Raw genomic sequence first — 72,089 nt, 5'->3', positions numbered from 1 at the left:
TGAAATACATGAGATGCAAGAACGGTCTGAAAAAATATGAGGAGCATGAAACTCTCTGAAAAATAGAAGAAGCATGAAGCTATGTTCAAAAACATGAAGAGCACGAAAAAGTGTGAAAAATATGAAAAGCTTCAAAAGGTGTCAAAAATGAGATGAGCTTGAAACGGTCTAAAAAACAGGAAGAGCTTGAAGCGGTGTTGAAAAACATGAAGAGCCTGAAATGGTGTGAAAAATATGAAGAGCTTCAAAACGTGTAAAAAATATGAGGAGCATGAAGCGTTGTTGAAAAACCTGAAGAGCCTGAAAACGTGTGAAAAATATTAAGAGCTTCAAAAGGTGTGAAAAATATGAAGAGCTTCAAAAGGTGTGAAAATATGAAGATCTTCAAAAGGTGTCAAAATGAGATGACCATGAAACGATCTGAAAAATAGGAGCATGAAGTGGTGTTGAAAAAAATGAAGAGCCTGAAAAGGTGTGAAATATTTGAAGAGCTTCAAAAGGAGTCAAAAATATGAGGAGAATGAAACGGTCTTAAAAATAGGAGGAGCATGAAGCGGTGTTGAAAAGCATGAAGAGCCTGAAAAGTTGTGAAAAATATGAAGAGCTTCTAAAGGTGTCAAAAATATGAGGAGCATGAAACCGTCTGAAAAATAGGAGGAGCATGAAGTGGTGTTGAAAAATATGAAGAGCCTGAAAAGTGTGAAAAATATGAAGAGCTTTGAAATGTGTGAAAAACATGAGGAGCATGATATGGACCGAAAAATAGGAGATGCATGAAGTTGTTTTGAAAAACATGAAGATCCTGAAAATGTGTGAAAAATATGAAGAGCTTCAAAATGTGTGAAAACCATGAGGACCATGAAACGGTCTGAAAAATAGGAGGAGCATGAAGCGGTGTTGAAAAACATGAAGAGCCTGAAAAGGTGTGAAAAATATGAAGAGCCTCAAAACGTGTCAAAAATATGAGGAGTATGAAACGGTCTGAAAAATAGCAGGAGCATGAAGAGGTGTTGAAAAACATGAAGAGCCTGAAAAGGTGTGAAAAATATGAAGAGCTTCAAAAGTCGTGAAAAATATGAAGGGCTTCAAAAGGTGTGAAAAATATGAAGAGCTTCAAAATGTGTCAAAAATGACATGAGCATGAAACGGTCTGAAAAATTGGAGGAGCATGAAGCGATGATGAAAAACATGAAGAGCCTGAAAAGGTGAGGGAAATATGAAGAGCTTCAAAAGTTGTCAAAAATATGAGGAGCATTAAACGGTCTGAAAAATAGGAGGAGCATGAAGCGGTGTTCAAAAACGTGAAGAGCCTGAAAAGGTGTGAAAAATATGAAGAGCTTCAAAACGTGTCAAAAATATAAGGAGCATTAAACGGTCTGAAAAATAGGAGGAGCATGAAACGGTCTGAAATATAGGAGGAGGATAAAGTGGTGTTCAAAAACATGAAGAGCCAGAAAAGGTGTGAAAAATATGAAGAGCTTCAAAAGGTGTGAAAAATATGAAGAGCTTCAAAAGGTGTCAAAAATATGAGGAGCATAAAACGGTCTGAAAAACAGGAGGAGCATGAAAAGGTGTTCAAAAACATGAAGAGCCTGAAAAGGTGTGAAAAATATTAAGAGCTTCTAAAGGTGTCAAAAATATGAGGAGCATTAAACGGTCTGAAAAAGAGGAGGAGCATAAAACGGTGTTCAAAACGTGAAGAGACTGAACAGGTGTGAAAAATATGAAGAGCTTCAAAAGGTGTGAAATACATGAGGAGCATAAAACGGTCAGAAAAATAGGAGGAGCATAAAGCGGAGTTGAAAAACATGAATAGCCTGAAAAGGTGTGAAAAATATGAAGAGCTTCAAAACGTGTAAAAAATATGAGGAACATGAAGCGTTGTTGTAAAACCTGAAGAGACTGAAAACGTGTGAAAAACATGAAGAGCCTGAAAAGGTGTGAAATATATGAAGAGCTTCAAAAGGTATCAAAAATATGAGGAGTATGAAACGGTCTGAAAAATAGGAGGAGCATGAAGCGGTGTTATAAAACGTGAAGAGCCTGAAAACATGTGAAAAATATTAAGAGCTTCAAAAGGTGTGAAAAATATGAAAGGCTTCAAAAGGTGTCAAAAATATGAGGAGCATGAAACGGTCTGAAAAATAGCAGGAGCATGAAGTGGTGTTGAAAAACATGAAGAGCCTGAAAAGGTGTGAAAAATATGAAGAGCTTCAAATGGTTTCAAAAATGAGATGAGCATGAAACGGTCTGAAAAACAGGAGGAGCTTGAAGTGGTGTTGAAAAACATGAAGAACCTGAAAAGGTGTGAAATATATGAACAGCTTCAAAAGTTGTGAAAAACCTGAGGAGCATGAAACGGTCTGAAAAATAGGAGATGCATGAAGTTGTGTTGAAAAACATGGAGAGCCTGAAAAGGTGTGAAAAATATGAAGAGCTTCAAAAGGTGTGAATTACATGAGGAGCTTGAAACGGAGTATAAAATAGGAGGAGCATGAAGTGGTGTTCAAAAACATGAAGAGGCTGAAAAGCTGCGAAAAATATGAAGAGCTAAAAATGGTGTCAAAAATATGAGGAGCATGAAACGGTCTGAAAAATAGGAGGAGCATGAAGCGGTGTTCAAAAACATGAAGAGCCTGAAAAGGTGGGAAAAATATGAAGAGCTTCAAAAGGAGTCAAAATTATGAGGAGCATTAATCGGTCTGAAAAATAGGAGGAGCATGAAGTGGTGGTTAAAAACATGAAGAGCCTGAAAAGCTGTGAAAAATATGAAGAGCTTCAAAAGGTGTGAAATACATGAGGAGCATGAACCGGTCTGAAAAATTGGAGGAGCATGAAGCGGTGTTCAAAAACATGAAGAGCCTGAAAAGGTGTAAAAAATATGAAGAGCTTCAAAATGTGTCAAAAATATGAGGAGCATGAAACGGGCTGAAAAATAGGAGGAGCATGAAACGGTGTTCAAAAACATGAAGAGCCTGAAAAAGTGTGAAAAATTTGAAGAGCTTCAAAAGGTGTCGAAAATATGAGGAGCATGAAACGGTCTGAAAAATAGGAGGAGCATGAAGCGGTGTTCAAAAACATGAAGAGCCTGAAAAGGTGGGAAAAATATGAAGAGCTTCAAAAGGAGTCAAAATTATGAGGAGCATTAATCGGTCTGAAAAATAGGAGGAGCATGAAGTGGTGTTTAAAAACATGAAGAGCCTGAAAAGCTGTGAAAAATATGAAGAGCTTCAAAAGGTGTGAAATACATGAGGAGCATTAAACGGTCTGAAAAATTGGAGGAGCATGAAGCGGTGTTCAAAAACATGAAGAGCCTGAAAAGGTGTAAAAAATATGAAGAGCTTCAAAATGTGTCAAAAATATGAGGAGCATGAAACGGGCTGAAAAATAGGAGGAGCATGAAACGGTGTTCAAAAACATGAAGAGCCTGAAAAGGTGTGAAAAATTTGAAGAGCTTCAAAAGGTGTCGAAAATATGAGAAGCATGAAACGGTCTGAAAAATAGGAGGAGCATGAAACCGTGTTCACACAAATGAAGAGCCTGAAAAGGTGTGAAAATTATGAAAAGCTTCAAAAGTTGTGAAATACATGATGAGCATAAAACGGTCAGAAAAATAGGAGAAGCTTGAAGCGGTGTTGAAAAACATGAAGAGACTGAAAAGGTGTGAAAAATATGATTAGCTTCAAAAGGTGTCAAAAATATGAGGAGCATGAAACGGTCTGAAAAATAGGAGGAGCATGAAACGGTGTTCAAAACCATGAAGAGACTGAAAAGGTGTGAAAAATATGAAGAGCTTCAAAAGTTGTAAAATACATAGGAGCATAAAACGGTCAGAAAAATAGGAGGAGCATGAAGCAGTGTTGAAAAACTTGAGGAGCCTGAAACGTGTGAAAAATATGAAGAGCTTCAAGAGGTGTAAAAAATATGAGGAGAATGAAACGGTCTGAAAATTAGGAGGAGCATGAAGCGGTGTTCAAAAATATGAAGAGCCTGAAAAAGTGTGAAAAATATGAAGAGCACGAAAAGTGTCAAAAATATGAGGACCATGAAACGGTCTGAAAAATAGGAGGACCATGAAGCGGTGTTGAAAAACATTAAGAGCCTGAAAAGGTGTGAAAATTATGAAGAGCTTCAAAAGATGTGAAAAATATGAAGAGCTTCAAAAGGTTTCAAAAATGAGATGAGCATGAAAAGGTCTGAAAAAGAGGAGGAGCTTGAAGCGGTGTTGAAAAATATGAAGAACCTGAAAAGGTGTGAGAAATATGAAGAGCTTCAAAAAATGTCAAAAATATGAGGAGCATAAAACGGTCTGCAAAAAAGGAGGAGCATGAAGTGGTGTTTAAAGACATGAAGAGACTGAAAAGGTGTGCAAAATTTGAAAAGCTTCAAAAGGTGTCAAAAATATGAGGAGCATGAAATGGTCTGAAAAATAGGAGGAGCATGAAGCGGTGTTCAAAAACATGAAGAGCCTTAAAAGGTGTGAATAATATGAAGAGCTTCAAAAGATGTCAAAAATAAGATGAGCATGAAACGGTCTGAAAAATAGGAAGAGCATGAAGCGGTGTTGAATATCATGAAGAGCCTGAAAAAGGTGAGAAATATTTGAAGAGCTTCAAAAGGAGTCAAAAATATGAGGAGAATGAAACGGTCTTAAAAATAGGAGGAGCATGAAATGGTGTTGAAAAACATGAAGAGCCTGAAAAGGTGTGAGAAATATGAAGAGCTTCTAAAGGTGCAAAAATATGAGGAGCTTGAAACCGTCTGAAAAATAGGAGGAACATGAAGTGGTGTTGAAAAATATGAAGAGCCTGAAAAGTGTGAAAAATATGAAGAGCTTCGAAATGTGTGAAAAACATGAGGAGCATGATACGGTCCGAAAAATAGGAGATGCATGAAGTTGTTTTGAAAAACATGAAGATCCTGAAAAGGTGTGAAAAATATGAAGAGCTGCAAAAAGGTGTGAAAAACATGAGGAGCATGAAACGGTCTTAAAAATAGGAAGATCATTAAACGGTGTTCAAAAACATGAAGAGCCTGAAAAGGTGTGAAAAATATGAAGAGCCTCAAAACGTGTCAAAAATATGAGGAGTATGAAACGGTCTGGAAAATAGCAGGAGCATGAAGCAGTGTTGAAAAACATGAAGAGCCTGAAAAGGTGTGAAAAATATGAAGAGATTCAAAAGTCGTGAAAAATATGAAGGGCTTCAAAAGGTGTGAAAAATATGAAGAGTTTCAAAATGTGTCAAAAATGACATGAGCATGAAACGGTCTGAAAAATTGGAGGAGCAGGAAGCGATGATGAAAAACATGAAGAACCTGAAAAGGTGAGGGAAATATGAAGAGCTTCAAAAGGTGTCAAAAATCGATGAGCATGAAATGTTCTGAAAAATAGGAGGAGCATGAAGTGTTGTTGAAAAACATGAAGAGCCTGAAAAGGAGTGAAATATATGAAGAGCTTCAAAAGGTATCAAAAATATGAGGAGAATGAAACGGTGTGAAAAATAGGAGGAGCATGAAGCGGTGTTATCAAACGTGAAGAGCCTGAAAACGTGTGAAAAATATTAAGAGTTTCAAAAGGTGTGAAAAATATGAAGAGCTTCAAAAGGTGTCAAAAATCGATGAGCATGAAATGGTCTGAAAAATAGGAGGAGCATGAAGCGGTGTTGAAAATCATGAAGAGCCTGAAAAGCTGTGAAATATATGAAGAGCTTCAAAAGGTATCAAAAATATGAGGACAATGAAACGGTCTGAAAAATAGGAGGAGCATGAAGTGGTGTTGAAAAACATGAAGAGCCTGAAAAGCTGTAAAAAATATGAAGAGCTTCAAAAGGTGTGAAATACATGAGGAGCATTAAACGGTTTGAAAAATTGGAGGAGCATGAAGCGGTGTTCAAAAACATGAAGAGCCTGAAAAGGTGTGAAAAATATGAAGAGCTTCAATATGTGTCAAAAATATGAGGAGCATGAAACGGGCTGAAAAATAGGAGGAGCATGACGCGGTGTTGAAAAACATGAAGAGCCTGAAAAGGTGTGAAAATTATAAAGAGCTTCAAAAGATGTGAAAAATATGAAGAGCTTCAAAAGGTTTCAAAAATGAGATGAGCATGAAACGGTCTGAAAAAGAGGAGGAGCTTGAAGCGGTGTTGAAAAATATGAAGAACCTGAAAAGGAGTGAGAAATATGAAGAGCTTCAAAAAATGTCAAAAATATGAGGAGCATGAAACGGTCTGCAAAAAAGGAGGAGCATGAAGTGGTGTTTAAAGACATGAAGAGCCTGAAAAAGTGTGCAAAATTTGAAAAGCTTTAAAAAGTGTCAAAAATATGAGAAGCATGAAACGGTCTGAAAAATAGGAGGAGCATGAAGCGGTGTTCAAAAACATGAAGAGCCTGAAAAGGTGTGAATAATATGAAGAGCTTCAAAAAGTGTCAAAAATGAGATGAGCAAGAAACGGTCTGAAAAATAGGAAGAGCATGAAGCGGTGTTGAAAATCATGAAGAGCCTGAAAAGGTGTGAAAAATATGAAGAGCTTCAAAAGGTGTGAAAATATGAAGAGCTTCAAAAGGTGTCAAAATGAGATGACCATGAAACGGTCTGAAAAATAGGAGCATGAAGTGGTGTTGAAAAAAATGAAGAGCTTGAAAAGTTGTGAAATATTTGAAGAGCTTCAAAAGGAGTCAAAAATATGAGGAGAATGAAACGGTCTTAAAAATAGTAGGAGCATGAAGCGGTGTTGAAAAACATGAAGAGCCTGAAAAGGTGTGAAAAATATGAAGAGCTTCTAAAGGTGTCAAATATATGAGGAGCATGAAACCGTCTGAAAAATAGGAGGAGCATGAAGTGGTGTTGAAAAATATGAAGGGCCTGAAAAGTGTGAAAAATATGAAGAGCTTTGAAATGTGTGAAAAACATGAGGAGCATGATATGGACCGAAAAATAGGAGATGCATGAAGTTGTTTTGAAAAACATGAAGATCCTGAAAAGGTGTGAAAAATACGAAGAGATTCAAAAGTCGTGAAAAATATGAAGGGCTTCAAAAGGTGTGAAAAATATGAAGAGCTTCAAAATGTGTCAAAAATGACATGAGCATGAAACGGTCTGAAAAATTGGAGGAGCATGAAGCGATGATGAAAAACATGAAGAGCCTGAAAAGGTGAGGGAAATATGAAGAGCTTCAAAAGTTGTCAAAAATATGAGGAGCATTAAACGGTCTGAAAAATAGGAGGAGCATGAAGCGGTGTTCAAAAACGTGAAGAGCCTGAAAAGGTGTGAAAAATATGAAGAGCTTCAAAACGTGTCAAATATATAAGGAGCATTAAACGGTCTGAAAAATAGGGGAGCATGAAGCGGTGTTCAAAAACATGAAGAGCCTGAAAAGGTGTGAAAAATATGAAAAGCTTCAAAATCTGTCAAAAATATGAGGAGCATGAAATGGTCTGAAATATAGGAGGAGCATGAAGTAGTGTTCAAAAACATGAAGAGCCAGAAAAGGTGTGAAAAATATGAAGAGCTTCAAAAGGTGTTAAAAATATGAAGAGCTTCAAAAGGTGTCAAAAATATGAGGAGCATGAAACGGTCTGAAAAATAGGAGGAGCATGAAAAGGTGTTCAAGAACATGAAGAGCCTGAAAAGGTGTGAAAAATATAAAGAGCTTCAAATGGTGTGAAATACATGAGGAGCATGAAACTCTCTGAAAAATAGGAGGAGCATGAAGTGGTGTTCAAAAACATGAAGAGCTTGAAAAGGTGTGAAAAATATTAAGAGCTTCTAAAGGTGTCAAAAACATGAGGAGCATGAAACGGTCTGAAACATAGGAGGATCTTGAAGCGGTGTTGAAAATCATGGAGAGCCTGAAAATGTGTGAAAAATATGAAGAGCTTCAAAAGGTGTCAAAATTATGAGGAGCATTAATCGGTCTGAAAAATAGGAGGAGCATGAAGAGGTGTTCAAAAACATCAAGACCTTGAAAAGGTGCGAAAAATATGAAGAGCCAAAAAATGTGTGAAAAATATGAAGAGTTTCAAAAGGTGTGAAAAATATGAAGAGCTTCAAAAGATGTCAAAAATAAGAGGAGCTTTAAACGGTCTGAAAAATAGAAGGAGCATGAAGCGGTGTTCAAAAACATGAAGAGCCTGAAAAGGTGTGAAAAATATGAAGAGCTTCAAAACGTGTCAAAAATATAAGGAGCATTAAACGGTCTGAAAAATAGGACGAGCATGAAGCGGTGTTCAAAAACATGAAGAGCCTGAAAAGGTGTGAAAAATAGGAAAAGCTTCAAAAGCTGTCAAAAATATGAGGAGCATGAAACGGTCTGAAAAATAGGAGGAGCATGAAGTAGTGCTCAAAAACATGAAGAGCCTGAAAAGGTGTGAAAAATATGAAGAGCTTCAAAAGGTGTGAAAAATATGAAGAGCTTCAAAAGGTGTCAAAAATATGAGGAGCATGAAACGGTCTGAAAAATAGGAGGAGCATGAAAAGGTGTTCAAAAACATGAAGAGCCTGAAAAGGTGTGTAAAATATAAAGAGCTTCAAAAGGTGTGAAATACATGAGGAGCATGAAACTCTCTGAAAAATAGGAGGAGCATGAAGCGGTGTTGAAAAACATGAAGAGCCTGAAAAGCTGTGAAATATATGAAGAGCTTCAAAAGGTATCAAAAAAGTGAGGACAATGAAACGGTCTGAAATATAGGAGGAGCATGAAGTGGTGTTGAAAAACATGAAGAGCCTGAAAACGTGTGAAAAATAAGAAGAGCTTCAAAAATGTGAAAAATATGAAGAGCTTCAAAAGGTGTGAAAAATATGAAGAGATTCAAAAGTTGTGAAAAATATGAAGAGATTCTAAAGGTGTCAAAAATATGAGGAGCTTCAAAATGTGTCAAAAATGAGATGAGCATGAAACGGTGAAAATAGGAGGAGCATGAAGCCGTGTTGAAAATCATTAAGAGCCTGAAAAGGTGTGAAATATATGAAAAGCTTCAGAAGGTGTGAAAAATATGAAGAGCTTCTAAAGGTGTAATAAATATGAGGAGCATGAAACGGTCTGAAAAATAGGAGGAGCATGAAGCGGTGTTGAAAAACATAAAGAGCCTGAAAAGGTGTGCAAAATATGAAGAGCTTCAAAAGGTGTGAAATACATGAGAAGCATAAAACGGTCTGAAAAATAGGAGGAGTATGAAGAGGTGTTCAAAAACATGAAGAGCCTGAAAAGCTGTGCAAAATCTGAAGAGCTTCAAAACGTGTCAAAAATATGAGGAGCATGAAACGGTCTGAAAAATAGGAGGAGCATGAAGCGGTGTTGAAAACCATGAAGAGCCTGAAAAGGTGTGAAAAATATGAAGAGCTTCAAAAGGTGTCAAAATTATGAGGAGCATTAAACGATCTGAAATATAGGAGAAGCATGAAGCGGGGTTCAAAAACATGAAGAGCCTGAAAACGTGTGAAATATGAAGAGCTTCAAAAATATGAAAAATATGAAGAGCTTCAAACGGTGTGTAAAATATGAAGAGCTTCAAAAGGTGTCAAAAATGATATGAGCATGAAACTGTCTGAAAAATAGGAGGAGCATGAAGCGGTGTGGAAAATCATGAAGAGCCTGAAAAGGTGTGAAAAATATGAACAGCTTCAAAAGGTGTCAAAAACATGACGAGAAAGAAACCGCCTGAAATATAGGAGGAGCATGAAGTGGTTTTGAAAAACATGAAGAGCCTGAAAAGGTGTGAAAATATGAAGAGCTTCAAAAGGTGTGAAATACATGAGGAGCATGAAACAGTCTGAAATATAGGAGGAGAATGAACAGGTGTTCAAAAACATGAAGAGCCTGAAAAGGTGTGAAAATTATGAAGAGTTTCAAAAGGTGTAAAATACATGAGGAGCATGAAACGTTCTGAAAAATAGGAGGACCATGAAGCGGTGATCCAAAACATGAAGAGCCTGAAAAGGTGTGAAAAATATGAAGAGCTTCAAAAGGTGTCAAAAAAGAGATGTGCATGAAACAGACTGAAAAATAGGAGGAGCATGAAGTGGTGTTGAAAAACATGAAGAGACTGAAAAGGTGTGAAAAATATGAAGAGCTTCAATAGGTGTGAAAAATATGAAAAGGTTCAAAAGGTGTCAAAAATTAGATTAGCATGAAAGGGTCTGAAAAAAAGGAGGAGGATGCAGTGGTGTTGAAAAAAATGAAGAGCCTGAAAACTTGTGAAATATACGAAGATCTTCAAAAGGTGTGCAAAATATGAAGAGCTTCAAAAGGTGTCAAATATATGAGGAGCATGAAACGGTCTGAAAAATAGGAGAAGCATGAAGCGGTGTTGAAAATCTTGAAGAGCCTTAAAAGGTGTGAAAAATATGAAGAACTCCAAAAGGTGTGAAAAATATGAGGAGCATGATACGGTCTGAAATATAGGAGGAGCAAAAAGCAGCATTCAAAAACAGGAAGAGCCTGAAAAGGTGTGAAAAATATGAGGAGCATGAAACGGTCTGAAAAATAGGAGGAGCATGAAGCAGTGTTCAAAAACATGAGGAGCCTTAAAAGATGTGAAAACTATGAAGAGCTTCAAAAGGTGTAAAAAATATGAAGAGCTTCAAAAGGTGTCAAAAATTAGATGAGCATGAAAAGGTCTGAAAAATAGGAGGAGCATGAAGCGGTGTTGAAAATCATGAAGAGCCTGAAAAGGTGTGAAAAATATGAAGAGCTTCAAAAGGTGTGAAAAATATGAAGAGCTTCAAAAGTTGTCAAAAATGAGATGAGCATGAAAGGGTCTGAAAAATAGGAGGAGCATGAAGCGGTGTTGAAAATCATGAAGAGCCTGAAAAGGTGTGAAAAATATGAAGAGCTTCAAAAGGTGTCAAAAGAGATGAACATGAAACGGTCTGAAAAATAGGAGGAGCATGAAGTGGTGTTGAAAAAAATGAAAAGCCTGAAAAGGTGTGAAATATATGAAGAGCATCAAAAGTTGTCAAAAATATGAGGAGAATGAAATGTTCTGCAAAATAGGAGGAGCATGAAATGGTGTTCAAAAACATGAAGAGCCTGAAAAGGTGTGAAAAATATGAAGATCCTCAAAACGTGTCAAAAATATAAAGAATAAGAAACGGTCTGAAAAATAGCAGGAGCATGAAGCTGTGTTTAAAAACATGAAGAGCCTGAAAAGGTGTGAAAAATGTGAAGAGCTTCAAAAGGTGTGAAAAATATGAAGAGCTTCAAAAGGTGTCAAAAATTAGATGAGCATGAAAAGGTCTGAAAAATAGGAACATAAAGAGCCTGAAAAGGTGTGAAATATATGAAGAGGTTCAAAATTGTGATAAACATGAAGAGTTTCAAAACGTGTCAAACATATGAGAAGCATGAAACGGTCTGAAAAATAGGAGGAGCATGAAACGGTGTTCAAAAACATGAAGAGCCTGAAAAGGTGTGAAAAATGTGAAGAGCTTCAAAAGGTGTGAAAAATATTAAGAGCTTCAAAAGGTGCGAAATATATGAGGAGCATTAAACGGTCTGAAAAATAGGAAGAGCATGAAGCGGTGTTCAAAAACATGAAGAGCCTGAAAAGGTGTGAAAAACATGAAGAGCTTCATAAGGTGTGAAATACATCAGGAGCATGAAACAGCCAGAAAAATAGGAGGAGCATGATGCGGTTTTCAAAAACATGCAGAGACTGAAAACTTGTAAAAAATATGAAGAGCTTCAAAAGGTGTGAAAAATATGAAGAGCTTCAAAACGTGTCAAAAATGAGATGAGCATGAACGGTCTGAAAAACAGGAGGAGCGTGAAGTGGTTTTGAAAAACATGAAGAGCCTGAAAAGGTGTGCAAAATATGAAGAGCTTCAAAAGTTGTGAAATACATGAGGAGCATGAAACGGTCTGAACAATAGGAGGATTATGAAACGGTGTTCAAAAACATGAAGAGCCTGAAAAGGTGTGAAGAATATGAAAAGCCTCAAAACGTGTCAAAAATATGAGGAGCATGAAACGGTCTGAAAAATAGGAGGAGCATAAAGCGGTGTTGAAAAACAAGAAGAGTCTGAAAAAGTGTGAAAATATGAAGAGATTTAAAAATATATAAAATATGAAGAGCTCAAAAGGTGTGAAAAATATGAAGAGCTTCAAAATGTGTCAAAAATGAGATGAGCATGAAAGGGTTTGAAAAATAGGAGGAGCATGAAGTGATGTTGAAAAACATGAAAAGCCTGAAAAGGTGTGAAATATATGAAGAGCTTCAAAAGGTGTCAAAAATATGAGGAGAATGAAACGGTCTGCAAAATAGAAGGAGCATGAGATGGTGTTCAAAAACATGAAGAGCCTGAAAAGGTGTGATAAATATGAAGAGCTTCAAAAGGTGTGAAATGCATGAGGAGGATTAAACAGTCTGAAAAATAGGAGGAGCATGAAGCGGTGTTCAAAAACATGAAGAGCTTGAAAAGGTGTGAAAAATATGAAAAGCTTCAAAAGGTGTCAAAAATATGAGGAGCATGAAACGGTCTGAAAAATAGGAAGAGCATGAAGCGGTGTTGAAAAATATGAAGAGCATGAAACGCTGTGAGAAATATGAAGAGCTTCAAAAGGTGTGAAAAATATGAGGAGCATGAAACGGTCTTAAAAATACGAGGAGAATGAAGTGGTGTTGAAAAACATGAAGAGCCTGAAAAGGTGTGAAAAATATGAAGAGCTTCAAAAGGTGTCAAAATATGAGGGGCATTAAACGGTCTCAAAAATACGAAGAGCATGAAGTGGTGTTGAAAAACATGAAGAGCCTGAAAAGGTGTGAAATATATGAAGAGCTTCAAAAGGTGTCAAATATATGTGGAGCATGAAACGGTCTGAAAAAGAGGAGGAGAATGAAGCGGTGTTGAAAAACGTGAAGAGCCTGAAAAGGTGTGTAAAATATGAAGAGGTTCTAAAGGTGTCAAAAATATAAAGAGGTTCAAAAGATGCGAAATACATAAGGGCATGAAACGGTCTGAAAAATAGGAGGAGCATGAAACGGTGTTCAAAAACATGAAGAGCCTGAAAAGGTGTGAAAAATGTGAAGAGCCTCAAAAGGTGTGAAAAATATAAAGAGGTTCAAAAGGTGCGAAATACATAAGGGCATGAAACGGTCTGAAAAATAGGAGGAGCATGAAACGGTGTTCAAAAACATGAAGAGCCTGAAAAGGTGTGAAAAATGTGAAGAGCCTCAAAAGGTGTGAAAAATATAAAGAGGTTCAAAAGGTGCGAAATACATAAGGGCATGAAACGGTCTGAAAAATAGGAGGAGCATGAAACGGTGTTAAAAACATGAAGAGCCTGAAAAGGTGTGAAAAATATGAAGAGCTTCATAAGATGTGAAATACATCAGGAGCATGAAACATTCTGAAAATTAGGAGGAGTATGATGCGGTGTTCAAAAACATGAAGAGCCTGAAAAGGTGTGAAAAATATGAAGAGCTTCAAAAGTGTGAAATACACGAGGAGCATGAAACATTCTGAAAAATAGAAGGAGCATAATGCGGTGATCAAAAACATGCAGAGACTGAAAACTTGTAAATAATATGAAGAGCTTCAAAAGGTGTGAAAATATGAAGAGCTTCAAAAGGTGTCAAAAATGAGATGAGCATGAAACGGTCTGAAAACTAGGAGGAGCATGAAGTGGTGTTGAAAAAAATGAAGAGCCTGAAAAGGTGTGAAATATTTGAAGAACTTCAAAAGGTGTGGAAAATATGAGGAGCATGATACGGTCTGAAAAACAGGAGGAGCGTGAAGTGGTTTTGAAAACATGAAGAGCCTGAAAACGTGTGCAAAATATGAAGAGCTTCAAAAGGTGTGAAATACATGAGGAGCATGAAACGGTCTGAGAAATAGGAGGAGCATGACGTGGTGTTCAAAAACATGCAGAGACTGAAAAGGTGTGAAAAATATGAAGAGCTTCAAAAAGTGTCAAAAATTAGATTAGCATGAAAGGGTCTGAAAAATAGGAGGAGCATGAAGTGGTGTTGAAAAACATGAAGAGCCTGAAAACGTGTGAAAAATATGAAGAGCTTCAAAAATATGAAAAATATGAAGAGCTTCAAAAAGTGTGAAAAATATGAAGAGCTTCAAAAGGTGTCAAATATTAGATGAACTTGAAACAGTCTGAAAAATAGGAGGAGCATGAAGTAGTGTTCAAAAACATGAAGAGCCTGAAAAGGTGTGAAAAATATGAAGAGCTTCAAACGGTGTGAAAAATAAGAAGAGCATGATACGGTCTGAAATTAAGAGGAGCATGGAGCGGTGTTGAAAAACCTGAAGAGCCTGAAAAGTTGTGAAAAATATGAAAAGCTTCAAAAGGTGTCAAAAATGAGATGAGCATGAAACGGTCTGAAAAATAGCAGGAGCATGAAGCATTGTTGAAAAACATGAAGAGCCTGAAAAGATGTGAAAAATATGAAGAGCTTCAAAAGGTGTCAAAAATATGAGGAGCATGAAACGGTCTTAAAAATAGGAGGAGCATGAAGCTGTGTTCAAAAACATGAAGAGCCTGAAAAGTTGTGAAAAATATGAAGAGCATCAAAAGGTGTGAAAAATATGAGAAGCATGAAACGGTCTGAAAAATAGGAGGAGCATGAAGCAGTGTTCAGAAACATGAAAAGCATGAAAAGGTGTGAAAAATATGAAGAGCTTCAAAGGGTGTGAAATAGATGAACAGCATGAAACGGTCTGAAAAATAGGAAGAGCATGAAGTGGTGCTCAAAAACATGAAGAGCCTGAAGAGGTGTGAGAAATATATAGAGCTTCAAAAGGTGTCAAAATTATGAGGAGCATGAAACGGTCTGAAAAATAGCAGGAGCATGATGTGGTGTTGAAAAACATGAAGAGCCTGAAAAAGTGTGAAAAATATGAAGAGCTTCAAAAGGTGTCAAAATTATGAGGAGCATGAAACGGTCTGAAAAATAGGAGGAGCATGAAGTGGTGTTGAAAAAAATGAAAAGCCTGAAAAGGTGTGAAATATATGAAGAGCTTCAAAAGGTGTCAAAAACATGAGGAGAATGAAACGGTCTGCAAAATAGGAGCAGCATGAAATGGTGTTCAAAAACATGAAGAGCCTGAAAAGGTGTGAAGTATATGAAAAGCCTCAAAACGTGTCAAAAATATGAGGAGCATGAAACGGTGTCAAAAATAGGAGGAGCATGAAGCGGTGTTGAAAAACAAGAAGAGCCTGAAAAGGTGTGAAAATATAAAGAGCTTCAAAAATATATAAAATATGAAGAGCTCAAAAGGTGTGAAAAATATGAAGAGCTTCAAAAGGTGTCAAAAATGAGATGAGCATGAAAGGGTCTGAAAAATAGGAGAAGCATGAAGCGGTGTTGAAAATCATGAAGAGCCTGAAAAGGTGTCAAAAATATGAAGAGCTTCAAAAGGTGACCAAATGAGATGAGCATGAAACGGTCTGAAAAATAGGAGGAGCATGAAGTGGTACTGAAAAAAATGAAAAGCCTGAAAAGGTGTGAAATATATGAAGAGCTTCAAAAGGTGTCGAATATATGAGGAGCATGAGACGGTCTGAAAATAGAAGGATCATGAAGTTTTGTTGAAAAACATGAAGAGCCTGAAAAGGTGTGAAAAATATGAAGAGCTTCTAAAGGTATGAAAAATATGAGGAGAATGAAACGGTCTGAAAAATAGGAGGATTATGAAACGGTGTTGAAAAACATGTAGAGCCTGAAAAGGTGTGAAAAATATGAAAAGCTTCAAAATGTGTCAAAAATGAGATGAGCATGAAACGGACTGAAAAATAGGAGGAGCATGAAGTGATGTTGAAAAATATGAAGAGCCTAAAAAGTGTGAAAAATATGAAGAGCTTCAAAAGGTGTGAAATACATGAGGAACATTAAACGGTCTGAAAAATAGGAGGAGCATGAATCGGTGTTCAAAAACATGAAGAGCCTGAAAAGGTGTGCAAAATATGAAGAGCTTCAAAAGGTGTCAAAAATATGAGGAGCATGAAACGGTCTGAACAATAGGAGGATTATGAAACGGTGTTGAAAAACATGAAGAGCCTGAAAAGGTGTGAAAAATATGAAAAGCTTCAAAAGGTGTCAAAAATGAGATGAGCATGAAACGGTCTGAAAAATAGGAGGAGCATGAAGCGGTGTTGAAAAACATGAAGAGTCTGAAACGGTGTGAGAAATATGAAGAGATTCAAAAGGTGTCAAAATATGAGGAGCATGAAACAGTCTGAAAAATTGCAGGAGCATGAACCGGTGTTGAAAATCATGAAGAGCCTGAAAAGGTGTGAAAAATATGAAAAGCTTCAAAAGATATGAAAAACATGAAGATCTTCAAAAGGTGTCAAAATGAGATGAGCATGAAACGGTCTGAAAAATAGGAGGAGCGTGAAGTGGTGTTGAAAATAAAGAAAAGCCTGAAAAGGTGTGAAATGTATGAAGAGATTCGAAAGGTGTGAAAAATATGAAGAGCTTCAAAAGGTGTGAAAAATATGAGGTGCATAAAAAGGTCTGAAAAATAGGAGGAGCATGAAGCGGTGTTGAAAAACATGAAGAGCCTGAAAACGTGTGAAAAATATGAAGAGCTTCAAAAGGTGTCAAAAATGAGATGAGCATGAAACGGTCTGAAAAATAGGAGGAGCAAGAAGTGGTGTTGAAAAAAATGAAGAGCCTGAATAGGTGTTAAATATATGAAGATCTTCAAAAGGTGTCAAAAATATGAGGAGTATGAAACGGTCTGCAAAATAGGAGGAGCATGAAGCGGTGTTCAAAAACATGCAGAGCCTGAAAAGGTGTGAAAAATATGAAGAGCTTCAAAAGGATTCAAGAATATGGGGAGTATGAAAAGGTCTGAAAAATAGGAGGAGCATGAAACGGTGATGAAAAACATGAAGATCCTGAAAAGGTGTGAAAAATATGGAGAGCTTCAAACGGTGTGAAATACATGAGGAGCATGAAACGGGCTGAAAAATAGGAGAAGCATGGAGTGGTGTGGAAAAACATGAGGAGCCTGAAAAGGTGTGAAAAATATGAAGAGCTTCAAAAGGTGTGAAATACACAAGGTGCATGAAACTCTCTGAAAAATAGAAGGAGCATGAATCGCTGTTGAAAAACATGAAGAGCCTGAAAAGGTGTGAGAAAAATAAAGAGCTTCAAAAGGAGTCAAAAATATGAGGAGCATGAAACGGTCTGAAAAATAGGAGGAGCATGAAGCGGTTTTCAAAAACATGAAGAGCCTGAAAAGGTGTGAAAAATATGAAGAGCTTCAAAAGGTGTCAAAAAATGAGGAGCATGAAACGGTCTGAAAAATAGAAGGAGCATGAAGTGGTGTTCAAAAACATGAAGAGTCTGAAAAGGTGTGAAAAACATGAAGTGCTTCAAAAGGTGTCAAAAATATGAGGAGCATGAAACGGTCTGAAAAATAGGAGGATTATGAAACGGTGTTCAAAAACAAGAAGAGCCTGAAAAGGTGTGAAGAATATGAAAAGCCTCAAAACGTGTCAAAAATATGAGGAGCATGAAACGGTCTGAAAAATAGGAGGAGCATAAAGCGGTGTTGAAAAACAAGAAGAGTCTGAAAAAGTGTGAAAATATGAAGAGCTTTAAAAATATATTAAATATGAAGAGCTCAAAAGGTGTGAAAAATATGAAGAGCTTCAAAAGGTGTCAAAAATGAGATGAGCATGAAAGGGTCTGAAAAATAGGAAGAGCATGAAGTGGTGCTCAAAAACATGAAGAGCCTGAAGAGGTGTGAGAAATATATAGAGCTTCAAAAGGTGTCAAAATTATGAGGAGCATGAAACGGTCTGAAAAATAGGAGGAGCATGATGTGGTGTTGAAAAACATGAAGAGCCTGAAAAAGTGTGAAAAATATGAAGAGCTTCAAAAGGTGTCAAAATTATGAGGAGCATGAAACGGTCTGAAAAATAGGAGGAGCATGAAGTGGTGTTGAAAAAAATGAAAAGCCTGAAAAGGTGTGAAATATATGAAGAGCTTCAAAAGGTGTCAAAAACATGAGGAGAATGAAACGGTCTGCAAAATAGGAGCAGCATGAAATGGTGTTCAAAAACATGAAGAGCCTGAAAAGGTGTGAAGTATATGAAAAGCCTCAAAACGTGTCAAAAATATGAGGAGCATGAAACGGTGTCAAAAATAGGAGGAGCATGAAGCGGTGTTGAAAAACAAGAAGAGCCTGAAAACGTGTGAAAATATAAAAGCTTCAAAAATATATAAAATATGAAGAGCTCAAAAGGTGTGAAAAATATGAAGAGCTTCAACAGGTGTCAAAAATGAGATGAGCATGAAAGGGTCTGAAAAATAGGAGAAGCATGAAGCGGTGTTGAAAATCATGAAGAGCCTGAAAAGGTGTGAAAAATATGAAGAGCTTCAAAAGGTGTCCAAATGAGATGAGCATGAAACGGTCTGAAAAATAGGAGGAGCATGAAGTGGTACTGAAAAAAATGAAAAGCCTGAAAAGGTGTGAAATATATGAAGAGCTTCAAAAGGTGTCGAATATATGAGGAGCATGAGACGGTCTGAAAATAGGAGGATCATGAAGTTTTGTTGAAAAACATGAAGAGCCTGAAAAGGTGTGAAAAATATGAAGAGCTTCTAAAGGTATGAAAAATATGAGGAGCATGAAACGGTCTGAAAAATAGGAGGAGCATGAAGCTGCTTTCCAAAATATGAAGAGCCTGAAAAGGTGTGAAAAATATGAAGAGCATGAAACGGTCTGAAAAATAGAAGCAGCATGAAACGGTGTTGAAAAACATGTAGAGCCTGAAAAGGTGTAAAAAATATGAAAAGCCTCAAAATGTGTCAAAAATTAGATGAGCATGAAACGGTCTGAAAAATAGGAGGAGCATGAAGTGATGTTGAAAAATATGAAGAGCCTAAAAAGTGTGAAAAATATGAAGAGCTTCAAAAGGTGTGAAATACATGAGGAACATTAAACGGTCTGAAAAATAGGAGGAGCATGAAGCGGTGTTCAAAAACATGAAGAGCCTGAAAAGCTGTGAAAAATATGAAGAGGTTCAAAAGGTGTCAAAAATATGAGGAGCATGAAACGGTCTGAACAATAGGAGGATTATGAAACGTTGTTGAAAAACATGAAGAGCCTGAAAAGGTGCGAAAAATATGAAAAGCTTCAAAATGTGTCAAAAATGAGATGAGCATGAAACGGTCTGAAAAATAGGAGGAGCATGAAATGGTGTTCAAAAACATGAAGAGCCTGAAAAGGTGTGAAGTATATGAAAAGCCTCAAAACGTGTCAAAAATATGAGGAGCATGAAACGGTGTCAAAAATAGGAGGAGCATGAAGCGGTGTTGAAAAACAAGAAGAGCCTGAAAACGTGTGAAAATATAAAAGCTTCAAAAATATATAAAATATGAAGAGCTCAAAAGGTGTGAAAAATATGAAGAGCTTCAACAGGTGTCAAAAATGAGATGAGCATGAAAGGGTCTGAAAAATAGGAGAAGCATGAAGCGGTGTTGAAAATCATGAAGAGCCTGAAAAGGTGTGAAAAATATGAAGAGCTTCAAAAGGTGTCCAAATGAGATGAGCATGAAACGGTCTGAAAAATAGGAGGAGCATGAAGTGGTACTGAAAAAAATGAAAAGCCTGAAAAGGTGTGAAATATATGAAGAGCTTCAAAAGGTGTCGAATATATGAGGAGCATGAGACGGTCTGAAAATAGGAGGATCATGAAGTTTTGTTGAAAAACATGAAGAGCCTGAAAAGGTGTGAAAAATATGAAGAGCTTCTAAAGGTATGAAAAATATGAGGAGCATGAAACGGTCTGAAAAATAGGAGGAGCATGAAGCTGCTTTCCAAAATATGAAGAGCCTGAAAAGGTGTGAAAAATATGAAGAGCATGAAACGGTCTGAAAAATAGAAGCAGCATGAAACGGTGTTGAAAAACATGTAGAGCCTGAAAAGGTGTAAAAAATATGAAAAGCCTCAAAATGTGTCAAAAATTAGATGAGCATGAAACGGTCTGAAAAATAGGAGGAGCATGAAGTGATGTTGAAAAATATGAAGAGCCTAAAAAGTGTGAAAAATATGAAGAGCTTCAAAAGGTGTGAAATACCTGAGGAACATTAAACGGTCTGAAAAATAGGAGGAGCATGAAGCGGTGTTCAAAAACATGAAGAGCCTGAAAAGGTGTGAAAAATATGAAGAGGTTCAAAAGGTGTCAAAAATATGAGGAGCATGAAACGGTCTGAACAATAGGAGGATTATGAAACGTTGTTGAAAAACATGAAGAGCCTGAAAAGGTGCGAAAAATATGAAAAGCTTCAAAATGTGTCAAAAATGAGATGAGCATGAAACGGTCTGAAAAATAGGAGGAGCATGAAGCGGTGTTGAAAGACATGAAGAGTCTGAAACGGTGTGAGAAATATGAAGAGATTCAAAAGGTGTCAAAATATGAGGAGCATGAAACAGTCTGAAAAACTGCAGGAGCATGAACCGGTGTTGAAAATCATGAAGAGCCTGAAAAGGTGTGAAAAATATGAAAAGCTTCAAAAGATATGAAAAACATGAAGAGCTTCAAAAGGTGTCAAAATGAGATGAGCATGAAACGGTCTGAAAAATAGGAGGAGCGTGAAGTAGTGTTGAAAATAATGAAAAGCCTGAAAAGCTGTGAAATGTATGAAGAGATTCAAAAGGTGTGAAAAATATGAAGAGCTTCAAAAGGTGTGAAAAATATGAGGTGCATAAAAAGGTCTGATAAATAGGAGGAGCATGAAGCGGTGATGAAAAACATGAAGAGCCTGAAAACGTGTGAAAAATATGAAGAGATTCAAAAGGTGTGAAAAATATGAAGAGCTTCAAAAGGTGTCAAAAATGAGATGAGCATGAAAGGGTCTGAAAAATAGGAGGAGCATGAAGTGATGTTGAAAAAAATGAAAAGCCTGAAAAGGTGTGAAATATATGAAGAGCTTAAAAGGTGTCAAAAATATGAGGAGAATGAAACGGTCTGCAAAATAGGAGGAGCATGAGATGGTGTTCAAAAACATGAAGAGCCTGAAAAGTTGTGAGAAATATGAAGAGCTTCAAAAGGTGTGAAATGCATGAGGAGGATTAAACTGTCTGAAAAATAGGAGGAGCATGAAGCGGTGTTCAAAAACATGAAGAGCCTGATAAGGTGTGAAAAATATGAAGAGCTTCAAAAGGTGTGAAAAATATGAGGAGCATGAAACGGTCTGAAAAATAGGAGGAGTATGAAGCGGTGTTGAAAACATGAAGAGCCTGAAAAGGTGTGAAAAATATGAAAAGCTTCAAAAGGTGTCAAAAATATGAGGAGCATGAAACAGTCTGAAAAATAGGAAGAGCATGAAGCGGTGTTGAAAAATATGAAGAGCCTGAAACGGTGTGAGAAATATGAAGAGCTTCAAAAGGTGTGAAAAATATGAGGAGCATGAAACGGTCTGAAAAATAGGAGGAGCATGAAGCGGTGTTGAAAAACATGAAGAGCCTGAAAAGGTGTGTAAAATATGAAGAGCTTCAAAAGGTGTGAAAAATATGAGGAGCATGAAACGGTCTTAAAAATACGAGGAGAATGAAGTGGTGTTGAAAAACATGAAGAGCCTGAAAAGTGTGAAAAATATGAAGAGCTTCAAAAGGTGTCAAAATATGAGGGGCATTAAACGGTCTGAAAAATACGAAGAGCATGAAGTGGTGTTGAAAAACATGAAGAGCCTGAAAAGGTGTGAAATATATGAAGAGCTTCAAAAGGTGTCAAATATATGTGGAGCATGAAACGGTCTGAAAAAGAGGAAGAGCATGAAGCGGAGTTGAAAAACGTGAAGGGCCTGAAAAGGTGTGTAAAATATGAAGAGGTTCTAAAGGTGTCAAAAATATGAGGAGCATGAAACGGTCTTAAAAATACGAGGAGAATGGAGTCGTGTTGAAAAACATGAAGAGCCTGAAAAGTGTGAAAAGAATGAAGAGCTTCAAAAGGTGTCAAAATATGAGGGGCATTAAACGGTCTGAAAAATACGAAGAGCATGAAGTGGTGATGAAAAACATGAAGAGCCTGAAAAGGTGTGAAATATATGAAGAGCTTCAAAAGGTGTCAAATATATGTGGAGCATGAAACGGTCTGAAAAATAGGAGGATCATGAAACGGTGTTGAAAAACATGAAGAGCCTGAAAAGGTGTGAAAAATATGAAGAGCTTCAAAAGGTGTCAAAAATATGAGGAGCATGAAACGGTCTGAAAAAAAAGAGGAGCATGAAGCTGTGTTCAAAAACATGAAGAGCCTGAAAAGGTGTGAAATGTATGAAGAGATTCAAAAGGTGTGAAAAATATGAAGAGCTTCAAAAGGTGTGAAAAATATGAGGTGCATAAAAAGGTCTGAAAAATAGGAGGAGCATGAACCGGTGTTGAAAAACATGAAGAGCCTGAAAACGTGTGAAAAATATGAAGAGATTCAAAAGGTGTGAAAAATATGAAGAGCTTCAAAAGGTGTCAAAAATGAGATGAGCATGAAACGGTCTGAAAAATAGGAGGAGCATGAAGTGGTGTTCAAAAACATGAAGAGCCTGAAAAGGTGTGAAAAATATGAAGAGCTTCAAAAGGTTTCAAATATATGGGGAGCATGAAAAGGTCTGAAAAATAGGAGGAGCATGAAACGGTGATGAAAAACATGAAGAGCCTGAATAGGTGTGAAAAATATGGAGAGCTTCAAACGGTGTGAAATACATGAGGAGCATGAAACGGGCTGAAAAATAGGAGAAGCATGGAGTGGTGTGGAAAAACATGAAGAGCCTGAAAAGGTGTGAAAAATATGAAGATATTCAAAAGGTGTGAAATACATGAGGTGCATGAAACTCTCTGAAAAATAGAAGGAGCATGAATCGCTGTTGAAAAACATAAAGAGCCTGAAAAGGTGTGAGAAAAATAAAGAGCTTCAAAAGGAGTCAAAAATATGAGGAGCATGAAACGGTCTGAAAAATAGGAGGAGCATGAAGCGGTGTTCAAAAACATGAAGAGCCTGAAAAGGTGTGAAAAATATGAAGAGCTTCAAAAGGTGTCAAAAAAATGAGGAGCATGAAACGGTCTGAAAAATAGAAGTAGCATGAAGCGTTGTTCAAAAACATGAAGAGCCTGAAAAGGTGTGAAAAACATGAAGTGCTTCAAAAGGTGTCAAAAATATGAGGAGCATGAAACGGTCTGGAAAACAGGAGGAGCATGAAGCGGTGTTCAAAAACATGAAGAGCCTGAAAAGGTGTGAAGAATATGAAAAGCCTCAAAACTTGTCAAAAATATGAGGAGCATGAAACGGTCTGAAAAATAGGAGGAGCATAAAGCGGTGTGGAAAAACATGAAGAGTATGAAAACGTGTGAAAATATGAAGAGCTTTAAAAATATATAAAATATGAAGAGCTCAAAAGGTGTGAAAAATATGAAGAGCTTCAAAAGGTGTCAAAAATGAGATGAGCATGAAAGGGTCTGAAAAATAGGAGGAGCATGAAGTGATGTAGAAAAACATGAAAAGCCTGAAAAGGTGTGAAATATATGAAGAGCTTCAAAACGTGTCAAAAATATGAGGAGCATGAAACGGTCTGCAAAATAGGAGGAGCATGAGATGGTGTTCAAAAACATGAAGAGCCTGAAAAGGTGTGAGAAATATGAAGAGCTTCAAAAGGTGTGAAATGCATGAGGAGGATTAAACGGTCTGAAATATAGGAGGAGCATGAAGCGGTGTTCAAAAACATGAAGAGCCTGATAAGGTGTGAAAAATATGAAGAGCTTCAAAAGGTGTGAAAAATATGAGGAGCATGAAACGGTCTGAAAAATAGGAGGAGTATGAAGCGGTGTTGAAAACATGAAGAGCCTGAAAAGGTGTGAAAAATATGAAAAGCTTCAAAAGGTTTCAAAAATATGAGGAGCATGAAACGGTCTGAAAAATAGGAAGAGCATGAAGCGGTGTTGAAAAATATGAAGAGCCTGAAACGGTTGAGAAATATGAAGAGCTTCAAAAGGTGTGAAAAATATGAGGAGCATGAAACGGTCTTAAAAATACGAGGAGAATGAAGTGGTGTTGAAAAACATGAAGAGCCTGAAAAGTGTGAAAAATATGAAGAGCTTCAAAAGGTGTCAAAATATGAGGGGCATTAAACGGTCTGAAAAATATGAAGAGCATGAAGTGGTGTTGAAAAACATGAAGAGCCTGAAAAGTGTGAAAAATATGAAGAGCTTCAAAAGTTTCAAAAATAGGAGGAGGATGAAACGGTCTGAAAAATAGGAGGAGCATGAAGCGGTGTTGAAAAACATAAAGAGCCTGAAAAGATGAGAAAAATATGAAGAGCTTCAAAACGTGTCAAAAATATGAGTAGCATGAAACGGTCTGAAAAATAGGAGGAGCATGAAGCTGTGTTCATATACATGAAGAGCCTGAAAAGGTGTGAAAAATATGAAGAGCTTCAAAATGTGAGAAAAATATGAGGAGCATGAAACGGTCTGAAAAATAGGAGGAGCATGAAGCGGTGTTGAAAAACATGAAGAGCCTGCAAAGGTGTGAAAAATATGAAGAGCTTCAAAACGTGTCAAAAATATAAGGAGCGTGAAATAATCTGAAAAATAGGAGGAGCATGAAGCGGTTTTGAAAAAGATGAATAGCCTGAAAAGGTGTGAAAAATATGAAGAGTTTCAAAAGGTGTCAAAAATATGAGGAGCATGAAACGGTCTGAAAAATAGGAGGAGCATGAAGCGGTGCTGAAAAACATGAAGAGCCTGCAAAGGTATGAAAAATATGAAGAGCTTCAAAATGTGAGAAAAATATGAGGAGCATGAAACGGTCTGAAAAATAGGAGGAGCATGAAGCGGTGTTGAAAAACATGAAGAGCCTGCAAAGGTGTGAAAAATATGAAGAGCTTCAAAACGTGTCAAAAATATGAGGAGCGTGAAATAATCTGAAAAATAGGAGGAGCATGAAGCGGTTTTGAAAAAGATGAATAGCCTGAAAAGGTGTGAAAAATATGAAGAGTTTCAAAAGGTGTCAAAAATATGAGGAGCATGAAACGGTCTGAAAAATAGGAGGAGCATGAAACCGTCTGAAAAATAGGAGGAGCAAGAAACGGTGTGGAAAAAAGTGAAGAGCCTGAAAAGGTGTGAAAAATATGAAGAGCTTCAAAAGATGTGAAATACATGAGGAGCATGAAACTCTCTGAAAAATAGGATGAGCATGAAGCCGTGTTCAAAAACATGAAGAGACTGAAAAGGTGTGAAAAGTATGAAGAGCTTCAAAACGTGTGAAATATATGAGGAGCATGAAACAGTCTGAAGATAGGAGGAGCATGATGCGGTGTTGTAAAAGATGAAGAGCCTGAAAAGGTGTGAAAAATATGAAGAGCTTCAAAAGGTGTCGAAAATATGAGGAGCATGAAACAGTCTGAAAAATAGGAGGAGCATGAAACGGTGTTGAAAAACATGAAGAGCCTGTAAAGTTGTGAAAAATATAAAGAGCTTCAAAGATGTGAAAAATATGAGGAGCGTGAAAATGTCTGAAAAATAGGAGGAGCATGAAGCGGTGTTTAAAAACATGAAGAGCCTGAAAAGGTGTGAAAAATATGAAGAACTTCAAAGCTTGTCAAAATATGAGGAGCATCAAACCGTCTAAAATATAGAAGGAGCATGAAATGGTGTTCAAAAACCTGAAGAGCCTGAAAAGGTGTGAAAAATATGAAGAGCTTCAAAAATGTCAAATATATGAAGAGCTTCAAAAGGTGTGAAAAATATGAATAGCTTCAAAAGTTGTCAAAAATGAGATGAGCATGAAACGGTCTGAAAAATAGGAGGAGCATGAAGCGGTGTTTAAAAATATGAAGAGCCTGAAAAGGTGTGAAAAATATGAGGAGCATGAAACGGTCTGAAAAATAGGAGGAGCATGAAGCGGTGTTGAAAAACATGAAGAGCCTGAAAAGTTGTGAAAAATATGAAGAGCTTCAAAACGTGTGAAAAATGTGAGGAGCATGAAACGGTCTGAAAAATAGGAGGAGCTTGAAGTGTTGTTGAAAAACATGAAGATCCTGAAAAGGTGTGAAAAATATGAAGAGATTCAAAAGGTGTGAAAAATATGGGGAGCATGAAACGGTCTGAAAAATAGGAGGAGCATGAAACGGTTTTGAAAAAGATGAAGAGCATGAAAAGGTGTGAAAAATATGAAGAGTTTCAAAAGGTGTCAAAAATATGGGGAGCATGAAACGGTCTGTAAAATAGGTGGAGCATGAACCGGTCATCAAAAACATGAAGATCCTGAAAGGATTTGAAAAATAAGAAGAGCTTTAAAAGGTGTGAAAAATATGAGGAGCATGAAACGGTCTGAAAAATAGGAGGAGCATGAAGCGGGGTTCAAAAACATGAAGAGCCTGAAAATGTGTGAAAAATATGAAGAGCTTCAAAAGGTGTCAAAAATATGAGGAGCATGAAAAGGTCTGAAAAATAGGAGGATCATGAAGCGGTGTTCAAAAACATGAAGAACCAGAAAAGGTGTGAAAAATATGAAGAGATTCAAAACGTGTCAAATACATGAGGAGCATTAAACGGTCTGAAAAATAGGAGGAGCATGAAGCGGTGTTCAAAAACATGAAGAACCTGAAAAGGTGTGAAAAATATGAAGAGCTTCAAAACGTGTGAAAATAGGAGGAGCATGAAACGGTGTTCAAAAACATGAAGAGCCTGAAAAGGTGTGAAAAATATTAAGAGCTTCCAAAAGTGTGAAAAATATGAAGAGCTTCAAAAGGTGTCAAAAATATGAGGAGCATGAAATGGTCTGAAAAATAGGAGGATCATGAAGCGGTGTTCAAAGACATGAAGAACCTGAAAAGGTGTGAAAAATATGAAGAGCTTCAAAACGTGTGAAAATAGGAGGAGCATGAAACGGTGTTCAAAAACATGAAGAGCCTGAAAAGGTGTGAAAAATATGAAGAGCTTCCAAAAGTGTGAAAAATATGAAGAGCTTCAAAAGGTATCAAAAATGACATGAGCATGAAACGGTCTGAAAAATAGGAGGAGCGTGAATTGGTGTTGAAAATCATGAAGAGCCTGAAAATGTGTGAAATATATGAAGAGCTTCAAAAGGTTTCAGAAATGAGAGGAGCATGACACGGTCTGAAAAATAGGAGGAGCTTGAAGCGGTGTTGAAAAACACGAAGAGCGTGAAAAGGTGTGAAAAATATGAAAGCTTCAACACGTGTCAAAAATATCAGGAGCATGAATTGGTCTGAAAAATAGGAGGAGCATGAAGCGATGGTGAAAAACATGAAGAACCTGAAGAGGTGTGAAAAATATGAAGAGCTTCAAGGGTGTCAAAATTATGAGGAGCATAAAACGGTCTGAAAAATAGGAGGAGCATGAAGCGGTGTTGAAAAACATGAAGAGCCTGAAAAGGTGTGAAAAATATGAAGAGCTTCAAAAGCTGTCAAAAATATGAGGAGCATGAAACGGTCTGAAAAATAGGAGGACCATGAAGCGGTGTTCAAAAACATTAACAGCCTGAAAAGGTGTGAAAATCATGAAGAGCTTCAGAAGGTGTCAAAAATATGAGGTGCATGAAACAGCCTGAAAAATAGGATGAGCTTGAAACGGTTTTGAAAAGATGAAGAGCCAGAAAAGGTGCGAAACATATGAAGAGCATGAAAAGGTGTCAAAAATATGAGGAGAATGAAACAGTCTGAGAAATAGGAGGAGCATGAAGTGCTTTTTAAAAACATGAGGAGCCTGAAAAGGTGTGAAAAATATTAAGAGCTTCAAAAAGTCTCAAAATTATGAGGAGCATGAAATGGTACGAAAAATAGGAGGAGCATGATAGGTCCTCAAAAACATGTAGAGAATGAAAAGGTGTGAAAAATATGAAGAGCTTCAAAAGCTTTCAAAAATATGAGGAGCATGAAACGGTCTCAAAAATAGGAGGAGCATGAAACGGTCTGAAAAAATAGGAGAAGCATGAAACGGTGTTGAAAAACATGAAGAGCCTGAAAAGGTGTGAAAAATATGAAGAGCTTCAAAAGGTTTCAAAAATATGTGGAGCATGAAACGGTCTGAAAAATAGGAGGAGCATGAAGCGGTGTTCAAAAACATGAAGAGCCTGAAAAGGTATGGAAAATATGAAGAGCTTCAAATGGTGTGAAATACATGAGAAGCATGAAACGGTCTGAAAAACAGGAGGAGCATGAAGCGGTGTTGAAAAACATAAAGAGCCTGAAAAGGTGTGAGAAATAAAAAGAGCTTCAAAAGGTGTGAAAAACATGAGGAGCATGAAACGGTCTGAAAAATAGGAGGAGCATGAAACGGTCTGAAAAACATGAAGAGCATGAAAAGGTGTGAAAAAAGGAAGAGCTTCAAAAGGTGTCAAAAATATGAGGAACATGAAACGGTCTGAAAAATAGAACGAGCATGAAGCCGTGTTTAAAAACATGAAGAGCCTGAAAAGGTGTGAAAAATATGAAGAGTTTCAAAAGGTGTCAAAATTATGAGGCGCATGAAACGGTCGGAAAAATAAGAGGAGCATGAAGCGTTGTTGAAAAACATGAAGAGCCTGAAAAGGTGTGAAAAATATGAAGAGCTTCAAAACGTGTCAAAAATATGAGGAGCATGTAACGGTCTGAAAAATAGGAGGAGCATGAAGCGGTGTTCAAAATCATGAAGAGCCTGAAAAGGTGTGAAAAATACGAAGAGCTTCAAAAGGTATCAAAATTATGAGGACAATGAAACGGTCTGAAAAATAGGAGGAGCATGAAGCGGTGTTGAAAATCATGAAGAGCCTGAAAAGCTGTGAAATATATGAAGAGCTTCAAAAGGTATCAAAATTATGAGGACAATGAAACGGTCTGAAAAATAGGAGGAGCATGAAGTGGTGTTGAAAAACATGAAGAGCCTGAAAAGGTGTGAAATATATAAAGAGCTTCAAAAGGTGTGAAATACATGTGTAGCATTAAACGGTCTGAAAAATAGGAGGAGCATGAAGTGGTGTTTAAAAACATGAAGAGCCTGAAAAGCTGTGAAAAATATGAAGAGCTTCAACAGGTGTGAAATACATGAGGAGCATTAAACGGTCTGAAAAATTGGAGGAGCATGAAGCGGTGTTCAAAAACATGAAGAGCCTGAAAAGGTGTGAAATATTTGAAGAGCTTCAAGAGGTGTAAAAAATATGAGGACCATGAAACGGTATGAAAAATAGGAGGACCATGAAGCGGTGTTGAAAAACATTAAGAGCCTAAAAAAGTGTGAAAATTATGAAGAGATTCAAAAGATGTGAAAAATATGAAGAGCTTCAAAAGGTTTCAAAAATGAGATGAGCATGAAAAGGTCTGAAAAAGAGGAGGAGCTTGAAGCGGTGTTGAAAAATATGAAGAACCTGAAAAGGTGTGAGAAATATGAAGAGCTTCAAATATGTCAAAAATATGAGGAGCATGAAACGGTCTGCAAAAAAGGAGGAACATGAAGTGGTGTTTAAAGACATGAAGAGCATGAAAATGTGTGCAAAATTTGAAAAGCTTCAAAAGGTGTCAAAAATATGAGGAGCATGAAATGGTCTGAAAAATAGGAGGAGCATGAAGCGGTGTTCAAAAACATGAAGAGCCTGAAAAGGTGTGAATAATATGAAGAGCTTCAAAAGGTCTCAAAAATGAGATAAGCATGAAACGGTCTGAAAAATAGGAAGAGCATGAAGCAGTGTTGAATATCATGAAGAGCCTGAACAGGTGTGAAAATATGAAGAGCTTCAAAAGGTGTCAAAAATGAGATGAACATGAAACGGTCTGAAAAATAGGAGCATGAAGTGGTGTTGAAAAAAATGAAGAGCCTGAAAAGGTGTGAAATATTTGAAGAGCTTCAAAAGGAGTCAAAAATATGAGGAGAATGAAACGGTCTTAAAAATAGGAGGAGCATGAAGCGGTTTTGAAAAACATGAACAGCCTGAAAAGGTGTGAAAAATATGAAGAGCTTCTAAAGGTGTCAAAAATATGAGGAGCATGAAACTGTCTGAAAAATAGGAGGAACATGAAGGGGTGTTGACAAATATGAAGAGCCTGAAAAGTGTGAAAAATATGAAGAGCTTCGAAATGTGTGAAAAACATGAGGAGCATGATACGGTCCGAAAAATAGGAGATGCATGAAGTTGTTTTGAAAAACATGAAGATCCTGAAAAGGTGTGAAAAATATGAAGAGCTTCAAAAAGTGTGATAAACATGAGGAGCATGAAACGGTCTTAAAAATAGGAGGATCATGAAATGGTGTTCAAAAACATGAAGAGCCTGAAAAGGTGTGAAAAATATGAAGAGCCTCAAAACGTGTCAAAAATATGAGGAGTATGAAACGGTTTGGAAAATAGGAGGAGCATGAACCGGTGTTGAAATACATGAAGAGCCTGAAAAGGTGTGAAAAATATGAAGAGCTTCAAAAGGTGTGAAAAATGTGAAGGGCTTCAAAAGGTGTGAAAAACATGAAGAGCTTCAAAATGTGTCAAAAATGACATGAGCATGAAACGGTCTGAAAAATTGGAGGATCATGAAGCGATGATGAAAAACATGAAGAGCCTGAAAAGGTGAGAGAAATATGAAGAGATTCAAAAGGTGTCAAAAATATGAGGAGCTTTAAACGGTCTGAAAAATAGGAGGAGCATGAAGCGGTGTTCAAAAACATGAAGAGCCTGAAAAGGTGTGAAGAATATGAAGAGCTTCAAAAGGTGTGAAAATATGAAGAGCTTTAAAAGGTGTCAAAAATATGAGGATCATGAAACGGACTGAAAAATAGGAGGAGCATGAAACGGTGATCAAAAACATGGAGAGCCTGAAAACGTGTGAATATTATGAAGAGTTTCAAAGGTGTGAAATACATGAGGAGCATGAAACGGGCTGAAAAATAGGAGAAGCATGAAGTGGTGTGGAAAAATATGAAGAGAATGAAAAGGTGTTAATAATATGAAGAGCTTCAAAAGGTGTGAAATACATGAGGAGCATGAAACTCTCTGAAAAATAGGAGGAGCATGAAGTGGTGTTCAAAAACATGAAGAGCCTGAAAAGCTGTGAAAAATATGAAAAGTTTCAAAAGGTGTCAAAAATGAGACGAGCATGAAACGGTCTGAAAAATAGGAGGAGCATGAAGTGGTGTTGAAAAAAATGAATAGCCTGAATAGGTGTGAAATATATGAAGAGCTTCAAAAGGTGTCAAAAATATGAGGGGTATGAAACGGTCTGAAAATTAGGAGGAGCATGAAGCGTTGTTCAAAAACATGAAGAGCCTGAAAAGGTGTGAAAAATATGAAGAGCTTCAAAAGGTTTCAAAAATATGAGGAGCATGAAAAGGTCTGAAAAATAGGAGGAGCATGAAACGGTGATGATAAACATGAAGATCATGACAAGGTGTGAAAAATATGGAGAGCTTCAAACGGTGTGAAATACATGAGGAGCATGAAACGGGCTGAAAAATAGGAGAAGCATGGAGTGGTGTGGAAAAACATGAAGAGCCTGAAAAGGTGTGAAAAATATGAAGAGCTTCAAAAGGTGTGAAATACATGAGGTGCATGAAACCTCTGAAAAATAGAAGGAGCATGAAGCGCAGTTGAAAAACATGAAGAGCCTGAAAAGGTGTGAGAAAAATGAAGTGCTTCAAAAGGTGTTAAAAATATGAGGAGCATGAAACGGTATGAAAAATAGGAGGAGCATGAAGCGGTGTTCAAAAACATGAAGAGCCTGAAAAGGTGTGAAAAATATGAAGAGCTTCAAAAGGTGTCAAAAATATGAGGAGCATGAAACGGTCTGAAAAATAGAAGGAGCATGAAGCGGTGTTCAAAAACATGAAGAGTCTGAAAAGGTGTGAAAAACATGAAGTGCTTCAAAGGTGTCAAAAATATGAGGAGCATGAAACGGTCTGAACAATAGGAGGATTATGAAACGGTGTTCAAAAACATGAAGAGCCTGAAAAGATGTGAAGAATATGAAAAACCTCAAAACGTGTCAAAAATATGAGGAGCATGAAACGGTGTGAAAAATAGGAGGAGCATAAAGCGGTGTTGAAAAACAAGAAGAGTCTGAAAACGTGTGAAAATATGTAGAGCTTCAATAATATATAAAATATGAAGAGCTCAAAAGGAGTGAAAAATATGAAGAGCTTCAAAAGGTGTCAAAAATGAGATGAGCATGAAAGGGTCTGAAAAATAAGAGGAGCATGAAGCGGTGTTGAAAATCATGAAGAGCCTGAAAGGGTGTGAAAAATATGAGGAGCTTCAAAAGGTGTTAATAATAGGAGGAGCATGAAACGGTCTGAAAAATAAAAGGAGCATGAAGCGGTGTTCAAAAACATGAGGAGCCTGAAAAGGTTTGAAAAATATGAAGAGCTTCAAAAGGTGTCAAAAATTTGAGGAGCATGAAACGGTTTGAAAAATATGAAGAGCATGAAGTCGTGTTGAAAAACATGAAGAGCCTGAAAAGGTGTGAAAAATATGAAGAGCTTCAAAAGGTGTCAAAAATTTGAGGAGCATGAAACGGTCTGAAAAATAGGAGGAGCATGAAGCTGTGTTCAAAAACATGAAGAGCCTGAAAAGGTGTGAAATATATGAAGAGCTTCAAATGGTGTCAAAATGAGATGAGCATGAAACGGTCTGAAAAATAGGAGGAGCATGAAGTGGTGTTGAAAAAAATGAAAAGCCTGAAAAGGTGTGAAATATATGAAGAGCTTCAAAAGGTGTCAAAAATATGAGGAGAATGAAATGGTCTGCAAAATAGGAGGAGCATGAAATGGTGTTCAAAAACATGAAGAGCCTGAAAATGCGTTAAAAATATGAAGAGCTTCAAAAGGTGTCAAAATTATGAGGAGCATGAAACGGTCTGAAAAATAGGAGGAGCATGAAGCGCTGTTCAAATACATGAAGAACCTGAAAAGGTGTGAAAAAAATGAAGAGCTTCAAAAGGTGTCAAAAATATGATTTGCATGAAACGGTCAGAGAAATTGGAGGAGCATGAAACCATGTTCAAAAACAGAAGAGCCTGAAAAGGTGTGAAAAATATGAAGAGCTTCACATGGTGGGAAATACATGAGGAGCATGTTACGGTCTGAAAAATAGGAGGAGCAGGCAGCGGTGTTCAAAAACATGAACAGTCTGAAAATGTGTGAAAAATATGAAGAGCTTCAAAAGATGTGAAGTACATGAGGAGCATTAAACTGTCTGAAAAACAGGAGGACAATGAAGCGGTGTTCAAAAAGATGAAGAGCCTGAAAAGGTGTGAAAAATATGAAGAGCTTCAAAATGTGTCAAAAATATGAGGAGCATGAAACGGTCTGAAAAATAGGATGAGCATGAAGCAGTGTTTGAAAACATGAAGAGCCTGAAAAGGTGTGAAAAATATCAAGAGCTTCAAAAGGTGTCAAAAATATGAGGAGCATGAAACAGTCTGAAAAATAGGAGGAGCATGAAACGGTGTTCAAAAACATGAAGAGACTGAAAAGGTGTGAAAAATAAGAAGAGCTTCAAAAGGTGTGAAATACATGAGGAGCATAAAATGGTCAGAAAAATAGGAGGAGTATGAAGCAGTATTGAAAAACTTGAAGAGCCTGAAAAGGTGTGAAAAATATGAAGAGATTCAAGAGTTGTAAAAAATATGAGGAGAATGAAACGGTCTGAAAATTAGGAGGAGCATGAAGCTGTGTTTAAAAACATGAAGAGCCTGAAAAGGTGTGAAAAATAGCAAGAGCATCAAAAGGTGTCAAAAATATGAGGAGCATGAAACGGTCTGAAAAATAGGAGGAGCATGAAACGGTGTTCAAAAACATGAAGAGCCTGAAAAGGTGTGAATAATATGAAAAACCTCAAAACGTGTCAAAAATATGAGGAGCATGAAATGGTGTGAAAAATAGGAGGAGCATAAAGCGGTGTTGAAAAACAAGAAGAGTCTGAAAACGTGTGAAAATATGTAGAGCTTCAATAATATATAAAATATGAAGAGCTCAAAAGGTGTGAAAAATATGAAGAGCTTCAAAAGGTGTCAAAAATTAGATGAGCATGAAACGTTCTGAAAAATAGGAGGAGGATGAAGTGGTGTTGAAAAACATGAAGAGCCTGAAAAGCTGTGAAATATATGAAGAGCTTCAAAAGGTGTGAAAAAATGAACAGCTTCTAAAGGTGTCAAAATTATTAGGAGCATGAAACGGTCTGAAAAATTGGAGGAGCATGAAACGGTGTTCAAAAACATGAAGAGCCTGAAAAGGTGTGAAAAATATGACGGGCTTCAAAAGGTGTGAAATACATGAGGAGAATGAAACGGTCTGAAAAATAGGAGGACCATGAAGCGGTGTTCAAAAACATGAAGAGCCTGAACAGGTGAGAAAAATATGAAGAGCTTCTAAATGTGTCAAAAATATGAGGAGCATGAAACGGTATGAAAAATAGGAGGAGCATTAAGCAGTGTTCAAAAACATGAAGAGCCTGAAAAAGTGTGATAAATATGAAGAGCTTCAAAAGGTGTCAAATATATGAGGAGCATGAAACTGTCTGAAAAATATGAGGAGCATGAAGCAGTGTTGAAAAACATGAAGAGCCTGAAAAGGTGTGAAAAATATGAAGAGCTTCATAAGGTGTCTAAAATATGAGGAGGATAAAACGGTCTGAAACATAGGAGGAGCATGAAGCGGTGTTGAAAAACTTGAAGAGCCTGAAAAGTTGTGAAAATTACGAAGGGCTTCTAAAGGTGTAAAAAATATGAGGAGTTTCAAAAAATGTCAAAAATGAGATGAGCATGAAACGGTGTGAAAATAGGAGGAGCATGAGGCCGGGTTGAAAATCACGAAGAGCCTGAAAGGGTGTGAAAAATATAAAGAGCTTGAAAAGGTGTCAAAAATTAGATGAGCATGAAACGTTCTGAAAAATAGGAGGAGGATGAAGTGGTGTTGAAAAACATGAAGAGCCTGAAAAGGTGTGAAATATATGAAGAGCTTCAAAATGTGTGCAAATATTGAACAGCTTCTAAAGGTGTCAAAATTATTAGGAGCATGAAACGGTCTGAAAAATCGGAGGAGCATGAAACGTTGTTCAAAAACATGAAGAGCCTGAAAAGGTGTGAAAAATATGAAGAGCTTCAAAACATGTGAAAAACATGAAGAGAATGAAACGGTCTGAAATATAGGAGGACCATGAAGCGGTGTTCAAAAACATGAAGAGCCTGAAGAGGTGAGAAAAACATGAAGAGCTTCTAAATGTGTCAAAAATATGAGGAGCATGAAACGGTCTGAAAAATAGGAGGAGCATGAAGCAGTGTTCAAAAACATGAAGAGCCTGAAAAGGTGTGATAAATATGAAGAGCTTCAAAAGGTGTCAAATATATGAGGAGCATGAAACGGTCTAAAAATTAGGAGGAGCATGAAACCGTGTTGAAAAACTTGAAGAGCCTGAAAAGTTGCGAAAAATATGAAGAGCCTCAAAAAATGTCAAAAATATGAGGAGTAAGAAACGGTATGAAAAATAGGAGGATCATTAAGCGGTTTTGAAAAACATGAAGAGCATGAAAAGGTGTGAAAAATATGAAGAGCTTCAAAAGGTGACATAAATCAGATGTGCAAGAAAAGGTCTGAAAAATAGGAGGAGCATGAAGCGGTGTTCAAAAACATGAAGAGTCTGAAAAGGTGTGAAAAATATGAAGAGCTTCAAAAGGTGTGAAAAATATGAAGAGCTTCAAAAGGTGTCAAAAATATGAGGAGCATGAAAAGGTCCGAAAAATAGGAGGATCATGAAGTGGTGTTGAAAAACATGAAGAGCCTGAAAAGGTGTGCAAAATATGATCAGCTTCAAAAGGTGAGAAAAATATGAGGAGCATGAAACGGTCTGAAAATTAGGAGGAGCGTGAAGCGGTGTTGATAACATAAAGAGCCTGAAAAGGTGGGAAAATATGAAGAGCTTCAACAGGTTTCAAAATTATGAGGAGCATGAAATGGTCTGAAAAATAGGAGGATCATGAATCGGTGTTGAAAATCATGAAGAGCCTCAAAAGGTGTGAAAAATATGAAGTGCTTCAAAAGGTGTGAAAAATATGAGGAGCAAGAAACGGTCTGAAAAATAGGAGGAACATGAACCGGTGTTCAAATACATGAAGAGCCTGAAAAGGTGTGAAAAATATGAAGAGCTTCAAAAGGTGTGAATCATATGAAGAGCTTCAAAAGATGTCAAAATTTAGATTTGCATGAAAGGGTCTGAAAAATAGGAGGAGCATGAAGTGGTGTTGAGAAACATGAAGAGGCTTAAAAGGTGTGAAAAATATGAAGATCTTCAAATGGTGTCAAGTATAAGAGGAGCATGAAAAGGTCTGAAAAATAGGAGGAGCATGAAGTGGTGTTCAAAAACATGAAGAGCCTGAAAAGGTGTGAAATATATGAAGAGCTCCAAAAGGTGTCAAGAATATGAGGAGCATGAAACGGTCTGAAAAATAGGAGGAGCATGAAGCGGTGTTGAAAAACATGAGGAGCCTGCAAAGGTGTGAAAAATATGAAGAACTTCAAAAGGTGTGAAAAATATGAAGAGCTTCAAAAGGTGTCAAACATGAGATGAGCATGAAACGGTCTGAAAAATAGGAGGAGCATGAGGTGGTGTAGAAAAAAAAAAAAGAGCCTGAAAAGCTGTGAAATATATGAAGAGCTTCAAAAGGTGTCAAAAATATGAGGAGCATGAAAAGGTCTCAAAAATAGGAGGAGCATGAAGCGGTGTTGAAAAACATGAAGAGCCTGAAAAGGTGTGAAAAATATGAAGAGATTCAAAAGGTGTCAAAAATATGAGGAGCATGAAACGGTCTGAAAAATAGGAGGAGCATGAAACGGTGTTCAAAACCATGAAGAGACTGAAAAGGTGTGAAAAATATGAAGAGCTTCAAAAGGTGTAAAAAATATGAGAAGGATGAAACGGTCTGAAACATAGGAGGAGCATGAAGCGGTGTTGAAAAACAAGAAGAGTCTGAAAACGTGTGAAAATATGTAGAGCTTCAATAATATATAAAATATGAAGAGCTCAAAAGGTGTGAAAAATATGAAGAGCTTCAAAAGGTGTCAAAAATGAGATGAGCATGAAAGGGTCTGAAAAATAGGAGAAGCATGAAGCGGTGTTGAAAATCATGAAGAGCCTGAAAAGGTGTGAAAAATATGAGGAGCTTCAAAAGGTGTTAATAATAGGAGGAGCATGAGACGGTCCGAAAAATAAAAGGAGCATGAAGCGGTGTTCAAAAACATGAGGAGCCTGAAAAGGTTTGAAAAATATGAAGAGCTTCAAAAGCTGTCAAAAATATGAGGAGCATGAAACGGTCTGAAAAATAGGAGGAGCATGAAGCAGTGTTCAAAAACATGAAGAGCCTGAAAAGGTGTGAAAAGTATGAAAAGCCTCATAACCTATCAAAAATATGAGGAGCATGAAACGGTCTGAAAAATTGCAGGATCCTGAAGCGTTGTTGAAAATCATGAAGAGTCTGAAAACGTGTGAAAATATGAAGAGCTGCAAAAATATGAAAAATATGAAGAGCTTCAAAAGGTGTGGAAAATATGAAGAGCTTCAAAAGCTGTCAAAAATGAGATGAGCATGAAACGCTCTGAAAAATACGAGGAGCATGAAGCGGTGTTGAAAATCATGAAGAGCCTGAAAAGGCGTGAAAAATATGAAGAGCTTCTAAAGGTGTCAAAATTATGAGGAGCCTGAAACTGTCTGAAAAATAGGAGGAGCATGAAGTGGTGTTGTAAACATGAAGAGCCTGAAAAGTGTGAAAAATATGAAGAGCTTCAAAAGGTGTCAAAGTTATGAAGGGCATGAAACGGTTTGAAAAATATGAAGAGGATGAAGTCGTGTTGAAAAACATGAAGAGCCTGAAAAGGTGTGAAAAATATGAAGAGCTTCAAAAGGTGTCAAAAATTTGAGGAGCATGAAACGGTCTGAAAAATAGGAGGAGCATGAAGCTGTGTTCAAAAACATGAAGAGCCTGAAAAGGTGTGAAATATATGAAGAGCTTCAAAAGGTGTCAAAATGAGATGAGCATGAAACGGTCTGAAAAATAGGAGGACATGAAGTGGTGTTGAAAAAAATGAAAAGCCTGAAAAGGTGTGAAATATATGAAGAGCTTCAAAAGGTGTCAAAAATATGAGGAGGATGAAACGGTCTGCAAAATAGGAGGAGCATGAAATGGTGTTCAAAAACATGAAGAGCCTGAAAATGTGTGAAAAATATGAAGAGCTTCAAAAGGTGTCAAAATTATGAGGAGCATGAAAAGGTCTGAAAAATAGGAGGAGCATGAAGTGCTGTTCAAATACATGAAGAACCTGAAAAGGTGTGAAAAAAATGAAGAGCTTCAAAAGGTGTCAAAAATATGATTTGCATGAAACGGTCAGAAAAATTGGAGGAGCATGAAACCATGTTCAAAAACAGAAGAGCCTGAAACGGTGTGAAAAGTATGAAGAGCTTCACATGGTGGGAAATACATGAGGAGCATGATACGGTCTGAAAAATAGAAGGAGCATGAAGCGGTGTTCAAAAACATGAACAGCCTGAAAATGTGTGAAAAATATGAAGAGCTTCAAAAGGTGTGAAGTACATGAGGAGCATTAAACTGTCTGAAAAATAGGAGGACAATGAAGCGGTGTTCAAAAACATGAAGAGCCTGAAAAGGTGTGAAAAATAAGAAGAGCTTCAAAAGGTGTGAAATACATGAGGAGCATAAAATGGTCAGAAAAATAGGAGGAGTATGAAGCAGTATTGAAAAACTTGAAGAGCCTGAAAAGGTGTGAAAAATATGAAGAGATTCAAGAGTTGTAAAAAATATGAGGAGAGTGAAACGGTCTGAAAATTAGGAGGAGCATGAAGCTGTGTTTAAAAACATAAAGAGCCTGAAAAGGTGTGAAAATAGCAAGAGCATCAAAAGGTGTCAAAAATATGAGGAGCATGAAACGGTCTGAAAAATTGGAGGAGCATGAAAAGGTGTTCAAAAACATGAAGAGCCTGAAAAGGTGTGAAAAATATGAATTCTTCAAAATGTGTCAAAAATATGAGAAGCATGAAACGTTCTGAAAAACAAGAGGTGCATGATGCAATGTTCAAAAACATGAAGAGCCTGAAAAAGTGTGAAAATTATGAAGAGCTTCGAAAGCTGTGAAATACATGAGGAGCATTAAACGGTCTGAAAAATAGGAGGAGCATGAAGCGGTGTTCAAATAAATGAAGAGCCTGAAAAGGTGTGAAAAATATGAAGAGCTTCAAATGGTGTCAAGAATATGAGGAGCATTAAACGGTCTGAAAAATAGGAGGAGCATGAAACGTTGTTCAAAAACATGAAGAGCCTGAAAAGGTGTGAAAAATATGAAGAGCTTCAAAAGGTGTGAAACATATGAAGAGTTTCAAAGGGTGTCAAAAATTAGATTAGCATGAAAGGGTCTGAAAAATAGGAGGAGCATGAAGTTGTGTTGAGAAACATGAAGAGCCTGAAAAGGTGTGAAAAATATGAAGAGCTTCAAAAGGTGTGAAAACTATGAGGAGCATGAAACGGTCTGAAAAATAGCAGGAGCATGAAGCGGTGTTGAAAAACATGAAGAGCGTGAAAAGTTGTGAAAAATACGAAGAGCTTCAAAAGGTGTGAAACATATGAAGAGCTTCAAAGGGTGTCAAAAATTAGATTAGCATGAAAGGGTCTGAAAAATAGGAGGAGCATGAAGTTGTGTTGAGAACATGAAGAGCCTGAAAAGGTGTGAAAAATATGAAGAGCTTCAAAAGCTTTCAAAAATATGACGAGCATGAAACGGTCTGAAAAATAGGAGGAGCATGAAGCGGTGTTGAAAAACATGAAGAGCCTTAAAAGGTGTGACAATTATGAAGAGCTTCAAAAGGTGTGAAACATATGAAGAGCTTCAAAAGGTGTGAAAACTATGAGGAGCATGAAACGGTCTGAAAAATAGGAGGAGCATGAAGCGGTTTTGTAAAAGATGAAGAGCCTGAAAAAGTGTAAAAAATATGAAGGGATTCAAAAGGTGTCAAAAAATGGGGAACATGAAACGGTCTGAAAAATATGAGGAGCATGAAGCAGTGTTGAAAAACATGAAGAGCCTGAAAAGGTGTGAAAAATATGAAGAGCTTCAAAAGGTGTCAAAAATATGAGGAGGATGAAACGGTCTGAAACATAGGAGGAGCATGAAGCGGTGTTGAAAAACATGAAGAGCCTGAAAAGATGTGAAAATTATGAAGGGCTTCTAAAGGTATAAAAAATATGAGGAGTTTCAAAAAATGTCAAAAATGAGATGAGCATGAAACGGTGTGAAAATAGGAGGAGCATGACGCCGGGGTGAAAATCACGAAGAGCCTGAAAGGGTGTAAAAAATATAAAGAGCTTGAAAAGGTGTCAAAAATTAGATGAGCATGAAACGTTCTGAAAAATAGGAGGAGGATGAAGTGGGGTTGAAAAACATGAAGAGCCTGAAAAGGTGTGAAATATATGAAGAGCTTCAAAAGATGTGAAAATATTGAACAGCTTCTAAAGGTGTCAAAATTATTAGGAGCATGAAACGGTCTGAAAAATCGGAGGAGCATGAAACGTTGTTCAAAAACATGAAGAGCCTGAAAAGGTGTGAAAAATATGAAGAGCTTCAAAACATGTGAAATACATGAGGAGAATGAAACGGTCTGAAATATAGGAGGACCATGAAGCGGTGTTCAAAAAAGTGAAGAGCCTGAAGAGGTGAGAAAAATATGAAGACCTTCTAAATGTGTCAAAAATATGAGGAGCATGAAACGGTCTAAAAATTAGGAGGAGCATGAAACCGTGTTCAAAAACATGAAGAGCCTGAAAAGGTGCGAAAAATATGAAGAGCCTCAAAAAATGTCAAAAATATGAGGAGTAAGAAACGGTATGAAAAATAGGAGGATCATTAAGCGGTTTTGAAAAACATGAAGAGCCTGAAAAGGTGTGAAAAATATGAAGAGCTCCAAAAGGTGTCATAAATCAGATGTGCAAGAAAAGGTCTGAAAAATAGGAGGAGCATGAAGCGGTGTTCAAAAACATGAAGAGTCTGAAAAGGTGTGAAAAATATGAAGAGCTTCAAAAGGTGTGAAAAATATGAAGAGCTTCAAAAGGTGTCAAACATGAGATGAGCATGAAACGGTCTGAAAAATAGGAGGAGCATGAGGTGGTGTAGAAAAAAAAAAAGAGCCTGAAAAGCTGTGAAATATATGAAGAGCTTCAAAAGGTGTCAAAAATATGAGGAGCATGAAAAGGTCTCAAAAATAGGAGGAGCATGAAGCGGTGTTGAAAAACATGAAGAGCCTGAAAAGGTGTGAAAAATATGAAGAGATTCAAAGGTGTCAAAAAATGAGGAACATGAAACGGTCTGAAAAATATGAGGAGCATGAAGCAGTGTTGAAAAACATGAAGAGCCTGAAAAGTTGTGAAAAATATGAAGAGCTTCAAAAGGTGTCAAAAATATGAGAAGGATGAAACGGTCTGAAACATAGGAGGAGCATGAAGCGGTGTTGAAAAACAAGAAGAGTCTGAAAACGTGTGAAAATATGTAGAGCTTCAATAATATATAAAATATGAAGAGCTCAAAAGGTGTGAAAAATATGAAGAGCTTCAAAAGGTGTCAAAAATGAGATGAGCATGAAAGGGTCTGAAAAATAGGAGGAGCATGAAGCGGTGTTGAAAATCATGAAGAGCCTGAAAAGGTGTGAAAAATATGAGGAGCTTCAAAAGGTGTTAATAATAGGAGGAGCATAAGACGGTCCGAAAAATAAAAGGAGCATGAAGCGGTGTTCAAAAACATGAGGAGCCTGAAAAGGTTTGAAAAATATGAAGAGCTTCAAAAGCTGTCAAAAATATGAGGAGCATGAAACGGTCTGAAAAATAGGAGGAGCATGAAGCGGTGTTCAAAAACATGAACAGCCTGAAAATGTGTGAAAAATATGAAGAGCTTCAAAAGGTGTGAAGTACATGAGGAGCATTAAACTGTCTGAAAAATAGGAGGACAATGAAGCGGTGTTCAAAAACATGAAGAGCCTGAAAAGGTGTGAAAAATATGAAGAGCTTCAAAGTGTGTCAAAAATATGAGGAGCATGAAACGGTCTGAAAAATAGGATGAGCATGAAACGGTGTTCAAAAACATGAAGAGACTGAAAAGGTGTGAAAAATAAGAAGAGCTTCAAAAGGTGTGAAATACATGAGGAGCATAAAATGGTCAGAAAAATAGGAGGAGTATGAAGCAGTATTGAAAAACTTGAAGAGCCTGAAAAGGTGTGAAAAATATGAAGAGATTCAAGAGTTGTAAAAAATATGAGGAGAGTGAAACGGTCTGAAAATTAGGAGGAGCATGAAGCTGTGTTTAAAAACATGAAGAGCCTGAAAAGGTGTGAAAAATAGCAAGAGCATCAAAAGGTGTCAAAAATATGAGGAGCATGAAACGGTCTGAAAAATAGGAGGAGCATGAAAAGGTGTTCAAAAACATGAAGAGCCTGAAAAGGTGTGAAAAATATGAATTCTTCAAAATGTGTCAAAAATATGAGAAGCATGAAACGTTCTGAAAAATAAGAGGTGCATGATACAATGTTCAAAAACATGAAGAGCCTGAAAAAGTGTGAAAATTATGAAAGCTTCGAAAGCTGTGAAATACATGAGGAGCATGAAACGTTCTGAAAAATAGGAGGAGCATGAAGCGGTGTTCAAAAAAATGAAGAGCCTGAAAAGGTGTGAAAAATATGAAAAGCTTCAAATGGTGTCAAGAATATGAGGAGCATTAAACGGTCTGAAAAATAGGAGGAGCATGAAGCAGTGTTCAAAAACATGAAGAGCCTGAAAAGGTGTGAAAAATATGAAGAGCTGCAAAACGTGTCAAAAATATGAGGAGCGTGAAACGACCTGAAAAATAGGAGGAGCATAAAGCTGTTTTGAAAAAGATGAAAAGCCTAAAAAGGTGTGAAAAATATGAAGAGGTTCAAAAGGTGTCAAAAATATGAGGAACATGAAACGGTCTGAAAAATAGTAGGAGCAAGAAGTGGTGTTGAAAAACATGAAGAACGTGAAAAATTGTGAAAAATACGAAGAGCTTCAAAAGCTATCAAATATATGAGAAGCATGAAACGGTCTGAAAATTAGGAGGAGCGGGAAGCGGTGTTGAAAAACATGAAGAGCGTGAAAAGTTGTGAAAAATACGAAGAGCTTCAAAAGGTGTGAAACATATGAAGAGCTTCAAAGGGTGTCAAAAATTAGATTAGCATGAAAGGGTCTGAAAAATAGGAGGAGCATGAAGTGGTGTTGATAAACATGAAGAGCCTTAAAAGGTGTGAAAAATATGAAGAGCTTCAAAAGGTGTGAAAACTATGAGGAGCATGAAACGGTCTGAAAAATAGCAGGAGCATGAAGCGGTGTTCAAAAACATGAAGAGCCTGAAAAGGTGTGAAAAATATGAAGAGCTTCAAATGGTGTCAAGAATATGAGGAGCATGAAAAGGTCTGAAAAATAGGAGGAGCATGAAGCGGTGTTGAAAAACATGAGGAGCCTGAAAAGGAGTGAAAAATATGAAGAACTTCAAAAGGTGTGAAAAATATGAAGAGCTTCAAAAGGTGTCAAACATGAGATGAGCATGAAACGGTCTGAAAAATAGGAGGAGCATGATGTGGTGTAGAAAAAAAAAAAAGAGCCTGAAAAGCTGTGAAATATATGAAGAGCTTCAAAAGGTGTCAAAAATATTAGGAGCATGAAAAGGTCTGAAAAATAGGAGGAGAATGAAGCGGTGTTGAAAAACATGAAGAGCCTGAAAAGGTGTGAAAAATATGAAGAGATTCAAAAGGTGTCAAATAATGCGGAACATGAAACGGTCTGAAAAATATGAGGAGCATGAAGCAGTGTTGAAAAACATGAAGAGCCTGAAAAGGTGTGAAAAATATGAAGAGCTTCAAAAGGTGTCAAAAATATGAGAACGATGAAACGGTCTGAAACATAGGAGGAGCATGAAGCGGTGTTGAAAAACATGAAGAGCCTGAAAAGTTGTGAAAATTATGAAGAGCTTCTAAAGGTGTAAAAAAAATGAGGAGTTTCAAAAAATGTCAAAAATGAGATGAGCATGAAACGGTGTGAAAATAGGAGGAGCATGAGGCCGGGTTGAAAATCACGAAGAGCCTGAAAGGGTGTGAAAAATATAAAGAGCTTGAAAAGGTGTCAAAAATTAGATGAGCATGAAACGTTCTGAAAAATAGGAGGAGGATGAAGTGGTGTTGAAAAACATGAAGAGCCTGAAAAGGTGTGAAATATATGAAGAGCTTCAAAAGGTGTGAAAAAATTGAACAGCTTCTAAAGGTGTCAAAATTATTAGGAGCATGAAACGGTCTGAAAAATCGGAGGAGCATGAAACGGTGTTCAAAAACATGAAGAGCCTGAAAAGGTGTGAAAAATATGAAGAGCTTCAAAACATGTGAAATACATGAGGAGAATGAAACGGTCTGAAATATAGGAGGACCATGAAGCGGTGTTCAAAAACATGAAGAGCCTGAAGAGGTGAGAAAAATATGAAGAGCTTCTAAATGTGTCAAAAATATGAGGAGCATGAAACGGTCTGAAAAATAGGAGGAGCATGAAGCAGTGTTCAAAAACATGAAGAGCCTGAAAAGGTGTGATAAATATGAAGAGCTTCAAAAGGTGTCAAATATATGAGGAGCATGAAACGGTCTAAAAATTAGGAGGAGCATGAAACCGTGTTCAAAACCATGAAGAGCCTGAAAAGTTGCGAAAAATATGAAGAGCCTCAAAAAATGTCAAAAATATGAGGAGTAAGAAACGGTATGAAAAATAGGAGGATCATTAAGCGGTTTTGAAAAACATGAAGAGCCTGAAAAGGTGTGAAAAATATGAAGAGCTTCAAAAGGTGTCATAAATCAGATGTGCAAGAAAAGGTCTGAAAAATAGGAGGAGCATGAAGCAGTGTTCAAAAACATGAAGAGTCTGAAAAGGTGTGAAAAATATGAAGAGCTTCAAAAGGTGTCAAATATATGAGGAGCATGAAACGGTCTAAAAATTAGGAGGAGCATGAAACCGTGTTCAAAAACATGAAGAGCCTGAAAAGTTGCGAAAAATATGAAGAGCCTCAAAAAATGTCAAAAATATGAGGAGTAAGAAACGGTATGAAAAATAGGAGGATCATTAAGCGGTTTTGAAAAACATGAAGAGCCTGAAAAGGTGTGAAAAATATGAAGAGCTTCAAAAGGTGTCATAAATCAGATGTGCAAGAAAAGGTCTAAAAAATAGGAGGAGCATGAAGCGGTGTTCAAAAACATGAAGAGTCTGAAAAGGTGTGAAAAATATGAAGAGCTTCAAAAGGTGTGAAAAATATGAAGAGCTTCAAAAGGTGTCAAACATGAGATGAGCATGAAACGGTCTGAAAAATAGGAGGAGCATGAGGTGGTGTAGAAAAAAAAAAAAGAGCCTGAAAAGCTGTGAAATATATGAAGAGCTTCAAAAGGTGTCAAAAATATGAGGAGCATGAAAAGGTCTCAAAAATAGGAGGAGCATGAAGTGGTGTTGAAAAACATGAAGAGCCTGAAAAGGTGTGAAAAATATGAAGAGATTCAAAAGGTGTCAAAAAATGAGGAACATGAAACGGTCTGAAAAATATGAGGAGCATGAAGCAGTGTTGAAAAACATGAAGAGCCTGAAAAGGTGTGAAAAATATGAAGAGCTTCAAAATGTGTAAAAAATATGAGAAGCATGAAACGTTCTGAAAAATAAGAGGTGCATGATGCAATGTTCAAAAACATGAAGAGCCTGAAAAAGTGTGAAAATTATGAAGAGCTTCGAAAGCTGTGAAATACATGAGGAGCATGAAACGGTCTGAAAAATAGGAGGAGCATGAAGCGGTGTTCAAAAAAATGAAGAGCCTGAAAAGGTGTGAAAAATATGAAGAGCTTCAAATGGTGTCAAGAATATGAGGAGCATTAAACGGTCTGAAAAATAGGAGGAGCATGAAGCAGTGTTCAAAAACATGAAGAGCCTGAAAAGGTGTGAAAAATATGAAGAGCTGCAAAACGTGTCAAAAATATGAGGAGCATGAAACGACCTGAAAAATAGGAGGAGCATAAAGCGGTTTTGAAAAAGATGAAAAGCCTAAAAAGGTGTGAAAAATATGAAGAGGTTCAAAAGGTGTCAAAAATATGAGGAACATGAAACGGTCTGAAAAATAGTAGGAGCAAGAAGTGGTGTTGAAAAACATGAAGAACGTGAAAAATTGTGAAAAATACGAAGAGCTTCAAAAGCTATCAAATATATGAGAAGCATGAAACGGTCTGAAAATTAGGAGGAGCGTGAAGCGGTGTTGAAAAACATGAAGAGCCTGAAAAAGTGGGAAAATATGAAGAGCTTCCAAAGGTTTCAAAAATATGAGGAGCAAGAAACGGTCTGAAAAATAGGAGGAGCATGAACCGGTATTCAAATACATGAAGAGCCTGAAAAGGTGTGAAAAATATGAAGAGCTTCAAAATGTTTCAAAAATATGACGAGCATGAAACGGTCTGAAAAATAGGAGGAGCATGAAGCGGTGTGGAAAAACATGAAGAGCGTGAAAAGTTGTGAATAATACGAAGAGCTTCAAAAGGTGTGAAACATATGAAGAGCTTCAAAGGGTGTCAAAAATTAGATTAGCATGAAAGGGTCTGAAAAATAGGAGGAGCATGAAGTTGTGTTCAGAAACATGAAGAGCCTGAAAAGGTGTGAAAAACATGAAGAGCTTCAAAAGGTTTCAAAAATATGAGAAGCATGAAACGGTCTGAAAAATAGGAGGAGCATGAAGCGGTGTTGAAAAACATGAAGAGTGTGAAAAGTTGTGAAAAATACGAAGAGCTTCAAAAGGTGTGAAACATATGAAGAGCTTCAAAGGGTGTCAAAAATTAGATTAGCATGAAAGGGTCTGAAAAATAGGAGGAGCATGAAGTTGTGTTGAGAACATGAAGAGCCTTAAAAGGTGTGAAAAATATGAAGAGCTTCAAAAGGTGTGAAAACTATGAGGAGCATGAAACGGTCTGAAAAATAGCAGGAGCATGAAGCGGTGTTCAAAAACATGAAGAGCCTGAAAAGGTGTGAAAAATATGAAGAGCTTCAAATGGTGTCAAGAATATGAGGAGCATGAAAAGGTCTGAAAAATAGGAGGAGCATGAAGCGGTGTTGAAAAACATGAGGAGCCTGAAAAGGAGTGAAAAATATGAAGAACTTCAAAAGGTGTGAAAAATATGAAAAGCTTCAAAAGGTGTCAAACATGAGATGAGCATGAAACGGTCTGAAAAATAGGAGGAGCATGAGGTGGTGTAGAAAAAAAAAAAGAGCCTGAAAAGCTGTGAAATATATGAAGAGCTTCAAAAGGTGTCAAAAATATGAGGAGCATGAAAAGGTCTGAAAAATAGGAGGAGCATGAAGTGGTGTTGAAAAACATGAAGAGCCTGAAAAGGTGTGAAAAATATGAAGAGATTCAAAAGGTGTCAAAAAATGCGGAACATGAAACGGTCTGAAAAATATGAGGAGCATGAAGCAGTGTTGAAAAACATGAAGAGCCTGAAAAGGTGTGAAAAATATGAAGAGCTTCAAAAGGTGTCAAAAATATGAGAAGGATGAAACGGTCTGAAACATAGGAGGAGCATGAAGCGGTGTTGAAAAACATGAAGAGCCTGAAAAGTTGTGAAAATTATGAAGGGCTTCTAAAGGTGTAAAAAAAATGAGGAGTTTCAAAAAATGTCAAAAATGAGATGAGCATGAAACGGTGTGAAAATAGGAGGAGCATGAGGCCGGGTTGAAAATCACGAAGAGCCTGAAAGGGTGTGAAAAATATAAAGAGCTTGAAAAGGTGTCAAAAATTAGATGAGCATGAAACGTTCTGAAAAATAGGAGGAGGATGAAGTGGGGTTGAAAAACATGAAGAGCCTGAAAAGGTGTGAAATATATGAAGAGCTTCAAAAGGTGTGAAAAAATTGAACAGCTTCTAAAGGTGTCAAAATTATTAGGAGCATGAAACGGTCTGAAAAATCGGAGGAGCATGAAACGGTGTTCAAAAACATGAAGAGCCTGAAAAGGTGTGAAAAATATGAAGAGCTTCAAAACATGTGAAATACATGAGGAGAATGAAACGGTCTGAAATATAGGAGGACCATGAAGCGGTGTTCAAAAACATGAAGAGCCGGAAGAGGTGATAAAAATATGAAGAGCTTCTAAAAGGTTTCAAATATATGAGGAGCATGAAACGGTCTAAAAATTAGGAGGAGCATGAAACCGTGTTCAAAACCATGAATAGCCTGAAAAGTTGCGAAAAATATGAAGAGCCTCAAAAAATGTCAAAAATATGAGGAGTAAGAAACGGTATGAAAAATAGGAGGATCATTAAGCGGTTTTGAAAAACATGAAGAGCCTGAAAAGGTGTGAAAAATATGAAGAGCTTCAAAAGTTGTCATAAATCAGATGTGCAAGAAAAGGTCTGAAAAATAGGAGGAGCATGAAGCGGTGTTCAAAAACATGAAGAGTCTGAAAAGGTGTGAAAAATATGAAGAGCTTCAAAAGGTGTGAAAAATATGAAGAGCTTCAAAAGGTGTCAAACATGAGATGAGCATGAAACGGTCTGAAAAATAGGAGGAGCATGAGGTGGTGTAGAAAAAAAAAAAGAGCCTGAAAAGCTGTGAAATATATGAAGAGCTTCAAAAGGTGTCAAAAATATGAGGAGCATGAAAAGGTCTAAAAAATAGGAGGAGCATGAAGCGGTGTTGAAAAACATGAAGAGCCTGAAAAGGTGTGAAAAATATGAAGAGATTCAAAAGGTGTCAAAAAATGGGGAACATGAAACGGTCTGAAAAATATGAGGAGCATGAAGCAGTGTTGAAAAACATGAAGAGCTTGAAAAGGTGTGAAAAATATGAAGAGCTTCAAAAGGTGTCAAAAATATGAGAAGGATGAAACGGTCTGAAACATAGGAGGAGCATGAAGCGGTGTTGAAATACAAGAAGAGTCTGAAAACGTGTGAAAATATGTAGAGCTTCAATAATATATAAAATATGAAGAGCTCAAAAGGTGTGAAAAATATGAAGAGCTTCAAAAGGTGTCAAAAATGAGATGAGCATGAAAGGGTCTGAAAAATAGGAGGAGCATGAAGCAGTGTTGAAAATCATGAAGAGCCTGAAAAGGTGTGAAAAATATGAGGAGCTTCAAAAGGTGTTAATAATAGGAGGAGCATGAGACGGTCTGAAAAATAAAAGGAGCATGAAGCGGTGTTCAAAAACATGAGGAGCCTGAAAAGGTTTGAAAAATATGAAGAGCTTCAAAAGCTGTCAAAAATATGAGGAGCACGAAATGGTCTGTAAAAAGGAGGAGCATGAAACTGTGTTGAGAAACATGAAGAGCCTGAAAAGGTGTGAAAAATATGAAGAGCTTCAAAAGGTGTAAAAAACATGAGGAGCACGAAACGGTCTGAAAAAAAGGAGGAGTACAAAAATGTCTGAAAAATAGGAGGAGTATGAAATGGTGTTGAAAAACAGAAAAGAGCATGAAACGCTGTGAAAAATATGAAGAGTTTCAAAAGGTGTAAAAAATATGAGGAACATGAAACGGTCTGAAAAATATGAGGAGCAGGAAACGGTCTGAAAAATAGGAGGAGCATGAAACAATGTTGAAAAACCTGAAGAGCCTGAAAAGGTGTGAAAAATATGAAGAGCTTCAAAAGGTGTGAAAAAAATGAGGAGCATAAAACGTTCTGAAAAATAGGAGGAGCATGAAGCGGTGTTCAAAAACATGAAGAGCCTGAAAGGGTGTGAATAATATGAAGACCTTCAAAAGATGTCAAAAATATGAGGAGCATGAAACGGTCTGAAAAATGAGATGAGCATGAAACGTTGTGGAAAAACATTAAGAGCCGAAAAGGTGTGATAAATTTGAAGAGCTTCAAAAGGTGTCAAAAATATGAGGAGCGTGAATCGTTTTGAAATATAGCAGGAGCATGAAACTGTGGTGAAAAACAGGAAGAGCTTAAAAAGTTGTCAAAAATATGAGGAGCATGAAACGGCCTATAAATAGGAGGAGTAAGAAACGGTGTTGAAAACATGAAAAGCATGAAAAGGTGTGAAAAATATGAAGAGCTTCAAAAGGTGTCAAAATTATGAAGAGCATGAAATGGACTGAAAAACATGAGCAAGACGAAACGGTCTAAAAAACAGGAGGAGCATGAAACGGTCTGAAAAATAGGAGGAGCAGGACGGTCTGAAAAATAGGAGGAGCAGGAAGGTCTAAAAAATAGGAGGAGCATGAAATGGTGTTGAAGAACCTGAAGGGCATGAAAAGGTGTGAAAAATATGAAGAGCTTTAAAAGTTGTCAAAAATATGAGGAGCATGAAGAGGTCTGAAAAATAGGAGGAGCATGAAACGGTGTTGAAAAACGTGAAGAGCCTTAAAACTTGTGGAAAGTATGAAGAGCTTCAAAAGGTGTCAAAAATATGAGGAGCATGAAGCGGTCTGAAAAATAGGAGGAGCATGAAACGGTGTTGAAAAACGTGAAGAGCCTGAAAAGGTGTGAAAAATATGAAGAGCTTCAAACGGTGTCAAAAATATGAGGAGCATGAAACGTTCTGAAAAATTTGAGGAGCATGAAACGGTGTTGAAAAAAAAGAAGAGCATGAAAAGGTGTGAAAAATATGAAGAGATTCAAAAGGTGTCAAAGTATGAGGAGCATGAAACGGTCTGAAAAAAAAAGGAGGAGCATGAAATGGTGTTGAAAAACATGAAGTGCTTCAAAACAGGTCAAAAATATGAGGGGCATGAAACGGTGTTGAAAAATATGAAGTACAGGAAAAGATGTGAAAAATATGAAGAGCTTCAAAAGGTGTCAAATATATGAGGAGCATGAAACGGTCTGAAAAATAGGAGGAGCATGAAACGTTGTTCAAAAACATGAAGAGCCTGAAATGGTGTGAAAAATATGAAGAGCTTCAAAAAGTATCAAAAATATGAGGATCATGAAACGTCTTGAAAAATAGAAGGAGCATGAAATGGTGTTTAAAAACGTGAAGAGTCTGAAAAGGTGTGAAAAATATGAAGAGCTTCAAAAGGTGTGAAAAATATGAGAAGCAGTAAAGGTCTGAAAAATAGGAGGAGCATGAAACAGTGTTCAAAAAAATGAAGAGCCTGAAATGGTGTGAAAAATATGAAGAGCTTCAAAAGGGGTCAAATATAGGAGGAGCATGAAATGGTGTTCAAAATATGCAGAGCCTGGAAAGGTGTGAAAAATAGCAAGAGCTTCAAAAGGTGTCAAAAATATGAGGAGCATGAAACGGTGTTGAAAAACATGAAGAGCATGAAAAGGTGTGAAAAATATGAAGAGCTTCAAAAGGTGTGAAAAATATGAGGAGCATGAAACGGTCTGAAAAATAGGAGGAGCATGAAGCGTTGTTGAAAAACATGAAGAGCCTGAAAAGTTGTGAAAATTATGAAGAGCTTCAAAAGGAGTCAAAAATAGGAGGAGCATGAAACGGTGTTGAAAACAATGACGAGCCTCCAAAGGTGTGAAAAATATGAAGAGCTTCAAAAGGTGTCAAAAATATGAGGTGCATCAAACGGTCTGAAAAATAGCAGGAGCATGAAACGGTGTTTAAAAACATGAAAGCCTGAAAAGGTGTGAAAAATATGAAGAGCTTCAAAGGGGTGAAAAATAGGAGGAGCATGAAACGGTGTTGAAAAACATGAAGACCCTGAAAAGGTGTGAAAAATATGAAGAGCTTCAAAAGGTGTCAAAAATATGAGGAGCATGAAACTGTCTGAAAAATAAGAGGAGCATGAAACAGTGTTGAAAAACATGAAGAGCATGAAAATGTGTGAAAAATATGAGGAGCTTCAAAAGGTGTCAAAAATATGAGGGGAACGAAACGATCTCAAAAATATGAGGAGCATGAAACAGTGTTGAAAAACATGAAGAGCTTCAAAAGGTGTCAAAAATAAGAGGAGCATGAAACAATCTGGAAAATATGAGGAGCATGAAACGGCCTAAAAAATAGGAGGAGCATGAAACAGTCTGAAAAATGGATGAGCATGAAACGGTGATGAAAAACATGAAGAGCTTCAAAAGATCTCAAAAATATGAGGAGAATAAAACGGTCTGAAAAGTAGGAGGAGCATGAAAGGTTGTTGAAAAACATGAAGAGCATGAAAAGGTGTGAGAAATATGGAGAGCTTCAGAAAGTGTCAAAAATATGAGGAGCATGATATGGTTTGATAAATAAGAAGAGCATGAAAGAGTGTTGAAAAACATGAAGAGCCTGAAAATGTGTGAAAAATATGAGGAGCTGCAAAACATGTCAAAAATATGAGGAGCATGAAACCTTCTGAAAACAGGAGGAGCATGAAACGGTCTGAAAAATAGTAGGAGCATGAAACGATGTTGAAAAACATGAAGAGAATGAAATGGTGTCAAAAATATGAAGAGCTTCAAAAGGTGTCAAAATATGAGGAGCACGAAACCGACTCAAAAATAGGAGGAGCATGAAACTGTGGAGAAAAACATGAAGAGCATGAATAAGTGTGATAAATATGAAGAGCTTCAAAAGGTGTCAAATATATGAGGAGCTTGAAACGGTCGGAAAAATAGGAGGAGCATGAAACGGTCTGAAAAATAGGAGGAGCATGAAACGGATTTGAAAAACATGAAGGGCTTCAAGAGGTGTCAAAAATATGAGGAGCAGGAAACGGACTGAAATATATGAGGAGCGTGAAACGGTCTGAAAAAAGGGAGGAGCATGAAACTGTGTTGAAAAACATGAAGAGCTTCAAAAGGGTCAAAAATATGAAGAGCTTCAAAAGGTGTCAAAAATATGAGGAGCATTAAACGTTCTGAAAAATAGGGGGAGCATGAAACTCTGTTGAATAATATGACGAGCATGAAAAGGTGTGAAAAATATGAAGAGCTACAAAAAGTGTCAAATAATATGAGGAGCATGAAACGGTCTGAAAAATAGGAGGAGCATGAAACGGTGTTGAAAACCATGAAGAGTCTGAAAAGGTGTGAAAAATATGAAGAGCTTCAAAAGGTGTCAAATATATGAGGAGCATGAAAAGGTCTGAAAAGTATGAGGAGCATGCCACGGTGTTGAAAAACATGAAGAGCCTGAAAAGGTGAGAAAAATATGAAGAGATTCAAAAGTGTCAAAAATATGAGGAGGATGAAACGGTCTGAAATATAGGAGTAGCATGAAACAGTGTTGAAAAACTTGAAGAGCCTGTAAAGTTGTAGAAAATATGAAGAGCTTCAAAAGGAGTCAAAAATATGAGGAGCAAGAAAAGGTCTGAAAAATATGAGGAGCATGAAACGGTCTGAAAAATAGGAGGAACATGAAACGGTGTTGAAAAACAAGAAGAGCATGAAAAAGTGTGAAAAATATGAAGAGATTTAAAAGATGGCAAACATATGAGGAACATGAAACATTCTGAAAAATATGAGGAGCATGAAATGCTGTTGAAAAACATGAAGAGCATCAAAAGCTGTCAAAAATATGAGGAGCATGAAATGGTGAAAAATAGTAGGAGCATGAAACGGTGTTGAAAAAACACGAAGATCATGAAATAGTGTGAAAAATATTAAGAGCTTCTAAAGGTGTCAAAAATATGAGGAGCATGAAATGGTCTAAAAAATAGGAGGAGCATGAAACGGTGTTGAAATACATGAAGAGCATGAAAAGGTGTGAAAAATATGAAGAGCTTCTAAAGGTGTCAAAAATATGAGGAGCATGAAACGGTCGGAAAATTATGAGTGGCATGAAACGGTCTGAAATTAGGAGGAGCATGAAACGGTTTTGAAAAACATGAAGAGCCTGAAAAGGTGTCAAAAATATGAGCAGCATGAAATGGTCTGAAAAATATGAGAAGCATGAAATGGTCTGAAAAATAGGGGGAGCATGAAACTGTGTTGAAAAATATGAAGAGAATGTAAAGATGTGAAAAATATGAAGAGCTTCAAAAGGTGTCAAAAATATGAAGAGCATGAAACGGTCTGAAATATATGAGTAGTAGAAACGGTGGTGAAAAACATGAAGATCATGAAAAGGTGTGAAAAATATGACGAGCATGAAATGCTCAGAAATATATGAGGAGCATGAAAAGGTCTGAAAAATATGTGGAGCATTAAAGGTGTCAAAAATATGAGGAGCATGAAAAGGTGTGAAAAATATGAAGAGCATGAAAATATTTCAAAAATGTGAGGAACATGTAAAGGTGTGAAAAATTTGAAGAGCATGAAAAGCTGTCAAAAATATGAGGAGCATTTAATGGTGTGAAAAACATGAGTAGCATAAAACTGTATGAAAAATATGAGGAGCATGAAACGGTCTGAAAAATATGAGGAGCATGAAAAGATGTCAAAAATATGAGGAGCATGAAACGGTGTGAAAAATATGAAGAGCATGAAAAGTTGTGAAAAATACGAAGTGATGAAAAGGTTTGAAAAATATGAAGAGCAAGAAAAGGTGTGAAAAATATGAAGAGCACGAAAAGCTGTGAAATATACGAAGAGCATGCAAAGGAGTGAAAAACACTAAGAGCATGAAAAGGTGTGAAAAATATGAAGAGCATGAAAAGGTGTGAAAAATACGAGGAGCATGAAAAACTCTGAAAAATACGAGGAGCATGAAAAGGACTGAAAAATATGAGGAGCATGAAAAGGTCTGAAAAATACGAGGAGCATGAAAAGTTCTGAAAAATACGAGGAGCATGAAAAAGTGTGAAAAATCCCAGGAGCATGAAATGGTCTAAAAAATATGAGGACAATGAAAAGGTGTCAAAAGTATGAGGAACAGGAAAAGGTGTGAAAAATATGAGGTGCATGAAAAGATGTCAGAAATATGAGGAGCATGAAACGGTGTGAAAAATATGAAGAGCATGAAAAGTTGTGAAAAATACGTAGTGATGAAAAGGTTTGAAAAATATGAAGAGCAAGAAAAGGTGTGAAAATATGAAGAGCATGAAACGGTGTGAAAAATCTGAAGAGCTACAAAAGGTGTCAAAAATATGAGGGCATGAAAAGGTGTGAAAAATATGAGGAACATGAAACGATATGAAAAATATGAGGAGCAGGAAACGGTGTGAAAAATATGAGGAACATGAAAAGCTGTGAAATATATGAGAAGCATGAAAAGTTGTGAAAACTATGACGAGCATAATACGGTCTGAAAAATATGAGGAGCAGGAATGGCTCCGACAAATACGAGGGGCATGAAAAGGTCTGAAAATATGTAGAGAATTAAAATGTGTCAAAAATATGAGGAGCATGAAAACGTGTGAAAAATATGAAGAACATGAAAAGGTTTCAAAAATGTGAGGAAACTGTAAAGGTGTGAAAAATATGAAGAGCATGAAACTGTCTGAAAAATATGAGGAGCATGAAATGCTCTGAAATATATGAGGAGCATGAAAAGGTCTGAAAAATATGTGGAGCATTAAAAGGTGTCAAAAATATGAGGAGCATGAAAAGATTTAAAAAATGTGAGGAACATGTAAAGGTGTGAAAAATATGAAGATCATGAAAAGCTGTCAAAAATATGAGGAGCATGTAACGGTGTGAAAAATATGAGGAGCATAAAACTGTATGAAAAATATGAGGAGCATGAAATGGTGTGAAAAATATGAGGAGCATGAAAAGATGTGAAAAATATGAGGAGAATGAAATGATCAGAATAAAAAGGGGAGCATTAAACGGTCTGAAAAACATGAGGAGCATGAAACGGTCTGAAAAAGATGATGGCATGAAAAGGTGTGAAAAATATGAGGAGAATGAAAAGGAGTGAAAAATATGAGGAGCATGAAAGGTCTGAAAAATACGAAGAGCATGAAAAGGTGTGAAATGTACGAGGAGCATGAAAAGGTGTGAAAAATACGGGGAGCATGAAAAGGTCTGAAAAATTCGAGGAGTATGAAAAGTTCTGAAAAATACGAGGAGCATGAAATGGTATGAAAAATACGAGGAGCATGAAAAGGTGTGATAAATACGAGGAGCATGAAAAGGTGTTAAAAATATGAGGAGCATGAATAGGTGTGAAAAATAAGAGGAGCATGGAAAGGTCTGAAAAATATGAAGCGCATGAAAAGGGGTCAAAAATAACAGGAGCATGTAAAGGTGTGAAAATATGAAGAGCATGAAATGGTTTCAAAAATATGAGGAGAATGTAAACGTGTGAAAAATATGAAGAGCATGAAATATGTGAAAAATATGAGGAGCAGAAAATGGTATGTAAAATATGAGGAGCATGAAAAGATGTCAAAAATATGAGGAGCATGAAACAGTGTGAAAATATGAAGCATGAAACTGTATGAAAAAGATGAGGAGCATGAAACAGTGTGAAAAATATGAAGAGCATGAAAAGGTGTGAAAAATACAAGGAGCATGAAATGGTCTGAAAATTACGAGGAGCATGAAAATGTCTGAAAAATACGAGGAGCATGTAAAGGTCTGAAAAATATGAGGAGCATGAGAAGCTCTGAAAAATACGAGGAGCATGAAAAGGTTGAAAAATCCGAGAGCATGAAATGGTCTGAAAAATATGAATAGCATGAAAAGGTGTGAAAAATATGAGGAGAATGAAAAGGTCTGAAAAATATGTAGATCATTAAAAGGTGTCAAAAATATGAGGAGCATGAAAACGTGTGAAAAATATGAAGAGCATGAAAAGGTGTGAAAAATATCAAGAGCAAAAAAGGTCTGAAAAATATGAGGAGCATGAAATGGTCCACAAAATATGACGAGCATGAAAAGGTTTCAAAAATTCGAGGAGCATGTAAATGTGTGAAACATATGAGGAGCATGAAAACGTGTGAAAAATACAAGGAACATGAAAAGGTCTGAAAATACGAGGAGAATGAAAAAGTCTGAAAAATATGAAGAACATGAAAAAGTCTCAAAAATATGAGGAGCATGAAAAGGTCTGAAAAATATGTAGAGCATTAAAAGGTGTCAAAAATATGAGGAGCATGAAAACGGGTGAAAAATATGAAGAGCATGTAAAGATTTCAAAAATGTGAGGAACATGTAAAGGTGTGAAGAATATGAAGAGCATGAAAAGCAGTCAAAAATATGAGGAGCATGTAATGGTGTGAAAAACATGATGAAAATGAAACTGTATGAAAAATATGAGGAGCATGAAACGGTGTGAAAAATATGAGGTGCATGAAAAGATGTCAAAAATATGAGGAGCATGAAACGGTGTGAAAAATATGAAGAGCATTAAAGCTTGTGAAAAATATGAGGAGCATGAAATGGTCTGAAAAATATGAGGAGCATAAAATGCTCTGAAAAATACGAGGAGCATGAAAAGGTCTGAAAAATATGTAGAGCATTAAAAGGTGTCAGAAATATGAGGAGCATGAAAACGTGTGAAAAATATGAAGAGCATGAAAAGGTATGAAAAATACAAGGAGCATGAAATGGTCTGAAAAATACGACGAGCATGAAAATGTCTGAAAAATACGAAGAGCATGAAAAGGTCTGAAAAATATGAGGAGCATGAGAAGCTCTGAAAAATACGAGGAGCATGAAAAGGTTGAAAAATCCGAGAGCATGAAATGGTCTGAAAAATATGAATAGCATGAAAAGGTGTGAAAAATATGAGGAGCATGAAACTGTATGAAAAATATGAGGAGCATGAAAAGGTGTGAAAATATGAAGAGCATGGAAAGCTGTCAAAAATATTAGGAGCATTTAAAGGTGTGAAAAATATGAGGAGCATGAAACTGTATGAAATATATGAGGAGTATGAATGGTCTGAAAAATATGAAGAGCATGAAATGGTCTGAAAAATATGAGGAGCCTGAAAAGGAGTCAAAAATATGAGCAGCATGAAAAGGTGTGAAAAAAACGAAGAGCATGAAAAGGTGTGAAAAACACGAAGAGCATGAAATGGTGTGAAAAATACGAAGAGCATTAAAAGTTGTGAAAAATACGAGGAGCTTGGAAAAGTCTGAAAAATACGAGGAGCATGAAAAAGTCTGAAAATTACGATGAGCATGAAAAGGTCTGAAAAATACGAGGAGCATGAAAGCTGTGAGTAATACGAAGACCATGAAAAGGTCTGAAAATTACGAGGAGCAGGAAAATGTCAGAAAAATACGAGGAGCATGAAAAGGTCTGAAAAATCCGAGGAGCATGAAAATGTCTGAAAAATATATAGAGCATTAGAGAGGTGTCAAAAATATGAGGAGCATGAAAAGGTGTCGAAAATATTAGGAGCACGTTAAGGTGTGAAAAATATGATGAACATGAATCTGTATGAAGAATATGAGGAGCATGAAAAGGTGTTAAAAATATGAAGAGCATGAAAGGGTCTGAAAAATATGAGGAGCATGAAACGGTCTGAAAAATATGAGGAGCATGATACTGTCTGAAAAATATGACGATCATGAATATGTGTCAAAAATATGAGGAGCATGAAACGGTGTGAAAAATATGAGCAGCATGAAACGGTCTGAAATATATGAGGAGCATGAAACAGAGTTAAAATATGATGAGCATTATACGGTGTGTAGAATATGAAGAGCTTCAAAAGGTGTCAAAAATACGAGGAGCATGAAAAGCTCAGAAAAATAGGAGGAAAATGAAAAGGTCTGAAAAATAGGAGGAGCCTGAAATAGTCTAAAAAATACGAGGAGCATGAAAAGGTCTGAAAAATATGAAGAGCATGAAAAGCTGTCAAAAATATGAGGAGCATGAAGAGGTGTGAAAAATATGAGGAGAATGAAAAGGTGTGAAAAATATGAGCAGCATGAATCTGCATGACAAATATGAGAAGCGTGAAACGGTGGGAAAAATATGAAGAGCATGAAAAGGTGTGAAAAATATGAAGAGCATGAAAAGGTGTGAAAAATATGAGGAGCATGAAACGGTCTGAAAAATATGAGGAGCATGAAACGGTCTGAAAAATATGAGGAGCATGAAATGGTGTCAAAAAAGTGAGGAGCATGAAACGGTGTGAAAAATATGAAGATCATGAAATTTGTGAAAAGTATGAGGAACAGGAAATGGTGTGAAAAATACGAGGAGCATGAAAAGCTCTGAAAAATACGAAGAGCAAGAAAAGGTGTGAAATGTATGAGGAGTATGAATGTATGAAAAATATGAAAAGGTGTGAAAAATATGAGGAGCACGAAACTGTGTTGAAAAACAAGAAGAGCCTGAAAAGGAGTGAAAAATATGAAGAGCTTCAAAAGGTGTCAAAAATATGAGGAGCATGAAACGGTGTGAAAAATAGGAGGAGCATGAGACGGTCTGAAAAATACGAGGAGCATGAAAAGATCTGAAAAATACGAAGAGCATGAAAAGGTGTGAAATGTACGAGGAGTATGAATGTATGAAAAATATGAAAAGATGTCAAAAATATGAGGAGCACGAAACGGTGTGAAAAATATGAAGAGCATGAAAAGTTGTGAAAAATAGGAAGAGCATGAAAAGGTCTGAAAAATATGAAGAGCATGAAAAAGTGTCAAAAATATGAGGAGCATGAAACGGTGTGAAAATATGAAGCATGAAACTGTATGAAAAAGATGAGGAGCATGAAACGGTATGAAAAATTTGAGGAGCATGAAAAGATGTGAAAAATATGAGGAGAATGGAATGATCTGAAAAAAAAAGGGGAGCATTAAACGGTCTGAAAAATATGAGGAGCATGAAACGTTCTGAAAAATATGAGGAGCATGAAAAGATGTCAAAAATATGAGGAGCATGAAACAGTGTGAAAATATGAAGCATGAAACTGTATGAAAAAGATGAGGAGCATGAAACAGTGTGAAAAATATGAAGAGCATGAAAAGGTGTGAAAAATACAAGGAGCATGAAATGGTCTGAAAATTACGAGGAGCATGAAAATGTCTGAAAAATACGAGGAGCATGTAAAGGTCTGAAAAATATGAGGAGCATGAGAAGCTCTGAAAAATACGAGGAGCATGAAAAGGTTGAAAAATCCGAGAGCATGAAATGGTCTGAAAAATATGAATAGCATGAAAAGGTGTGAAAAATATGAGGAGAATGAAAAGGTCTGAAAAATATGTAGATCATTAAAAGGTGTCAAAAATATGAGGAGCATGAAAACGTGTGAAAAATATGAAGAGCATGAAAAGGTGTGAAAAATATCAAGAGCAAAAAAGGTCTGAAAAATATGAGGAGCATGAAATGGTCCACAAAATATGACGAGCATGAAAAGGTTTCAAAAATTCGAGGAGCATGTAAATGTGTGAAACATATGAGGAGCATGAAAACGTGTGAAAAATACAAGGAACATGAAAAGGTCTGAAAATACGAGGAGAATGAAAAAGTCTGAAAAATATGAAGAACATGAAAAAGTCTCAAAAATATGAGGAGCATGAAAAGGTCTGAAAAATATGTAGAGCATTAAAAGGTGTCAAAAATATGAGGAGCATGAAAACGGGTGAAAAATATGAAGAGCATGTAAAGATTTCAAAAATGTGAGGAACATGTAAAGGTGTGAAGAATATGAAGAGCATGAAAAGCAGTCAAAAATATGAGGAGCATGTAATGGTGTGAAAAACATGATGAAAATGAAACTGTATGAAAAATATGAGGAGCATGAAACGGTGTGAAAAATATGAGGTGCATGAAAAGATGTCAAAAATATGAGGAGCATGAAACGGTGTGAAAAATATGAAGAGCATTAAAGCTTGTGAAAAATATGAGGAGCATGAAATGGTCTGAAAAATATGAGGAGCATAAAATGCTCTGAAAAATACGAGGAGCATGAAAAGGTCTGAAAAATATGTAGAGCATTAAAAGGTGTCAGAAATATGAGGAGCATGAAAACGTGTGAAAAATATGAAGAGCATGAAAAGGTATGAAAAATACAAGGAGCATGAAATGGTCTGAAAAATACGACGAGCATGAAAATGTCTGAAAAATACGAAGAGCATGAAAAGGTCTGAAAAATATGAGGAGCATGAGAAGCTCTGAAAAATACGAGGAGCATGAAAAGGTTGAAAAATCCGAGAGCATGAAATGGTCTGAAAAATATGAATAGCATGAAAAGGTGTGAAAAATATGAGGAGCATGAAACTGTATGAAAAATATGAGGAGCATGAAAAGGTGTGAAAATATGAAGAGCATGGAAAGCTGTCAAAAATATTAGGAGCATTTAAAGGTGTGAAAAATATGAGGAGCATGAAACTGTATGAAATATATGAGGAGTATGAATGGTCTGAAAAATATGAAGAGCATGAAATGGTCTGAAAAATATGAGGAGCCTGAAAAGGAGTCAAAAATATGAGCAGCATGAAAAGGTGTGAAAAAAACGAAGAGCATGAAAAGGTGTGAAAAACACGAAGAGCATGAAATGGTGTGAAAAATACGAAGAGCATTAAAAGTTGTGAAAAATACGAGGAGCTTGGAAAAGTCTGAAAAATACGAGGAGCATGAAAAAGTCTGAAAATTACGATGAGCATGAAAAGGTCTGAAAAATACGAGGAGCATGAAAGCTGTGAGTAATACGAAGACCATGAAAAGGTCTGAAAATTACGAGGAGCAGGAAAATGTCAGAAAAATACGAGGAGCATGAAAAGGTCTGAAAAATCCGAGGAGCATGAAAATGTCTGAAAAATATATAGAGCATTAGAGAGGTGTCAAAAATATGAGGAGCATGAAAAGGTGTCGAAAATATTAGGAGCACGTTAAGGTGTGAAAAATATGATGAACATGAATCTGTATGAAGAATATGAGGAGCATGAAAAGGTGTTAAAAATATGAAGAGCATGAAAGGGTCTGAAAAATATGAGGAGCATGAAACGGTCTGAAAAATATGAGGAGCATGATACTGTCTGAAAAATATGACGATCATGAATATGTGTCAAAAATATGAGGAGCATGAAACGGTGTGAAAAATATGAGCAGCATGAAACGGTCTGAAATATATGAGGAGCATGAAACAGAGTTAAAATATGATGAGCATTATACGGTGTGTAGAATATGAAGAGCTTCAAAAGGTGTCAAAAATACGAGGAGCATGAAAAGCTCAGAAAAATAGGAGGAAAATGAAAAGGTCTGAAAAATAGGAGGAGCCTGAAATAGTCTAAAAAATACGAGGAGCATGAAAAGGTCTGAAAAATATGAAGAGCATGAAAAGCTGTCAAAAATATGAGGAGCATGAAGAGGTGTGAAAAATATGAGGAGAATGAAAAGGTGTGAAAAATATGAGCAGCATGAATCTGCATGACAAATATGAGAAGCGTGAAACGGTGGGAAAAATATGAAGAGCATGAAAAGGTGTGAAAAATATGAAGAGCATGAAAAGGTGTGAAAAATATGAGGAGCATGAAACGGTCTGAAAAATATGAGGAGCATGAAACGGTCTGAAAAATATGAGGAGCATGAAATGGTGTCAAAAAAGTGAGGAGCATGAAACGGTGTGAAAAATATGAAGATCATGAAATTTGTGAAAAGTATGAGGAACAGGAAATGGTGTGAAAAATACGAGGAGCATGAAAAGCTCTGAAAAATACGAAGAGCAAGAAAAGGTGTGAAATGTATGAGGAGTATGAATGTATGAAAAATATGAAAAGGTGTGAAAAATATGAGGAGCACGAAACGGTGTTGAAAAACAAGAAGAGCCTGAAAAGGAGTGAAAAATATGAAGAGCTTCAAAAGGTGTCAAAAATATGAGGAGCATGAAACGGTGTGAAAAATAGGAGGAGCATGAGACGGTCTGAAAAATACGAGGAGCATGAAAAGATCTGAAAAATACGAAGAGCATGAAAAGGTGTGAAATGTACGAGGAGTATGAATGTATGAAAAATATGAAAAGATGTCAAAAATATGAGGAGCACGAAACGGTGTGAAAAATATGAAGAGCATGAAAAGTTGTGAAAAATAGGAAGAGCATGAAAAGGTCTGAAAAATATGAAGAGCATGAAAAAGTGTCAAAAATATGAGGAGCATGAAACGGTGTGAAAATATGAAGCATGAAACTGTATGAAAAAGATGAGGAGCATGAAACGGTATGAAAAATTTGAGGAGCATGAAAAGATGTGAAAAATATGAGGAGAATGGAATGATCTGAAAAAAAAAGGGGAGCATTAAACGGTCTGAAAAATATGAGGAGCATGAAACGTTCTGAAAAATATGAGGAGCATGAAAAGATGTCAAAAATATGAGGAGCATGAAACAGTGTGAAAATATGAAGCATGAAACTGTATGAAAAAGATGAGGAGCATGAAACAGTGTGAAAAATATGAAGAGCATGAAAAGGTGTGAAAAATACAAGGAGCATGAAATGGTCTGAAAATTACGAGGAGCATGAAAATGTCTGAAAAATACGAGGAGCATGTAAAGGTCTGAAAAATATGAGGAGCATGAGAAGCTCTGAAAAATACGAGGAGCATGAAAAGGTTGAAAAATCCGAGAGCATGAAATGGTCTGAAAAATATGAATAGCATGAAAAGGTGTGAAAAATATGAGGAGAATGAAAAGGTCTGAAAAATATGTAGATCATTAAAAGGTGTCAAAAATATGAGGAGCATGAAAACGTGTGAAAAATATGAAGAGCATGAAAAGGTGTGAAAAATATCAAGAGCAAAAAAGGTCTGAAAAATATGAGGAGCATGAAATGGTCCACAAAATATGACGAGCATGAAAAGGTTTCAAAAATTCGAGGAGCATGTAAATGTGTGAAACATATGAGGAGCATGAAAACGTGTGAAAAATACAAGGAACATGAAAAGGTCTGAAAATACGAGGAGAATGAAAAAGTCTGAAAAATATGAAGAACATGAAAAAGTCTCAAAAATATGAGGAGCATGAAAAGGTCTGAAAAATATGTAGAGCATTAAAAGGTGTCAAAAATATGAGGAGCATGAAAACGGGTGAAAAATATGAAGAGCATGTAAAGATTTCAAAAATGTGAGGAACATGTAAAGGTGTGAAGAATATGAAGAGCATGAAAAGCAGTCAAAAATATGAGGAGCATGTAATGGTGTGAAAAACATGATGAAAATGAAACTGTATGAAAAATATGAGGAGCATGAAACGGTGTGAAAAATATGAGGTGCATGAAAAGATGTCAAAAATATGAGGAGCATGAAACGGTGTGAAAAATATGAAGAGCATTAAAGCTTGTGAAAAATATGAGGAGCATGAAATGGTCTGAAAAATATGAGGAGCATAAAATGCTCTGAAAAATACGAGGAGCATGAAAAGGTCTGAAAAATATGTAGAGCATTAAAAGGTGTCAGAAATATGAGGAGCATGAAAACGTGTGAAAAATATGAAGAGCATGAAAAGGTATGAAAAATACAAGGAGCATGAAATGGTCTGAAAAATACGACGAGCATGAAAATGTCTGAAAAATACGAAGAGCATGAAAAGGTCTGAAAAATATGAGGAGCATGAGAAGCTCTGAAAAATACGAGGAGCATGAAAAGGTTGAAAAATCCGAGAGCATGAAATGGTCTGAAAAATATGAATAGCATGAAAAGGTGTGAAAAATATGAGGAGCATGAAACTGTATGAAAAATATGAGGAGCATGAAAAGGTGTGAAAATATGAAGAGCATGGAAAGCTGTCAAAAATATTAGGAGCATTTAAAGGTGTGAAAAATATGAGGAGCATGAAACTGTATGAAATATATGAGGAGTATGAATGGTCTGAAAAATATGAAGAGCATGAAATGGTCTGAAAAATATGAGGAGCCTGAAAAGGAGTCAAAAATATGAGCAGCATGAAAAGGTGTGAAAAAAACGAAGAGCATGAAAAGGTGTGAAAAACACGAAGAGCATGAAATGGTGTGAAAAATACGAAGAGCATTAAAAGTTGTGAAAAATACGAGGAGCTTGGAAAAGTCTGAAAAATACGAGGAGCATGAAAAAGTCTGAAAATTACGATGAGCATGAAAAGGTCTGAAAAATACGAGGAGCATGAAAGCTGTGAGTAATACGAAGACCATGAAAAGGTCTGAAAATTACGAGGAGCAGGAAAATGTCAGAAAAATACGAGGAGCATGAAAAGGTCTGAAAAATCCGAGGAGCATGAAAATGTCTGAAAAATATATAGAGCATTAGAGAGGTGTCAAAAATATGAGGAGCATGAAAAGGTGTCGAAAATATTAGGAGCACGTTAAGGTGTGAAAAATATGATGAACATGAATCTGTATGAAGAATATGAGGAGCATGAAAAGGTGTTAAAAATATGAAGAGCATGAAAGGGTCTGAAAAATATGAGGAGCATGAAACGGTCTGAAAAATATGAGGAGCATGATACTGTCTGAAAAATATGACGATCATGAATATGTGTCAAAAATATGAGGAGCATGAAACGGTGTGAAAAATATGAGCAGCATGAAACGGTCTGAAATATATGAGGAGCATGAAACAGAGTTAAAATATGATGAGCATTATACGGTGTGTAGAATATGAAGAGCTTCAAAAGGTGTCAAAAATACGAGGAGCATGAAAAGCTCAGAAAAATAGGAGGAAAATGAAAAGGTCTGAAAAATAGGAGGAGCCTGAAATAGTCTAAAAAATACGAGGAGCATGAAAAGGTCTGAAAAATATGAAGAGCATGAAAAGCTGTCAAAAATATGAGGAGCATGAAGAGGTGTGAAAAATATGAGGAGAATGAAAAGGTGTGAAAAATATGAGCAGCATGAATCTGCATGACAAATATGAGAAGCGTGAAACGGTGGGAAAAATATGAAGAGCATGAAAAGGTGTGAAAAATATGAAGAGCATGAAAAGGTGTGAAAAATATGAGGAGCATGAAACGGTCTGAAAAATATGAGGAGCATGAAACGGTCTGAAAAATATGAGGAGCATGAAATGGTGTCAAAAAAGTGAGGAGCATGAAACGGTGTGAAAAATATGAAGATCATGAAATTTGTGAAAAGTATGAGGAACAGGAAATGGTGTGAAAAATACGAGGAGCATGAAAAGCTCTGAAAAATACGAAGAGCAAGAAAAGGTGTGAAATGTATGAGGAGTATGAATGTATGAAAAATATGAAAAGGTGTGAAAAATATGAGGAGCACGAAACGGTGTTGAAAAACAAGAAGAGCCTGAAAAGGAGTGAAAAATATGAAGAGCTTCAAAAGGTGTCAAAAATATGAGGAGCATGAAACGGTGTGAAAAATAGGAGGAGCATGAGACGGTCTGAAAAATACGAGGAGCATGAAAAGATCTGAAAAATACGAAGAGCATGAAAAGGTGTGAAATGTACGAGGAGTATGAATGTATGAAAAATATGAAAAGATGTCAAAAATATGAGGAGCACGAAACGGTGTGAAAAATATGAAGAGCATGAAAAGTTGTGAAAAATAGGAAGAGCATGAAAAGGTCTGAAAAATATGAAGAGCATGAAAAAGTGTCAAAAATATGAGGAGCATGAAACGGTGTGAAAATATGAAGCATGAAACTGTATGAAAAAGATGAGGAGCATGAAACGGTATGAAAAATTTGAGGAGCATGAAAAGATGTGAAAAATATGAGGAGAATGGAATGATCTGAAAAAAAAAGGGGAGCATTAAACGGTCTGAAAAATATGAGGAGCATGAAACGTTCTGAAAAATATGAGGAGCATGAAAAGATGTCAAAAATATGAGGAGCATGAAACAGTGTGAAAATATGAAGCATGAAACTGTATGAAAAAGATGAGGAGCATGAAACAGTGTGAAAAATATGAAGAGCATGAAAAGGTGTGAAAAATACAAGGAGCATGAAATGGTCTGAAAATTACGAGGAGCATGAAAATGTCTGAAAAATACGAGGAGCATGTAAAGGTCTGAAAAATATGAGGAGCATGAGAAGCTCTGAAAAATACGAGGAGCATGAAAAGGTTGAAAAATCCGAGAGCATGAAATGGTCTGAAAAATATGAATAGCATGAAAAGGTGTGAAAAATATGAGGAGAATGAAAAGGTCTGAAAAATATGTAGATCATTAAAAGGTGTCAAAAATATGAGGAGCATGAAAACGTGTGAAAAATATGAAGAGCATGAAAAGGTGTGAAAAATATCAAGAGCAAAAAAGGTCTGAAAAATATGAGGAGCATGAAATGGTCCACAAAATATGACGAGCATGAAAAGGTTTCAAAAATTCGAGGAGCATGTAAATGTGTGAAACATATGAGGAGCATGAAAACGTGTGAAAAATACAAGGAACATGAAAAGGTCTGAAAATACGAGGAGAATGAAAAAGTCTGAAAAATATGAAGAACATGAAAAAGTCTCAAAAATATGAGGAGCATGAAAAGGTCTGAAAAATATGTAGAGCATTAAAAGGTGTCAAAAATATGAGGAGCATGAAAACGGGTGAAAAATATGAAGAGCATGTAAAGATTTCAAAAATGTGAGGAACATGTAAAGGTGTGAAGAATATGAAGAGCATGAAAAGCAGTCAAAAATATGAGGAGCATGTAATGGTGTGAAAAACATGATGAAAATGAAACTGTATGAAAAATATGAGGAGCATGAAACGGTGTGAAAAATATGAGGTGCATGAAAAGATGTCAAAAATATGAGGAGCATGAAACGGTGTGAAAAATATGAAGAGCATTAAAGCTTGTGAAAAATATGAGGAGCATGAAATGGTCTGAAAAATATGAGGAGCATAAAATGCTCTGAAAAATACGAGGAGCATGAAAAGGTCTGAAAAATATGTAGAGCATTAAAAGGTGTCAGAAATATGAGGAGCATGAAAACGTGTGAAAAATATGAAGAGCATGAAAAGGTATGAAAAATACAAGGAGCATGAAATGGTCTGAAAAATACGACGAGCATGAAAATGTCTGAAAAATACGAAGAGCATGAAAAGGTCTGAAAAATATGAGGAGCATGAGAAGCTCTGAAAAATACGAGGAGCATGAAAAGGTTGAAAAATCCGAGAGCATGAAATGGTCTGAAAAATATGAATAGCATGAAAAGGTGTGAAAAATATGAGGAGCATGAAACTGTATGAAAAATATGAGGAGCATGAAAAGGTGTGAAAATATGAAGAGCATGGAAAGCTGTCAAAAATATTAGGAGCATTTAAAGGTGTGAAAAATATGAGGAGCATGAAACTGTATGAAATATATGAGGAGTATGAATGGTCTGAAAAATATGAAGAGCATGAAATGGTCTGAAAAATATGAGGAGCCTGAAAAGGAGTCAAAAATATGAGCAGCATGAAAAGGTGTGAAAAAAACGAAGAGCATGAAAAGGTGTGAAAAACACGAAGAGCATGAAATGGTGTGAAAAATACGAAGAGCATTAAAAGTTGTGAAAAATACGAGGAGCTTGGAAAAGTCTGAAAAATACGAGGAGCATGAAAAAGTCTGAAAATTACGATGAGCATGAAAAGGTCTGAAAAATACGAGGAGCATGAAAGCTGTGAGTAATACGAAGACCATGAAAAGGTCTGAAAATTACGAGGAGCAGGAAAATGTCAGAAAAATACGAGGAGCATGAAAAGGTCTGAAAAATCCGAGGAGCATGAAAATGTCTGAAAAATATATAGAGCATTAGAGAGGTGTCAAAAATATGAGGAGCATGAAAAGGTGTCGAAAATATTAGGAGCACGTTAAGGTGTGAAAAATATGATGAACATGAATCTGTATGAAGAATATGAGGAGCATGAAAAGGTGTTAAAAATATGAAGAGCATGAAAGGGTCTGAAAAATATGAGGAGCATGAAACGGTCTGAAAAATATGAGGAGCATGATACTGTCTGAAAAATATGACGATCATGAATATGTGTCAAAAATATGAGGAGCATGAAACGGTGTGAAAAATATGAGCAGCATGAAACGGTCTGAAATATATGAGGAGCATGAAACAGAGTTAAAATATGATGAGCATTATAAGGTGTGTAGAATATGAAGAGCTTCAAAAGGTGTCAAAAATACGAGGAGCATGAAAAGCTCAGAAAAATAGGAGGAAAATGAAAAGGTCTGAAAAATAGGAGGAGCCTGAAATAGTCTAAAAAATACGAGGAGCATGAAAAGTTCTGAAAAATACATGGAGCATGAAAAGGTCTGAAAAATATGAAGAGCATGAAAAGCTGTCAAAAATATGAGGAGCATGAAGAGGTGTGAAAAATATGAGGAGAATGAAAAGGTGTGAAAAATATGAGCAGCATGAATCTGCATGACAAATATGAGAAGCATGAAACGGTGGGAAAAATATGAAGAGCATGAAAAGGTGTGAAAAATATGAAGAGCATGAAAAGGTGTGAAAAATATGAGGAGCATGAAACGGTCTGAAAAATATGAGGAGCATGAAACGGTCTGAAAAATATGAGGAGCATGAAATGGTGTCAAAAAAGTGAGGAGCATGAAACGGTGTGAAAAATATGAAGATCATGAAATTTGTGAAAAGTATGAGGAACAGGAAATGGTGTGAAAAATACGAGGAGCATGAAAAGCTCTGAAAAATACGAAGAGCAAGAAAAGGTGTGAAATGTATGAGGAGTATGAATGTATGAAAAATATGAAAAGGTGTGAAAAATATGAGGAGCATGAAACGGTCTGAAAAAAAAGAGGAGCATGAAACGCTGTTGAAAAACAAGAAGAGCCTGAAAAGGAGTGAAAAATATGAAGAGCTTCAAAAGGTGTCAAAAATATGAGGAGCATGAAACGGTGTGAAAAATAGGAGGAGCATGAGACGGTCTGAAAAATACGAGGAGCATGAAAAGATCTGAAAAATACGAAGAGTATGAAAATGTGTGAAATGTACGAGGAGTATGAATGTATGAAAAATATGAAAAGATGTCAAAAATATGAGGAGCACGAAACGGTGTGAAAAATATGAAGAGCATGAAAAGTTGTGAAAAATAGGAAGAGCATGAAAAGGTCTGAAAAATATGAAGAGCATGAAAAAGTGTCAAAAATATGAGGAGCATGAAACAGTGTGAAAATATGAAGCATGAAACTGTATGAAAAAGATGAGGAGCATGAAACGGTATGAAAAATTTGAGGAGCATGAAAAGATGTGAAAAATATGAGGAGAATGGAATGATCTGAAAAAAAAAAGGGGAGCATTAAACGGTCTGAAAAATATGAGGAGCATGAAACGTTCTGAAAAATATGAGGAGCATGAAAAGATGTCAAAAATATGAGGAGCATGAAACAGTGTGAAAAATATGAAGAGCATGAAAAGTTGTGAAAAATAGGAAGATAATGAAAAGGTGTGAAAAACACGAGGAGCATGAAAAGGTCTGAAAAATACGAGGATCATGAAAAGTTCTGAAAAATATGGGGAGCATGAAAACGTTTGAAAAATACAAGGAGCATGGAAAGGTCTGAAAAATATGAAGAGCATGAAAAGGGGTCAAAAATAAGAGGAGCATGAAAAGGTGTAAAAATATGAAGAGCATGAAATGGTTTCAAAAATATGAGGGGAATGTAAACGTTTGAAAAATATGAAGAGCATGAAATATGTGAAAAATATGAGGAGCATAAAATGGTCTGAAAAATATGAGGAGCATGAAAAGGTGTCAAAAATATGAGGAGCATGAAACGGTATGATAATATGAAGAGCATGAAACAGTGTGAAAAATCTGAAGAGCTACACAAGGTGTCAAAAATATGAGGGGCATGAGAAGGTGTGAAAAATATGAAGAGCATGAAAAGTTGTGAAAAATATTAAGAGCATGAAAAGGTCTGAAAAATATGAAGTGCATGAAAAGATGTCAAAAATATGAGGAGCATGAAATGCTGTGAAAATATGAAGAGCATGAAAAGCTGTCAAAAATATGAGGAGCATGTAACGGTGTGAAAAACATGAGGAGCATGAAACTGTATGAAAAATATGAGGAGCATGAAATGGTATGAAAAATATGAGGAGCATGAAAAGATGTGAAAAATATGAGGAGAATGAAATGATCTGAAAAAAAAGGGGAGCATTAAACGGTCTGAAAAATATGAGGAGCCTGAAACGGACTGAAAAATATGAGGAGCATGAAAAGATGTCAAAAATATGAGGAGAATGAAACCTTGTGAAAAATATGCAGAGCATGAAAAGTTGTGAAAAATAGGATGATAATGAAAAAGTGTGAAAAATACGAGGAGCATGAAAAGGTCTAAAAAATACAAGGAGCATGAAAAGTTCTGAAAAATATGGACAGCATGAAAACGTTTGAAAAATACAAGGAGCATGGAAAAGTCTGAAAAATATGTAGAGCATTAAAAGGTGTCAAAAATATGAGGAGCAGGAAAACGTGTTAAAAATATGAAGAGCATGAAAAGATTTCAAAAATGTGAGGAACATGTAAAGGTGTGAAATATATGAATAGCATGAAACGGTCTGAAAAATATGAGGAGCTTGAAATGCTCTGAAAAATATGAGGAGCATGAAAAGGTCTGAAAAATATGAGGAGCATGAAAAGATCTGAAAAATATGTAGAGCATGAAAAGGTGTCAAATATATGAGGAACATGAAAACGTATGAAATATATGAGGAGAATGAATCTGTATGAAAAATAAGAGGAGCATGAAACGGTGTGAAAAATATGAAGAGCATGAAAAGGTGTGAAAATATGATGAGCATGAAAAGGTGTTAAAAATATGGAGAGCATGAAACGGTCTGAAAAATATGAGGAGCATGCAACGGTCTGAAAAATGTGAGGAGCAAGACACAGTCTGAAAAATATGAGGAGCATGAATTTGTGTCAGAAATATGAGGAGAATGAAATGGTGAGAAAAATTTGAAGAGCCTGTAAATGTGTGAAAAATATGAGGGGTATGAAAAGGTGTGAGAAATACAAAGAGGATGAAAAGGTGTGAAAAATATGAAGAGCATGAAAAGGTGTGAAAAATACGAAGAGGATGAAAAGGTGTGAAAAATATGAAGAACATGAAAAGATGTGAAAAATATGAAGTGATGAAAAGGCTTGAAAAATATGAATAGCAAGAAAAGGTAAGAAAAATATGAAGAGCATGAAAAGGTGTGAAAAATACAAGGAGCATGTAAAGGTGACAAAAATACGAGGAGCATGAAAAGGGGTGAAAAATATGAATAGCCGGAAAAGTGAGAAAAATATGAGGAGCATGAAAAGGTCTGAAAAATAGGAGCAGCAATAAAAGGTCTGAAAAATACGAGGAGCATGAAACGCTGTGAAAAATACAAGGAGCATGAAAAGGTCTGAAGAATATGAGGAGCATGTAAATCTGTGAAAAATACGAGGAGCATGAAA

Source organism: Dama dama, chromosome 8 (assembly GCF_033118175.1).
Source record: "Dama dama isolate Ldn47 chromosome 8, ASM3311817v1, whole genome shotgun sequence".
NCBI classification, from domain to species: Eukaryota; Metazoa; Chordata; class Mammalia; order Artiodactyla; family Cervidae; genus Dama; species Dama dama.
This window is presented reverse-complemented; position numbering follows the sequence as displayed.